Source organism: Triticum urartu, chromosome 5A (genome assembly GCF_056163025.1).
Source record: "Triticum urartu cultivar PI428250 chromosome 5A, HENAU_Tu73, whole genome shotgun sequence".
Lineage (NCBI taxonomy): Eukaryota > Viridiplantae > Streptophyta > Magnoliopsida > Poales > Poaceae > Triticum > Triticum urartu.
Window position 1 is genome coordinate 474,986,858 of NC_141877.1, and position 72,089 is coordinate 475,058,946.

General features: G+C 44.6%; 2 protein-coding genes and 2 pseudogenes across 2 annotated transcripts; 2 read left to right on the plus strand and 2 right to left on the minus strand.

The window, feature by feature from the left end:
• Positions 1-21,745: 21,745 nt before the first annotated feature.
• Positions 21,746-22,570, plus strand: LOC147972056 (uncharacterized). Its single transcript, XM_087524214.1, has one exon. It carries the CDS (start codon positions 21,746-21,748, stop codon positions 22,568-22,570), a length of 825 nt encoding a protein of 274 aa, XP_087380340.1.
• Positions 22,571-28,396: 5,826 nt separating this feature from the next.
• Positions 28,397-29,341, plus strand: LOC147972057 (mitochondrial carrier protein CoAc1 pseudogene; annotated as a pseudogene).
• A 9,454-nt stretch (positions 29,342-38,795) lies between these two features.
• LOC125509893 (uncharacterized) lies at positions 38,796-41,292 on the minus strand (annotated as a pseudogene).
• Positions 41,293-65,771: 24,479 nt separating this feature from the next.
• On the minus strand, positions 65,772-67,207 carry LOC125509894 (uncharacterized). Its single transcript, XM_048674921.2, has 2 exons — positions 66,789-67,207; positions 65,772-66,554 (listed from the first exon to the last, which is right to left on the minus strand). The coding sequence occupies exons 1-2, from the start codon at positions 67,100-67,102 to the stop codon at positions 66,116-66,118; spliced, it is 753 nt and encodes a 250-aa protein (XP_048530878.1). The 5' UTR covers positions 67,103-67,207; the 3' UTR covers positions 65,772-66,115.
• Between the last annotated feature and the right edge of the window lie 4,882 nt (positions 67,208-72,089).

A 72,089-nucleotide genomic window follows, 5' to 3' on the forward strand; every position in this document is an offset into this window, starting at 1 on the left:
GACCAACATACAAGTGATCGTCCCAGAAAGTGACATGTGCCTAATGTAGACTTGCGATCAACTTTGTCACCAGCATAATCAGCATCCGAGAATCCAACCAGATCAAACTCTGAGCCCTTTGGATACCATAATCCTAGAGTTGGGGTGTGAGCGAAATATCGAAGAATTCGCTTCACATCTAAGTGATGCGACTCCTTTGGTGCCGCTTGAAATCGAGCACACATGCAAACACTAAGCATAATATCTGGCCTAGATGCACATAGATAAAGTAAAGAACCAATCATGGAGCGATATACCTTTTGATCGAACTCTTTACCATTGTCGTCAGGACCCAGATGATGTTTGGCTGGCATTGGTGTTGTGAAGCCTTTGCAGTCTTGCATACCGAACTTCTTCAGACAATCTTTGAGATACTTCTCTTGAGATATGAAGATTCCATTGCGTTGTTGTCGTATTTGAAGACCGAGGAAGAACTTCAGCTCCCCCATCATGGACATATGATATTGCTCTTGCATCATATATCCAAACTCTTCACTGTACTTCTGATTGGTGCAGCCGAAGATAATGTCATCCACATATATTTGGCACACAAACAGTTCACCATCATATGTCTTCATGAAAAGAGTGGGATCTAGGGAACCAGGTATGAAGCCTTTGCTCTTCAGGAAGTATTTGAGTGTGTCATACCAGGCCCGAGGGGCTTGTTTGAGGCCATACAGTGCCTTGTTGAGCTTGTATACCATGTCAGGATGTTTTGGATTTTCAAAGCCAGGCGGTTGTGCAACATACACTTCTTCAATCTTGCCATTGAGAAAGGCACTCTTCACATCCATTTGATATAGAAGTATGTTATGATGATTTGCATAGGCCAGCAGTATGCATATGACTTCAAGTCTAGCCACAGGAGCAAATGTTTCATCAAAGTCAATGCCTTCCACTTGAGTATATCCTTGAGCAACGAGACGAGCTTTGTTTTTGACAACTTGACCATGCTCATCTTGCTTGTTGCGGTATATCCATTTGGTGCCTATTATATCGTGCTTCCGTGGATCAGGACGCTTAACCAGTTCCCGTACATTATTCAGCTCAAACTGTTGAAGCTCTTCTTGCATAGCTTGAATCCATTCAGGTTCCATGAAGGCTTCTTCAACTTTCTTGGGTTCTGCTATTGAGACGAATGCGAAGTGCCCATAGAAATTTGCTAGTTGAGTTGCCCTTGAACGAGTGAGTGGACCAGGTGCATTGATGCTATCAATTATTCTTTCAATCTGCACTTCATTGGCAACGCGAGGATGTACAGGGCGAAGACTTTGCTCTTGCTGTTCATTGTCGTTGTTGGAAGGAATGTCTTCAGGCTGAGCATTGTCTTCATGCTGATCAGGTGCTGAAATGATAAGTTCTTCTTCAGGATGAGCTTCAGAAGGTATAATTTCTCCAGTTCCCATTAGCTTGATTGATTCACTGGATGGAACTTCATCTAGCACATTTGGCAGCTGCTCTCTTTGTGAACCGTTGGTCTCATCGAACCGCACATCCACTATTTCAACCACTTTGTAATGAAAGAGATTGAAGACTTTGTAGGAGTGCGAATCCTTTCCATATCCAAGCATAAAACCCTCATGTGCTTTTGGTGCAAATTTTGAGGTGTGATGTGGGTCCTTGATCCAGCACCTTGCGCCAAATATTCTGAAGTAACTGACATTTGGCTTCTTGCCAGTAAGGAGCTCATAAGATGTCTTGTTCAGTAGCTTGTGAAGATAAACACGATTGATTGTATGGCATGCAGTATCAATGGCTTCGGGCCAGAATTTTCTTGGGGTCTTGTATTCATCTAGCATCGTTCTGGCCATCTCAATTAGTGTTCCGTTCTTGCGTTCGACGACGCCATTCTGCTGTGGTGTGTATGGGGTTGAGAATTCATGTGTGATGCCCAAGGTATCAAGATATGTATCAAGGCTAGTGTTCTTGAATTCAGTGCCATTGTCACTTCTGATGTGCTTTATCTTGGCGCCAAAATTGTTCATAGCTCGATTGGCGAAGCGTCTGAAGACATCCTGCACTTCAGTCTTGTAAAGGATTATGTGCACCCAAGTATATCTAGAATAATCATCAACAATAACGAAGCCATAGAGGCAAGCAGTAGTAGTTAGAGTTGAGTAATGAGTGGGACCGAAAAGATCCATGTGAAGCAGTTCGAAGGGTCGAGTAGTGGTCATGATTGTCTTCGAGGGATGTTTGGCCCTCGTCATCTTCCCTGCTTCACAGGCACCGCATAAGTGGTCTTTCTTGAACTTGACGCCCTCGATGCCTATGACATGCTTCTTCTTCGCAAGGGTGTGAAGGTTCCTCATGCCAGCATGTCCAAGCCTCTGATGCCAGAGCCAGCATTCTGAAGCCTTTGCTAGAAGACATACTGCAAGCTATGGCCCTGCTGAGAAATCTACCACGTACAAATCATCTTTTAGATACCCTTCAAACACTAGAGACTTGTCAGATTCCATTAGTACAAGGCAACGATATTTTCCAAACATTACGATCATGTTCAAATCGCAAAGCATTGAGACAGACATTAAGTTGAAGCCAGGGGATTCAACAAGCATGACTTTATCCATGTGTTGATCCCTCGAGATTGCAACTCTACCTAGACCCAATACCTTACTTTTACTAGTGTCAGCAAATGTGATGTGGCTCTTGTCGGATGGACGTAAGGTTGAGTCCATAAGAAGACTTCTTTTGCCAGTCATGTGATTTGTACACCCACTGTCAATAATCCATTCTGAAGACGCTGGTGTCGTACCCTACAATGCAGTTAGGGGGATAGGCTTCACCAAGAGCATTGTGAAGCAAAAACATTTGACAAACCAGTGGGTTATGAAAGCTTAGATCCAGGTTAGGACTAATAGGGAGAGTAGCAAGCGATTCAGATACGAAGTACATAGTAAGACCATTTGGGAATTTGATCTTGCGCCCTACAAGATGTTTAAGGTCCCCAGCAATAGCGTCAGACGATTTTGGTTTTCTGTTGGAGACCTTTCCCTGCAAAAGAGAGTTAAGCTTTCTTAGCCACCCACATATTCATGGGTGGCTTAGAAGCAATAAGTCTAAGTGCAGCATCTGAGAATTTTGGCTTTGAAGCCCTAGCAAACAGTCTTGCAGGCGGACAATAGTACTCATAAGAATAAGCAGAATAGTTCTTGGTCTTATGAACATGGCGGTTTGATGAACCGTTCTCATATTCATATGCCTGAGTATGGTTTCCCTGCAAAACATTTGCGTTAGTGCGACTCAGGTGAGTCCTCTGTTTGTATGAAGCCTTTGGACCGTATGAAGCCTTTGGTCTGAGGTTTGTCTTCTTCATGTGAGGTGTCATGAAGACATTCACAGGAAGATTTTCCAGACACCTTTTCGGAACCCAGATCTTCTTCATAGGCGGTCCATTCCTGCAGTTAGTACCAATGTACCTGGCAAACACTTCACCATTCTGATTCTTAAACATTATATAGTTTGCATCAAAGGATTCATCAATGATAATGGGGTTAGCACAAGTGAAGCCAGTTAGATTGGATGGATCTGCTGAAGGTTCCTTTGCAGCAACCCACATGGTTTTGGGGTACTACTCAGGTTTCCAGTAAGAGCCATCTGCATTCATTTTCCTTACGAACCCTACACCCTCTTTCCTAGGGTTTCGGTTCAGAATCTGCTTTTTTAGGACATCACATAGCGTCTGATGCCCTTTAAGACCTTTGTACATCCCTGTTTCAAGCAATGTCTTCAACCTAGCATTCTCATCAGCAATAGCGGTGGTATCCTCATCAGAGGGGTTAGTTACCACATCAATAGTTGAAGATATTGCAACAGCAGTAGCTGTAGAACATTCAGCAACAGAAATAGCATTATCACGCTCAATGCATTTAAGACATGGTGGTTCAAATCCTTCCTGGGCGGGACTGATCTGTTTGGCGCGAAGTGACTCGTTTTCCGTTTGAAGATCTTCATGAACCGCTCTCAATTTCTCAAGATCTTGCTTCCTTTGAAGATAATCATAGGAAAGCTTTTCATGAGTTGTTGAGAGAGTTTCATGACGACTTTCAAGTTCCTGATACTTAACGTGAAGATTTTTTATGTCTTCAATTAAGGATTCAGATCGAGTCATTTCAGCACCTAACAGATCATCGCTTCTGTCTAACAGTTTTTGAATATGTTCCATAGCTTTCTGTTGTTCAGTTGCAATTTTAGCAAGTGTTTTGTAGCTAGGTTTTGAACCACAATCAGAGTCATCGTTACTAGATGTTTGATAGTGAGTAGTGCGTGTGTTTACCTTGGCACCGCGTGCCATGAAACAGTAGGTAGAAGCGGAGTAGTCCTTGTCATTTGCATCGGTGTCGGTGATGAAGTCATTGTCTTCAGTGTTGAAGATGGACTTGGCAACGTATGTTGTAGCCAGACTTGCGACGCCTGAGTCGGATTCCTCCTCAGACTCCACCTCCGCCTCCTCAGAAGCAGACTCCTCCTCTGAATCCATTTCCTTGCCAACAGACGCACGTGCCTTGCCAGATGAGCTCTTCTTGTGTGATGAAGACTTTGAGGAAGACTTGGAAGAAGACTTTTAGTATTTCTTCTTCTTCTTCTTGTCGTCAGAGTCATATTCCTTGCTCTTATTCTTCTTTTTGTTCTCATTGTCCCACTGTGGACACTCAGAGATGAAGTGGCCAAGTTTCTTGCACTTGTGACATGTTTTCTTCTTGTAGTCATGAGCAGGAGCTTCATCATTCCTTGAACTTGATCGGGAAGACTTTCTGAAGCCTTTCTTCTTGGTGAATTTTTGGAACTTCTTGACAAGCATAGCAAGTTCCCTTCCAATGTCTTCAGGATCATCAGAACTGCTGTCAGATTCTTCTTCAGATGAGGAGACAGCTTTTGCCTTCAAGGCACGAGTTCACCCATAGTTTGGACCGTAGATATCTCTTTTCTCCGAAAGCTAAAACTCATGTGTGTTGAGCCTCTCAAGTATGTCAGACGGATCGAGTGTCTTGAAATCAGGACGTTCTTGAATCATCAGGGCCAGGATGTCAAACGAACTATCAAGTGATCTCAGCAGCGTCTTGACGACTTCGTGTTTGGTAATCTCAGTGGCGCCGAGGGCTTGAAGCTCATTTGTGATGTCAGTGAGTCGGTCAAATGTGTGCTGGACATTCTCATTGTCATTTCGCTTGAAGCGGTTGAAGAGGTTGCGAAGGACACTGATTCTCTAATCTCTCTGGGTTGATATGCCTTCATTGACCTTGGAGAGCCAGTCCCAGACCAGCTTGGATGTCTTCAAAGCACTCACACGGTCATACTATCCTTTGGTCAGATGACCACAGATGATATTCTTGGCAGTAGAGTCCAGTTGAACGAATTTCTTGACATCAGCAGCAGTGACACCTTCTCCAGCCTTGGGAACGCCGTTCTCGATGACATACCATAGGTCGACGTCAATGGCTTCAAGATGCATGCGCATCTTATTCTTCCAGTAGGGATATTCAGTTCCATCGAAGACGGGGCACGCAATGGAGACTTTAATTATCCCTGTAGTTGACATAGCTAAAACTCCAGGTGGTTAAACCGAATCACACAGAACAGGGAGCACCTTGCTCTGATACCAATTGAAAGTGCGTTATATCGACTAGAGGGGGGTGAATAGGCGATTTTTATGAAAGTCTTCAGAACATGGGAGTTTTGAAGACAAACGATAAAATTAAACCTATTACCATGCAGCGGAAGGTAGACTACACTAGGCAAACCATAGTCAAGTATTCAATAAAGTGAAAGCACAAAGACTAATAGCAGTTAAGTAGTAAGGATCAGGTAGGAAGATATTGTGAAGCCAAACAGAACACGCAGTCACTCAGTGAAGACAAATGATAGTGCAAACATACAATGACTTCACAAGGAGTAACAGTAAGTAAAGGGAAGTGAAGATGAAACCAGTGACTCGTTGAAGACAATGATTTGTTGGACCAGTTCCAGTTGCTGTGACAACTGTACGTCTGGTTGGAGCGGCTAGGTATTTAAACCTTAGGACACACAGTCCCAGACACCCAATCCTGAACACGCAGCTCAGGACACCCAGTCCTCACCATATTCTCCTTGAGCTAAGGTCACATAGACCTCGCCCAATCACTCTGGTAAGTCTTCAAGGTAGACTCCCAAACCTTCACAGACTTCGTTCACCGGCAATCCACAGTGTCTCTTGGATGCTCAGAACGCGACGCCTAACCGGCTGGAGGATGCACAGTCCTCAAGTGTAATAAGTCTTCAGATCACACAGACAAGAAGACTTAAGTGATGCCCAATTCTCTCTGGCTCTGGTGGTTAGGGCTTTATCCTCGCAAGGAATTCTCTCTCAAAGGCTTCGAGGTGGGTTGCTCCCAAACGACAAAAGCCGTGCTTTCAATCTGAGCAGCCAACCGTTTATGGTTGTAGGGGTGGGCTATTTATAGCCACTTGGCAACCCGACCTGATTTGTCCGAAATGACCCTGGGTCACTAAGGAACTGACACGTGTTCCAACGGTCAGATTTCAAACTCACACGGCAACTTTACTTGGGCTACAAGCAAAGCTGACTTGTCCGACTCTAGATAAGATTCGCTCTCATAGTCTTCACTCGAAGACATAGGTTTTTGGTTTAGGCATCACTTCAGTCATTCTGGCTGGTTCTCTTGGACCCCACTTAACAGTACGGTGGTTCCTATGACTCAACACAAAAGAAAAAAGAACTACGAAAGATCTAAGTCTTCGAGCTCCATAGGCTTCATATAGTGTCTTCTCTTGTCATAGTCTTCAATGTGAATATCTTCATATACCACCTTTGACTTCAATGTCTTCATACAGTTTTAGGGGTCATCTCTGGTAGTAAAACTGAATCAATGAGGGACTTCTACCTGTGTTATCCTGCAATTCTCACAAACACATTAGTCCCTCAACTAGGTTTGTCGTCAATACTCCAAAACCAACTAGGGGTGGCACTAGATGCACTTACAAAAATCGCCTATTCACCCCCCCCCCTATAGTCGATCACTAGCACTTTCAGAGGGAGTGTCATCTAACTTACTTTCCCTGGTTCTTCTGTATCATGGACGAAGTCAATTACTTGGTATTGTTAAATTGTACAACTTAAGTCAATTTAATTTTGTTAAACAGTACAACTTCAGTCAATTTCCTTTCGTTGTCAACAGGAAATTAGAAATACAAAACGAAGCAGACTTGGTCAATTACATCCTGTGTTACTACACACTTCGAGATAATGGTATATTATGTTATTATTTTCAAAAGTTATGAACAATTGACTTAGCCTATGTCCACTGTCTTGTGTAACTGAAATTTACCTTGACAGCTCCAGGTCCTTCTAGTTTTGATGAAGAAACAATGGGATCAACTTAATCAAGCCTTCATTAATTTAGTACCAGCTTGTGCAACAATGCACTTTGTTAAACTATTTATATATTTCTATGAAATTTCTCTTGTTTTAATAATGGAGTTCATATTTCCTACAAAATGTGAATATGTAATGTATCTCTACCATGCATTGATATATGTGGTATACTAGTCTTAACTGTTTTTAGCCGCTTACTTATAGCCCTAGGCTTTGAAAAATCCTGGATCCACCTCTGCATGGTGGGTTGTCTCATTGGGACCGTCCTTAAGAACTGAGTTCTGTGTAAGTTGTCCAATGACTAGCTACTATCACACATTGGGCTCCGGGCGCTCCAAGCTCTCTCGACTTATTAGCCAACTTGATCTCTGTCCAGGAGTTGCAAATAGTTTCTGGTGTTTGTAGGTAGTGTTAGTAGTCTACCAAGTGGCACCCGGCCAGGTGGGCTTGGGACACACTAGGCACAGGGGCACGGTGTACCAAGTGGCACCCGGATGGTGGGTTTGGGAACCCTGCTCACATCGTTTGGGGCCAGCGACACCCCGGCCGGATCTCCTTGCGGATGGAACCCGAATAGGCGATAAACCTGGATGAGAGACTTGTGTGGTTAGTCAGGTCATGGCGACACCCTTGCTGGGCTTCCACTTGAAGGTTGCCGAGTACACGTCGTTTAAACGGCGATAAGTGGTGAGAGCATGTGTGAAGAAGTACACCCCTGCAGGGTTATCATGATCTATTCGAATAGCCGTGTCCTCGGTTATGGACTTCTTGGATGCTTACGTGGTACATAGACAACTTAAAGTGGATACTCTAAAATTCTCAAGACAAGTGTGAGTGCTATGGATGGCCTCCCGTAGGGAGACGGGGATGAATCCATAGTAGTGTATTGATGTAGTGATTAGTGGACTCGTGTGCGCTGCCTCACCTCAAAGAAGTTTCTCGTTGTCGTAGAACAGGATAGCCACTGAGTCAAAGCTGGCTTGCTGCAACTAAACCCCACATTACCTTCTTGATACAAATGCATGTATGATAGGATCTGATGTAAGTCTTGCTGAGTACCTTTGTACTCACGTTTGCTTTATCTATGTTTTGCAGGTGAGATATCTGTCTCACTAGTAGTACCGCTTGGACTTCGACGAGTAGCTTGTTACCTCAGCTACAATCTTGTACCCTTGGGAGGGACCTGTAGATAGTCAGGCCTCTTAGCCTTTTTCTTTTGTAGTTGTCTATACTCAGACATGTAATGATTCCGTTGCTTGTATGCTCTAAATGATGGGTCATGTGACCCCTGTTTGTATTTAATGCTATGTGGCTCTTCTGGGCCTTTATCTATTTGAATTGCGTTATGTTGTGATGCCATGTTGTACAGCACATACTTGCATGTTATGCGTACGTGTGACGTGTATTGCTATGTGTGGGATCCGACAATCTAGTTGTTTATCCTTGGCAGCCCTCTCTTATGGGGAAATGTAGTCTAGTGCTTCCTTGATCCATAGTAGTCCGCTACAGCCCGGTTCACCGGAGTCCTGCTAGCCCAGTACTACTGCTCAGGACACTTGACTGGTCGGCATGTGTTTCACTTTGTTCCTGTGTCTGTCCCTTCGGGAAAATGTCACGCGGTGACATCCGGAGTCCTGCCTAGCCTGCTACAGCCCGGGTTCCCCGGAGTCCTGTTAGCCCAGTGCTACAGCCCGGATTCACACGCTGCTGACCGACATGCTTGATGTGAAACACGTATGCCTGTCCCCATTGGTTAGTGCCGCTTTGGGTTCACGACTAGCCATGTCGGCCCGGGTTCTCTGTCATATGGATGCTAGCGGCACTATCATATATGTGAGCCAAAAGGCGCAAACGGTCCCGGGCCATGGTAAGGTGACACCCGTGGGAATACCGTGCGTGAGGCCGCAAAGTGATATGAGGTGTTACCGGCTAGATCGATGTGACTTGGAATCGGGGTCCCGACAGCCTTGGTATCAGAGCCTGACTGCCTGTAGGATTTCCAAGCCAACCTAGTCGAAGTTGATTCTAGAAATTCTTTAGCTATATAGGGGAATTGATTGTGGAAGGGAACGTAAGGCTCTTTTTACTCCTTATACCTCATGCCTTCTGATCTGAGTCATCCTATCTTTCCTACGGGTTAAGGAACTAGGCTTCCTCTTCCGTGTATCAGGATCACGTGTTACTACTTTGTAGTCTCTTAGGATTGGTTGATCTGAGTCATATTCCAGTTCGAGTACCTCCGGTGTAGTCTGTTTAGTAATATCTCAGAACCTTGAGTGATGGTGTTGAGTTTGGTACTACCCCATCGTTTGCAGGATGTCTCATTTTGAGCATTTTACTGCCGTTATGCTGCCGGAATTGTCCTAGGAGTTGGAGAGATACTAATTTCTTGTGCTATTCTACATCCTTATGATGATGCTGAATCCATCCTTTGTTTCCTTGGTTGGTTCTTCAGGATGTTGTCAGCTAACCGAAGTTCTGTTGCTCGTAGCCGGAACCACAGAGATGGTAGGGATGAGGATCCTCCCGATCAGTCTTCTTTGGCAAAGTTCATGTTAGAGATGGAGAGGAACAAGCGTGAGTCTAACTGCTTGTTAGCACATATCAAGGAGAACACCGCACCCCAGTGCAAAGAGTCAGCGACCATCTATGATTTCATTGGTCTGAAACCACCTACCTTCCATCATTCCATTGAACCACTCGATGCAGATGACTGGCTCCGTAGTATCACTATCAAGTTGCGTTCTACGAACGTAGCTGAAGGTGACAAGGTCACCTATGCTGCATATCACCTGGAAGGTCCTGCTAGTCTTTGGTGGCAGAACTATGAGGCTATGCTTCCAGCTGGCCAGATAACCACCTGGAGAGATTTCACTGAGGCTTTTCGCGAGCATCACATTCCTCAGGCTCTCATTGACCGCAAGAGAGAAGAGTTCTGTAGTTTCAACCAGGATAAGATGGTTGTTGATGCTTACAGTAGAGAGTTTGAGAACCTCGCCCGCTATGCTACAGAAGAGGTGTCCACGGACGCCAAGAAGCGGGCTAGGTTCCAGAAGGGTCTCAACCCCAAGTTGCATCGTGATCTCCACTTGCATCATTGCAATACATTCCAGGCTCTTGTGAACAAGGCCATTAATGCAGAGACAGCTCAACTCACTTACGAGGAGTCTCGTAAGCACACCCGTGATTTGGGTTCTTCCTCCGGTTCTACTTCGCAGAAGCGTCGGATTTGGGTTCCGAACTCTGCTCTTCCACCCGGTTATACACCGAGGCCTTCTTATGTGGCGCCTCACCCAGCTCAACCGTATTCTCCACCCAGGCCTACTGGTAGACCGCTTCTCAATGCGGGTCCACGTCCTACCTCAGGGACTTGCTTCACATGCGGAGAGCCAGGACACTATGCACGTGACTGCTCTCAAACCAGTTATGCTCCACCCCAGCCCGAGAAGCCTATTGGCCGAGGTAAGACACCATGCAAGATGATCAGTATCAAGTCGGCTCCCACTGAACGTGGACGTGTGCATCACGTCTCAGCTAAAGACGCTCATGATGATCCGGATGTCGTTCTTGGTACACTCCTTGTCAATTGTCACCCAGCATCGGTTCTGTTCGATACTGGAGCATCTCATTCCTTCATTTCCGAAAGCTATGCTAACTTGCACAACATGTCATTTTGTGATATGCCCTCTCCACTAGTCATGCAAACTCCTGGATCCAAATGGCAAATTTCTAGTGTAAGCCATGGTAATGAAATCCTTGTTGACAGACTTGTATTCCTTGCCTCACTTGTAGCCCTCAAGTCTACAGATATTAACATCATCTTGGGTATGGACTGGATGAAAGCTCATTATGCCAAGATTGATTGTTACACCAGGTCCGTTCAGCTTACCCACCCATCTGGCAAGATAGTCACTGTCTCCACCAGAGTTGCAAAGCGCCAACTCTATTCTTTTAATGCCAGCCCTCTTCCAGACCTTGAAGTTATCCCGATAGTCCGTGACTCTCCGGATGTCTTTCCTGAGGAACTGTCAGGTATTCCACCTGACAGAGATGTAGAGTTTGTCATAGATCTTATCCCAGGAACCGCTCCAATTTCTAGGAGACCTTACAAGATGGCACCCTTAGAACTAGCTGAGCTTAAGAAACAACTCGATGAATCCTTGCAAAAGGCTTTCATCCGTCCCAGTTCTTCTCCTTGGGCTTGCCCCGTTCTCTTCGTCAAGAAGAAGGATGGTACGGACCGGATGGTTGTAGATTATCGTCCCGTTAATTTGGTCACGATAAAGAACAAGTTTCCGCTCCCCAGGATCAACGACCTATATGATCAGCTCACTGGATCCTCAGTCTTTTCTAAGATGGATTTGAGGTTAGGCTACCACCAAATCAAGATCAGAAATGGGGACATTCCTAAAACGGCTTTTGTCACTCGTTATGGTCAGTACGAGTACACCGTCATGTCCTTTGGTCTAACCAACGCTCCAGCTACATTCTCCCGCTTGATGAACTCGATCTTCATGGAGTACTTAGATAAATTCGTCATGGTTTACCTCGATGATATCCTTATTTACTCGAAGAACGAGGAAGAGCATGCCGAACATCTTAGACTTGTGTTAGAAAAACTCAGAGAACACCGCCTTTATGCCAAGTTCTCCAAGTGCGAATTTTGGTTACCATAAGTGACCTATCTCGGCCACGTGATCTCTGGTAAGGGCATTGCTGTCAATCCCGAGAGAGTTCAAGCCGTTCTTGATTGGACTCCGCCTGAAATGGTTAAGCAAGTTAGGAGTTTCCTTGGCCTAGCCAGTTATTGTCGCCGCTTCATTGAGAACTTCTCCAAAGTGGCCAAACCTCTCACGGAACTTCTCAAGAAAGATAAAAAGTTTGAGTGGTCCCCACAGTGTGAGTACAGTTTTCAGGAACTGAAAAGACGCCTGACTTCTGCTCCCATACTTGTGCCACCGGATTTCACTAAGGACGTTGTTATCTATTGTGACGCCTCACGACAGGGACTAGGTTGCATTCTTATGCAAGATCGCCATGTGATTGCCTATGCATCTCGACAGTTGCATCCACATGAGGAGAATTATCCTACACATGATCTAGAGCTTCTAGCCGTAGTCTATGCACTTAAAACCTGGCGACATTACCTTCTTGGTAAGCGTTGCGAGGTTTACACCGATCACCAGAGTCTCAAGTATATCTTCACCCAACCAGATTTGAACCTTAGGCAAAGACGTTGGTTGGAGTTGATCTCAGATTACGACTTAGGGATTACCTACACCCCAGGCAAGGGAAATGTTATGGCTGATGCGCTAAGTCGTAAGTCCTATTGCAACAATCTCATGTTGCAGCAGGGCCAACCACTTCTCCATGAGGAATTCTGTAAGCTTAATCTTCACATTGCTCCTCATGGATTCCTTTCTACCCTGGTGGCGAAACCTACTCTTGTGGATCAAATCATCTCTCCTCAGAAGCAGGATACGGGAATTTCCTGGATCAAGAGAAACATTAACAAGGGAGTTGGTGGTAGTTTCTCTATAGATGATCGAGGTGTTGTTTTCTTTGAGAGTCGCTTGGTGGTTCCCAAGAATCAACATCTTCGACAATTAATCCTTAAGGAGGCGCATGAATCTCCTCTCACGATTCATCCTGGTAGTACTAAGATGTATCAGGACCTACGCCAGAGGTTCTGGTGGACTAGGATGAAGAGAGAAATTGCTCAGTTTATTGCTAACTGGGACGTTTGTCGTCGCGTTAAGGCAGAGCATCAAAGGCCTGCTGGCACCCTTCAACCTTTAACTATTCCTGAGTAGAAATGGGATAAAGTTGGTATGGACTTCATCACCGGCTTTCCCAGGACCATGAAAGGGAATAATGCTATCTTCGTAGTCATTGATCGTCTTTCCAAAGTGGCTCACTTCCTACCTGTTCGAGAGAGTATCACTACTAGTCAGCTCGCTAACTTATATATTTCTCGAATAGTTTCACTTCATGGTGTCCCACTAGAGATCAATTCAGACTGTGGTAGTCTTTTCACTTCTCATTTCTGGGAGAGTTTCCAAACTGCCATGGGCACCCATCTTTCCTTCAGTACTGCTTTCCACCCTCAATCAAGTGGTCAGGTGGAAAGGGTAAACCAAATTCTCGAAGAAATTCTTAGAGCTTGTGTTATCTCATTCAGTATGGATTGGGAGAAGTGTCTTCCCTTCGCCGAGTTTGCTTATAACAACAGCTACCAATCCAGCCTCAAGAAAGCTCCTTTTGAGGTTCTGTATGGACGAAGATGTCGAAATCCTTTGAACTCGTCAGAAACTGGTGAAAGACAATTCTTTGGACCGGATATGATCCAGGAGGCAGAAGAGCAAGTTCGTATCATTAGTGAGAATTTGAAAACAGCTCAATCTTGTCAAAAGAGCTAGTATGACCGTCGTCATAAGGAAGTGGCTTATGAAGTTGGCGACAAGGCTTACCTTCGGGTTACCCCTTTGAAGGGTACCCATCATTTCGGTATCAAGGGAAAGTTGGCTCCTCGTTAGATTGGTCCTTTTTACATTCTCGCTAAACGAGGAGAGGTTGCCTACCAGTTGGAACTACCCCCACATCTTTCTCGAGTACATGATGTCTTCCACGTCTCTCAACTCAGGCGTTGCTTCTCGGATCCCATCCGCGGAGTGGACCACGAAACGCTTGATCTCCAAGATAACCTCACATATCGAGAGTACCCTGTCCGCATTCTGGATCAAGCAGAGCGTGTCACCCGACGTCATAACATCAAGTTTCTCAAGGTTCAGTGATCTCATCATTCCGAGAGAGAAGCTACTTGGGAGCGAGAAGATCGTCTTCGACTTGAGTACCCCACTTTCTTCCCGCCAACTCCTGAATCTCGGGACGAGATTTTTTTGAGTGGGGGCGAGTTGTCACATCCCTAGTTCTGGTATGACCTAGACCAGCTAGTCTTTGTGCATCATGTTTAAATTCCATTTAAAATTGAAATGGGGATTTGTGAAACCCTCAGAATCATTCTGGAAATGACCCAAATAAAAAAATTGCTCTAAAAGGGTCCAAGAAAATGCTCATGTTGCTCTCTGAAAATCTTAGACAGAGATAAAATTCAAACCAACATTTTCAGGAGCTCATAAGTATTTATTTTGGACTTTTGGAATTAATTCAATAATTATTTGCATTGGATTTATATTTGATATTTTTCAAATATGATCCAATAACTCTGAAAGTTTGCAAGTGGCCTTGAATACTTTTAAACAGGCTACATAGTAATTTTCAAAAGTTTATGAAATGATTTGGTATAAAAATCAAATCAAAACAAATTAAACAAATAGAAAAGAGAAATAAGAGAGAAGGAGAGAAGTACCTGGGCCTTACCTGGCAGCCCATCTGGCCGGCCCAGCCCACCAGGGGCAGGGAGGTCTTCTTCCTCCCGCCAGTCGGATGCACAGAGCGTGCCCGACGTGCGCACGGCCACCGCACGCCACCTCCTGCCTCCCTGCTTGCTCCCGCGACCCCTGGAGACGCCACGCAGACCCCCTCGACTCTCTCTCACTCTCCCTCGCTCTCACCCCCTTTCCTGGATCCCTCTCCCTCGCATCCGAGCGAGCTCGTCGCCGCCGATCACTGCTGCCACGGCCACCGTCTCCACCTCGCCCCTCTGACGTGTCTACGAGCTCTGCGACGTCGTCCTCGTCTTCTCCACCGAGCCAGGCAAGCCGGGACGCACCGTAGCATCCTCATCGCGCTCGCCTTCGACCTCGGGCGCCGCCGATCGCCGTCCCCGAGTCGTCGTCCACAGCCCGTCCCCAAGCTCGCCAGCTGCACCAACAGAACCGTTGTGAGCTACTGGTCGTTTCCCCCATCCTTCCCTGCTCGATTTCTTCCTCTAGCCTCATCGCCCGTGAAACCGAGGCCGCTGTCTGCCATGGCCGGCGAGCCCGCGCTCCAGAGCCTCTCCTGCTCGCTCCAGGGGCACTGACACGCTCCTGGCGCCTCCAGGAGGCCGCCTAGCCACTCCGTTTGCTTGCTCAAGCACTGCAGCCGCAACCCCGCACTCACCCGAACTCCGGCGCCGCCACGAGCTCACTTCCGGCGAGCTCCGTCCACCCCACGGCCTCCCACCTTCTCCGTTAGATGCGCGCGAGCGCCAGCCACCCTCAGCACCCATCCGCGCGTCGAATGGACGCCGGAGCAGCGTTTCCAGCGAGCGTCCGCCGCGGTTTTGGTCGCCGCCGACCAAACTCCGGCGGGCTGACATGGCACTTGCTTAATTAGCACTAATCACATATTAGTTTAACCCCAAGGGTCAATGACAGACGGGCCCCACCGGTTTAGTTAACCAGCTAATGTAATTAGTTAGAATTAATCTAATTCGACTGGACCCACACGTCAGCCTCTGTAGTTGACACCGTGTCACTGACCAGTGGGTCCCACTGGTCAGGTTTGACCTGGACCGTACCCATTGACCTACTGACATCATGCTGCTGTCATGCTGACGCAATATATCATTTTCTGGTTTAAAAATAAATCAGGAAATTCCAGAAAATGCTATAAACTTCAAAAATTTATAGAAATTCAACCGTAGCTCAGATTGAAATAATTTATATATGAAAAATTATCAGAAAAAATCAATCTATCCATCTGTACCATTTTCATGCATGACAAACCAACTTATACATGCTGTATATGAGGAAACACATGAATGGCATTTATAAAGGCATATTTTGGAGTTGCATTTGGAACTTTGGTTCCAATGGACTTCTTGCAAATGAATGTTGGATGCATTAACTCAAACAAACATCACATACTCATGCCATGATCATGCATCATATTGTTGCATATGCTTGTGTTTGATTGCCGACACCGTTCCTTCTTGATAGGTCCTGCTCCGGAGACCGATCCAGAGTACTTGTCAGAGGAGCAGTGCCCCCATGTTGATCTACCAGGCAAGCAAACCCCCTTGTTCATTTCGATACAATCCTACCCTCTCGCTCCTGCTATCATTTATTGCATTAGGACAACAACAATTCAACTGCTACTTTGTGATGCGGTAGTTGAACCCATTCCTCTGCATGACCTGTCATTGCCATAGTAAATAGTTAAAACCCACTAGCATGTGTAGCAGTTGATTGAGCCATGTTGTGTTCCTACCATGTCATGCCTGCTATTGCTTAGAGTTGTGTCAGGTCTGATTCATCGGGAATGAATTGGAGTGGTACGATATGTTCTGGTGCTGAGAGTTAAGCGTGTGAACACGATTTGGTAAAGGTAGCGGTGAGAGGCCATGTAGGAGTACATGGTGGCAAGGGCGAAATCAGGCCTGGGGCAACTGGGGCTATAGCCCCAGGCATGGCCCAGCTAGTACACATGCATTTGTTTGTATTTTTTTCAAAATTTGGTGTAATAGAGGCCCAGCCCCAGGCCTGCTAATCCAACCCCAAGCAAGAGCGCATGGACGTGCATTTTCTTAGCCCATTCTATCCATCTACCAATTGCTAAACGAAATAGAATAGCCCAACGATACGTCCAGCTCGCCTAATCGAGGAAAATCTCATCTGATTGGAAACGAATACTGAATCACAGATGTGTCGCATCCCCTCGTCAAGGCGGCTCGGCGCTCATCGCAGAGCAGCCCCTGCTGCGCGCCTGAGCCCTAACAATCTGATTGGCTACCTCATGTTCTGTAATTCTCAGCTGCCCACTACCAAACCCAGGTAATCATCCAACAATTTATCTATTCTAGTATATATATATATATATATATATATTTAGTAAATCTGTTCCTAGTATATATCATCCAATAAACGCTCCCTCGCCTAATTTCCTAGTAGGTCTAATTCATCGGGAATGAATTGGAGTGGTACGATATGTTCTGGTGCTGAGAGTTAAGCGTGTGAACATGATTTGGTAAAGGTAGCAGTGAGAGGCCATGTAGGAGTACATGGTGGGTTGTCTCATTGGGACCGTCCTTAAGAACTGACTTCTGTGTAAGTTGTCCAATGACTAGCTACTACCACACATTGGGCTCCGGGCGCTCCAAGCTCTCTCGACTTATTAGCCAACTTGATCTCTGTCCAGGAGTTGCAAATAGTTTCTGGTGTTTGTAGGTAGTGTTAGTAGTCTACCAAGTGGCACCCGGCCAGGTGGGCTTGGGACAGACTAGGCACAATGGCACGGTGTACCAAGTGGCACCCGGATGGTGGGCTTGGGAACCCTGCTCACATCGTTTGGGGCCAGCGACACCCCGGCCGGATCTCCTTGCGGATGGAACCAGAATAGGCTATAAACCTGGATGAGAGACTTGCATGGTTAGTCAGGTCATGGCGACACCCTCGCTGGGCTTCCGCTTGAAGGTTGCCGAGTACACGTCGTGTAAACGGCAATAAGTGGTGAGAGCATGTGTGAAGAAGTACACCCCTACAGGGTTATCATGATCTATTCGAATAGCCGTGTCCTCGGTTATGGACTTCTTGGATGCTTACGTGGTACATAGACAACTTAAAGTGGATACTCTAAAATGCTCAAGACAAGTGTGAGTGCTATGGATGGGAGACGGGGATGAATCCATAGTAGTGTATTGATGTGGTGATTAGTGGACTCGTCTGCGCTGCCTCGCCTCAAAGAAGTTTCTCGTTGTCGTAGAACAGGATAGCCACTGAGTCAAAGTTGACTTGCTGCAACTAAACCCCACATTACCTTCTTGATACAAATGCATGTATGATAGGATCTGATGTAAGTCTTGTTGAGTACCTTTGTACTCACGTTTGCTTTATCTATGTTTTGCAGGTGAGACATCTGTCTCACTAGTAGTACCGCTTGGACTTCGACGAGTAGCTTGTTACCTCAGCTACGATCTTGTACCCTTGGGAGGGACCTGTAGATAGTCAGGCCTCTTAGCCTTTTTCTTTTGTAGTTGTCTATACTCAGACATGTAATGCTTCTGTTGCTTGTATGCTCTGAATGATGGGTCATGTGACCCCTGTTTGTATTTAATGCTATGTGGCTCTTCGGGGCCTTTATCTATTTGAATTGTGTTATGTTGTGATGCCATGTTGTACAGCACATACTTGCATGTTATGCGTACGTGTGACGTGTATTGCTATGTGTGGGATCCGACAATCTAGTTGTTTATCCTTGGCAGCCTCTCTTATGGGGAAATGTAGTCTAGTGCTTCCTTGAGCCATAGTAGTCCGCTACAGCCCGGTTCACCGGAGTCCTGCTAGCCCAGCACTACTGCTCAGGACACTTGACTGGCCGGCATGTGTTTCACTTCGTTCCTGTGTCTGTCCCTTCGGGGAAATGTCACGCGGTGACATCCGGAGTCCTGCCTAGCCTGCTACAGCCTGGGTTCCCCGGAGTCCTGTTAGCCCAATGCTACAGCCCGGATTCACGCGCTGTTGACCGACATGCTCGATGTGAAACATGTATGCCTGTCCCCATAGGTTAGTGCCGCTTTGGGTTCACGACTAGCCATGTCGGCCCGGGTTCTCTATCATATGGATGCTAGAGACACTATCATATATGTGAGCCAAAAGGCGCAAATGGTCCCGGGCCATGGTAAGGCGACACCCGTGGGAATACAGTGCGTGAGGCCGCAAAGTGATATGAGGTGTTACCGGCTAGATCGATGTGACTTGGAATCGGGGTCCCGACAGATTTGGGTGACTGTTCATGTATCGCGTGTAATAATCTGGTATGGAAAAACCTATTGGGGGAGGGGGGAGGATCCAGCCGACCACACCTTCAAAGCTATATCCTTCTTCGATAATGTTATTTAGATTGAGTTTGCTGCAAGGGGATGGAAAATCGAACGTTTGTATGCCAATTGGGAATGGAAAACTTAGTTTGCAAGCATGGAAAATCTTGGCAAAAAAACTGAACCGAGGCGAAATTTTCATGCATGCCAGTTAAACTTGTCATCCTCGGCCAACATAAATTGTCATGCAAATCATCCACAATTGCCATGATTCCCAGCTGATGTCAGCTTGTTAAGACAGTCCATCTTTGTTTCAGTTGGGTTGCCTCTGAGCAAGGAGAAGGCTGGGCTTTGCTGGTGGAGGTGCTTTCGAACTTTAGAGACATCCACTCACACAGCGGGCAGACAAGGAAGAATAATACTACTGAAGACCATAATCCTTCGATGATGTATTTTGGGAGTCCACGCGCACCAATCGAACCCTACGTTTACATTTATGTTTGAACTCATGGTATTATATTGCTGGTTTTGATCTGACGGCTTAAACAGGCCAGTTAGATCTATTAGTCTAACAAAAAAATGAAGGGATAACGATAAGTGAAGGGGTCCACGTACCAACATACGTGAGCCTCGATCAGAACTAACGCGCCCAGATTGGGGGCGCCCAGAAACCAACTCAGGTTTTGGGTCCCCTATAGCCAGCGCCATATTAAAGGGATACGGGAGAGAGTTGGCCACCTGCGAGAACACAATTCACGTAAGGTTTACTCTCCTCCCGATATTCTCACCCCATCCGATCAGGGGGAGCGTTGCAGCGACGGGAAGACCTAAGCCAGCCGCCGCCGTTGTCCCCGGCCAATGTCGGTGGCGTCCTGAAGGAATCAGGACGTCAAGGAGAACCTCTACTTCGACTACATCACCCCTGCATCAAGCCTGCACCAAGCAGGCGATCATTTCCACTACCGTGACATGTAATGATCCCCTAAACCCTTCTCTATTCATGCTTTTAAGGTGATCTAGATGCAATCATTTCCTGCTAATGGCATCCTAGAGATGCATAATTAATCCAACAATGGTATCAGTCGCCAATTTTGATTGCTTTTAGATCCCTATATCATGATCAGTAGATCGATATCATGTTTAGATCAATGTCAGGTTTAGGGTTCATGATCAAGATTGAAAGTTTTAGCCCCTGGTTAGCCCAAATATGCATGCTACTGTCTTGATGCCCTCTATAAATCATCATGTTTTAATTCTAATTTGTTATGGATCAGTACTGCCACCTATGTTCATCAATTTTAGTTAATCTAAGTTCAGATCTAATGCTCACCTTCATGTTAAGTTAATTAAAATTGATCATGTTTAAGTCATGTTTCCGTATGCATTAGCAAAATATAAGGCAGAGGGATACACGCACGTCAACAGTAGCAACCACTCATGTTTAAGAACCCTAGAATTTATCCCCAATTCGTAAGAACCCTAATTCTGCAATTAGGACTGTTTTCCCCGAATCATGCACTGATGTACACGAATTGGAGAAGATATGAGGAGAATCCTCACCTAATGCGCCGCGTAGCCGCCTCTTCCCTTCGGGGCCGGCACTGTGTCCACCGCGGTGCGAGGGCGGAGACGTCGTGACGCTGTCGTCCTCGGGACAACGCGCGGAAAGAACTTGAGCCGCTACCGCCGTGCTTATGGACGAACGCCAGCTCGGCCTTGTGGTCGTGCTTCCCGCCGTCACCCTGAAATGGAATCCCACGATGTGCAAACCCCGCCCCTCGCGCATGGCGTCAGCAGCCATGCTCGACGTAGGAGCACGCCGGACTAAGTCCGCGGCACGCTGCTCCGGCGAGCACAGCCGCAGCGCCGCCTTGGCCGGCGCGCCTCGGGCCACCGTTGAACGCCGCTGCTGCTCTCTGTAGCGCTAAACGCGGGGGGTCAGGGGAGAAAGTGACCTAGGGTTAGGCCGGTCGGCAGTTTTTGTTCCGGCCGCAAGCCGCGCCGGTCGTCCGATTCGATCGGACGGCTCACAGCGACGCGGAGTGCCGACTCAGGCCGGCGGGCATTGATGGGCCATTTTCGGCCACGGGCCTCAGCCCAGGTTGCCTTAGCCCAGCGCGTTTTTTATGGTTTTTCGCTGGTGGGTTGGGCCATTGAATAACCGTGGGTATTTTGGGCCATCGCGTTTTTCTGTGTTTTCCAGTGCACTGTAAGTTAATATCTTTTATGTTTTGCACTGTTGAAAACAGAAAATGCCTAAAAATATAATGAACACATTATTATTCTGGGTAAAATTGAACCAACGAGATATTTTGTTCAGGATTTATTATGTGTTTCTGCATGATGAACGTTTTTTAGACATCAAATAATGATAATGTCTTTTTTATGTTGATGTTTAAATTGAGAATGAAATGACTCTAATTTTAATTCAGACCAACGTTGTTTTATTACTATGAGTCATCCCCTATGATATTTTAATTCCATGTTTTTTCTGCCCAATGGTGTTTTGACATGGAGTTGAAATTAAATACTTGGCATGTTTGTTTATTTACCAACGTAAATTTATAACCATGCAAGTTTACTTATGAAATTTTATGATGATTTCAGCTTCCGCTCCATTCCGGTCTGACATGATTGAACCACTTACGGGGAGTAACTTCCCTCGTTGGAAGTCCCAAGTCAAATTATGTTTGGGTTGTAATGAGTTTGACTATGCCTTGAGGGAAGAAAAACCTGTGGCACCTGTGGCAGGTGCTACAGGGTATGTAGAACTCAAGAAGGACTATGATGTTAAGATGGAAAAGTGGAACAAGTCCAACCATATTGCACTTCTCATCATGAAAGCGACAATATCGCCGGACATTTCTGAAGCACTCACTAAGAAAGACACTGCTAAAGAATTCCTCACTGAAATGGAGGAGCAATTTAAAGGCTCCGACAAAGTGTATGCTCATGAGATTTTTGCTAAGCTTCTTCAGAAATACACTATTGACGAAAACGTTAGGCAACACATATTGAGGGTGGTAAATGCTTACACCAAACTTAAGGCCTTGGAGTTTTCTTTAAGTTACGCCATTCTTGTCATAATTATTCTTGAGTCTCTTCCAGAAGAGTTTGAACAATTTAAGGTCAACTATAACTCTCTAAAGGAAAAATGGCAACTCTCTGAGATGACCGCCAGGATCGTCCAGGAGGAAGAGAGGATCATGAGGCAGAAGAAAGACCATTTTTTCATGTTGGCTCTAACAAGAGAAAGCATGACGGGCAAGGTTTCCCAAAGCCTCAGAAAAAGCAAGTCAAGAAAGAAAGCACTAAGCCATTCAACCCTAAGGCATTCAAAGGTAAAGAAGCCGGCAGTTCTTCTTCTGCTCCTAGCAGCTCCATTGCTGGAGAAAATGCTTGTAACTTCTGCAAAGAGGAGGGACACTATCAAAGGGACTGCCCAGGCTTTCTAAAATGGATGAACAAAAGAGGTATTGATGAAATTACTTTTGTAGATGAATCTCTTTATGTCGATTTTTCTATAAAGTCATGGTGGATTGATTCAGGTGCAACCACTCACGTTGCTAAATCTATGCAGGGATTCGATACGATCCAAACTATAAGAGGAGGAACAAGAAAGCTTAAGGTTGCGAGCGGAGTTGAGGCCGATGTTGAAGCTGTGGGATCTCTCACGTTGGAGCTACACACTGGCCATACTCTTACATTGAATAATGTTATTTATGTGCCTACCTTAAGTAGGAATTTGATTTCAGTTTCTCGTTTAGATGATGATATGTATGAGTGCCATTTTGGCAAGAAACAATTTGCTTTGATCAAATGTAATAAGAATGTAGGCATCGGTGTTAGGCGAGGCCAACTATACATGTTATCTCTTAATAATGATTCAGTTATGCATGTGAGTGATGAAATTAATGTTGAGAAGAAATGGAAAGGAGTTAGTAATTCTTCGAAATTGTGGCATTGTCGTTTGGGCCACATTTCGAGGGGGAGAATGGAATGCTTAGTTAAAAATAAAATACTCCTCCCATTAGACTTCTTAGATGCAGACAAATGTGTCGACTGCATTAAAGGAAAATTCACACAAACAATTAAGAAAGGAGCAGTAAGAGCCACATGGGTTTTAGAATTAATTCACACCGACATATGTGGACCCCTTAATGTTAAGTCTGTAGATGGTTTTGATTCATTGATTACATTTACAGACGACTTTTCCCGCTATGGGTATATTTATCCCATACGTGACCGATCGGAAGCTTTGGAGAAATTCAAAGTCTATGAAGCGGAGGTTGAAAATCAACTGAACGTAAAAATCAAAGTTGTACAGTCTGATCGCGGGGGAGAGTATTATGGTAGGCATGCTCCTTATGGGCAGATTCCTAGACCTTTTGCCAAGTTCTTATCTGAAAATGGAATCATTGCTCAGTACTCAATGCCTGGTGAACCACAACAAAATGGTGTGGTCGAGCGCCGCAACCACACCCTTATGGATATGGTGCTAAGCATGCTTAGTCACTCGAGTTTACCAGTAAGCCTTTGGATAGAGGCATTAAAGACAGCTGCACACATACTAAATATTCCTCCAACTAAGTCAGCATCGAACACACCTTACGAGATGTGGGCGGGAAAGAAACCAAGCTTGAATTACTTACGAGTGTGGGGTTGCCCTGCTGAAGCTAAAGTTTTCAATCCACAACTAAAGAAATTGCATCCAAAAACAGTTAGTTGTTTCTTCGTTGGATACCCTCATAGGGGAAAGGGATATCGTTTTTATTGTCCAAGTCACACCACCAAGTTTGTGGAGACTAGACAAGCGGTATTTTTTGAGGATAATGAGGTCACAAATTTAAGGGAGATCGATCTTGAGGAGAAGCGGGTTTGTGTGCCATCCCCGACTATCCAAGAGATTGTTTTTCCAATACGAAGAAATGTGACATCTGATGATCCTGAATCTCACGGTTCAGTCTCTCAGTCGAATGGTGATCCAGAAACTAATAATGAGACAAATTGGGATCTCCAAGAAAATAATGAAAATGATGATGTTCCACCTGAAGGAAATATGCCCTAGAGGTAATAATAAAGTTATTATTTATTTCCTTATATCATGATAAATGTTTATTATTCATGCTAGAATTGTATTAACCGGAAACATAATACATGTGTGAATACATAGACAAACAGAGTGTCACTAGTATGCCTCTACTTGACTAGCTCGTTAATCAAAGATGGTTATGTTTCCTAACCATGAACAAAGAGTTGTTATTTGATTAACGAGGTCACATCATTAGTTGAATGATCTGATTGACATGACCCATTCCATTAGCTTAGCACCCGATCGTTTAGTATGTTGCTATTGCTTTCTTCATGACTTATACATGTTCCTATGACTATGAGATTATGCAACTCCCGTTTGCCGGAGGAACACTTTGTGTGCTACCAAACGTCACAACGTAACTGGGTGATTATAAAGGAGCTCTACAGGTGTCTCCAAAGGTACATGTTGGGTTGGCGTATTTCGAGATTAGGATTTGTCACTCTGATTGTCGGAGAGGTATCTTTGGGCCCTCTCGGTAATGCACATCACATAAGCCTTGCAAGCATTGCAACTAATGAGTTAGTTGCGGGATGATGTATTATAGAACGAGTAAAGAGACTTGCCGGTAACGAGATTGAACTAGGTATTGGATACCGACGATCGAATCTCGGGCAAGTAACATACCGATGACAAAGGGAACAACGTATGTTGTTATGCGGTCTGACCAATAAAGATCTTTATAGAATATGTAGGAGCCAATATGGGCATCCAGGTCCCGCTATTGGTTATTGACCGGAGACGTGTCTCGGTCATGTCTACATTGTTCTTGAACCGTAGGGTCCGCACGCTTAACGTTACGATGACAGTTATTATGAGTTTATGCATTTTGATGTACCGAAGGTTGTTCGGAGTCCCGGATGTGATCACAGACATGACGAGGAGTCTCGAAATGGTCGAGACATAAAGATTGATATATTGGAAGCCTATATTTGGATATCGGAAGTGTTCCGGGTGAAATCGGGATTTTACCGGAGTACCGGGAGGTTACCGGAACCCCCCGGGAGCCATATGGGCCTTCATGGGCCTTAGTGGAAAGGAGAAAGGGGCATCCCAAAGTGGCCGCGCGCCTCCCCCCCTCCCCTAGTCCTATCCCCTAGTCCTATTAGGACTAGGAGAGGTGGCCGGCCCCCCTCTCTCTCTTTCCCCCCTTGAGGATTCCTATTCCAACTAGGATTGGGGGGGAATCCTACTCCCAGAGGGAGTAGGACTCCTCCTGGCGCGCCCCAAGGCTGGCCGCACCTCTCCCCCCTTGCTCCTTTATATACATGGGCAGGGGGCACCTCTAGACACACAATTGATCCCCGTGATCGTTCCATAGCCGTGTGCGGTGCCCCCTGCCACCATATTCCACCTCAATCATATTGTAGCGGTGCTTAGGCGAAGCCCTGCGACGGTAGAACATCAAGATCGTCACCACGCTGTCATGCTGACGGAACTCTTCCCCGACGCTTTGCTGGATCGGAGCCCGGGGATCGTCATCGAGCTGTACGTGTGCTAAGAACTCGGAGGTGCCGGAGTAACGGTGCTTGGATCGGTTGGATCGGGAAAACGTATGACTACTTCCTCTACGTTGTGTGATCGCTTCCGCAGTCGGTCTGCGTTGGTACGTAGACAACACTCTCCCCTCTCGTTGTTGTGCATCAACATGATCTTGTGTGTGCGTAGGAAATTTTTTGAAATTACTACGTTACCCAACACCACCACCACCTCTGCCCATGGGTAGACCACGGCCTGAGAGGAAGAAAGCCATATCAGATGATTATATCACTTTTCTAATGGAGAACATGAATGATATGGGAAAGGTGGAGGATCCAACCTCCTATAAGGAAGCCATTAGAAGCGAAAATTCGTCCAAATGCTTGGTTGCCATGGAAGACGAGTTGAAATCCATGGGCTCAAACGACGTATGGGACTTAGTAGAAGTTCCCGATGGAGCTAAGAAAGTAGGCTGCAAGTGGGTTTACAAAACCAAGTATGATTTCAAAGGGAATGTCGAACGGTTCAAGGCAAGGCTAGTGGCAAAAGGGTATACACAGAGAGAAGGCATTGATTATAAGCAAACCTTCTCTCCAGTGTCAACCAAGGATTCTTTCAGAATCATAATGGCTTTAGTAGCTCATTACGACCTAGAACTACACCAAATGGATGTTAAAACGGCATTTCTAAATGGTGACTTGAAAGAAAACGTTTACATGGCTCAGCCAGAAGGCTTTGTTGTGGAAGGGAAGGAACATTTAGCATGTCGTCTAAAGAAATCAATTTATGGCTTGAAGCAAGCTTCAAGAGAGTGGTACCTCAAGTTTGATAAAATTATCAAAACTTTTGGTTTCACCGAAAATGTTGTGGACAACTGCATATACGTTAAGTTTAAAGGCAGTAGGTTCACATTTTTAGTCCTATACGTTGATGACATATTATTGGCATGTAGCGATAAGGGTACGCTGCATGAGACCAAGAATTTTCTGTCATCCAGTTTTGATATGAAAGATCTTGGTGAAGCCTCGTATGTCCTCGGCATCGAGATTCATCGAGATAGGTCCAGAGGAACGTTAGGACTATCTCAAAAAGCATACTTTGAGAGAGTACTGAAAAAATTCAATATGCATAAGTGCTCACCCTCACCTGCTCCTATAGTTAAGGGCGATAAGTTTGGGACATTTCAATGTCCGAGGAACCAATATGAAACTGATCAGATGAAGTCGGTTCCTTATGCTTCAGCTGTCGGAAGTATCATGTATGCTCAAATGTGTACACGCCTAGATTTATGTTTTGTAATCGGGATGCTTGGCAGATACCAATCAAATCCAGGACCGGACCACTGGAAGGCCGCAAAGAAAGTCTTGCGTTATATGCAAGGAACTAAGGATTTCATGCTTACATATAAAAGAACTGATAACCTAGAAATTGTTGGTTATTTAGACTATGATTTTGCCGGGTGTGTGGATAGTAAGAGATCCACGTCAGGTTATATATTCACACTCACGGAGGGGCTATATCGTGGAAAAGCTCCAAACAAACATTAACTGCTGGATCTACGATGCAAGCAGAATTTGTAGCATGTTATGAGGCCACCGGGCAGGCTGTATGGCTAAAGAATTCTATTCCCGAACTTAAAGTGGTTGACAGCATATCTAAACCAATTTTATTGTACTACGATAATGAACCGGCAGTTTTCTATACCAGTAACAACAGGTCAAGTAATGCTGCCAGACACGTTGACATAAAGTATCGTGTTGTGAAAGATAGAATCCAGAATCAAACAGTTGATGTTAAACACATAAGAACGAAGCATATGCTTACGGATTCGCTAACAAAAGGCTTACCACCCAGTATTTTTCGTGAGCATGTTGCCGGCATGGGACTACTGGAAGCCTGATGATTCTGGAATAAGAGGACCATTAAAATAAACCACTCCCCAATTAGCAAAATGTTTTCCATTTCGAAATAGGCGGGTGTGCTATAAGTGTTGAGGTTCTATAGCGTTTCGAGCTGTTGTAACACCTCACTTTGGTGCATCATTCCTATGTAGAATGGACGAATGAAGTTAAGCCTAACGATCAAGAGAGAGAATGTTGGTTTTGATCTGACGACTTAAACAGGCCAGTTAGATCTATTAGTCTAACAGAAAAAAATGAAGGGATAACGATAAGTAAAGGGATCCACGTACCAACATACGTGAGCCTCGATCAGAACTAACGCGCCCTGATCGGGGGCGCCCAAAAACCAACTCAGGTTTTAGGTCCCCTGTCATCAGCGTCATATTAAAGGGATACGGGAGAGAGCTGGCCACATGTGAGAACACAATTCACGTAAGGTTTACTCTCCTCACCCTGCAAAAAAAAAAGGTTTACTCTCCTTCCGATATTCTCACCCCATCCGATCAAGGGGAGCGTTGCAGCGACGGAAAGACCTAAGCCAGCTGCCGCTCGCCGTGGCGTCCTCATCTCCATCCCGGGGCTTTGCACATAATCGACGGACGTCAATTGGATTTTTCAAAATCGAAGGATACTTCAGTTGCCTACGTAACATTTTGGTATATTTATTCGTTATTGTTTCGAACCGCAAACCCTCGTGATCGCGGACACTAATGCTGAGACAAACGTCGCGTCCCCGCCGGGATATATATAGCGAGCGAGGATTCCGTATTTTTGCTATCGACAACGTAGGTGGACGTACAGTATATACCATGCCAATGGACAGCGTTCAGGAGACGGTCACCACTTCCGATGTCTCCAATATGGCAGTAGCAAGCGATGCCGCGCTCGGCTCCACGCCGTGGCACCACGTCAAGGAGATGCTCGCCGGCGGCGTCGCGGGCGTGGCGGCCAAGACGGCCGTCGCGCCGCTCGATCGAGTGAAGCTCCTCCGACAGGTCGGAGGTGGGGCGGCGCCCGCCGGCACCAGCGCCTTCAGGACGCTCCTCGAGATCAGCCGCCGCGAGGGCCTCAGGGGGCTCTACCGCGGGAACGGCACCAACGCGCTGCGCGTGTTCCCTTCCAAGGCGATCCACTTCATGGCGTACGAGCAGTACCGGAGCTGGCTCCTCGGCGCCGTCCCCTCGCTCGGCGGCGGGCCGGTCGTGGACCTGCTCGCCGGCTCGGCCGCCGGCGGCACGTCGCTGATAGCCACGTACCCGCTCGATCTCGCGCGCACCAGGCTCGCCTGCCGTGCCACCGAGGCGGGCGTCTTCGGCGTGCTCCGGAGCGTGTACGCGGAGGGCGGCGTCCGCGGCCTGTACCGTGGTGCGTGGCCGTCGCTGGCGCGCGTGCTCCCGACCGCCGGGCTCCGCTTCTTCGTGTACGAGTCGCTGAAGCGCCGGCTCCCAGAGGACTACGAGGGGCGCGTGGATGCCAAGGTGGTGTGCGGGATGGCGGCGGGTCTGGTGGGCAACACGGCGACGTACCCGCTGAGCGTGGTGCGGCGGCAGATGCAGCTCGGCGGCACCGGCACGGGGACGGCGGTCACCGGGGCGCTGCAGGGCGTTCGGGCCATCGCAAGGGCGCAGGGGGCGCGGCAGCTATACGCAGGGCTAGGGCTCTCGTTCCTGAAGGCGGCGCCGTCAGCGGCCATCGGGCTGGTGGCATACGAGGAGATGAAGGCTCTGCTCAACCTGCCAACCAGCCATCGCTAGTCCTCTATTATTCCACTTTAGCTTTTTTTTAACGGTTTTATTCCACTTTAGCTATACGCAAGTCGCCTGAAAATTACTTTTGGATTAGTCAATTTTTGGACTGTTGAATTCTACGTCAGATTCGTGCTCATATTTTTTTCTGGGCTGGTCTATGCACTGCTTTGGGCTGTTTTTTCTTGACTGACCATATATTTTGGGTCAGTCGATTCCTTAGTGGGCTGAACCCATTTCATGTGCGACCCTGCCTTTCCCTTTCTCTCTTTATTTACACTAGTAAATGGCACGTGCCATGCACGTGTGGAGATAGTTATTAATACACATACATGTGGGTAATTTTAAATAGTATCATATTTCACAAAAAAAAAGTTAAGTAGGATCATGAGTTGAACTAATTAATTATTAATTATAAAATTTTGCACGATTTAATAAATATATATATATAATACCGAATTTACACAATATAGAATACCATGAGAAAAAGTATACCAGGTTCACTCCTCAAATGTTTGTCTTAATAAAGTTTAAGTTTAACTTCAGTTCAGAACTGCGATACTTATTATGGATCGGAGAAAATATTAGATTGAGCAAGAGAGAGTACTGTTTGCAAGTTATTTATCGTTAGAAATAAAATAATAATTTAAACATTATTGTGTCTGTTTGCAAATCAGAGTTTTCACAGAATTGTTGATAAAAACTAAGAAAACAAGGGTAATAAATATTTGTAAAATAAATTTGTAATAAGAGAAAGTAAAAGCTATTTAGTTGTACATATATTACATTTTCACTTTGTTTGTCACTGTTTAATCTGTTTTAGCTTGTGCGCCTTTACCCATGCTACACCATCACATGCTTTCTCTCTCTCTCATCATGAAGCGTACTTGCTAGTTGCTGCTGCTAGCACTCCTGGTGCCACTCTACTCTACTCCTGCATGCATCACCGGACTCTGCTGGAAATTTCTGGATAGTGGCTAGGCTCTAAAGAACACAAGGAGAATCACATGCATGCACATCCTAGAAAGTACTACTACATCTGAGAGTGGCAGACTGGCAGCACGGGGAAATGGTGCGGCAAATCCCCGCAATGTAGGCCATCAGATTAACATATCCAACGGTTTATATGCAGCCACGTGTATCGGTAACACAAGCCATTAAATTTGAGCCGTCCGATTAGGAAGATCCAACGGTCCATATGACTTGCTACTCGTACACTATATAGGAGTATAGATGTGCATTTTTGCTTTTGCTTTTGTTTTCTGTTTTTCTTTATTAGTTGGTTTTCAGTTTTTTGTGTGTTGCTATTTTAGGGTGTTTGATGAGTGTAAATGTATACACATAAAAACTATACAATATGTGTCAAAATTGTATTATTATATGACTATTGTTTCATATTAGAAAAAGTGCAATTTCAATGCAAACTCGTATGCAATTTCTTTTTGTCATTTTGTTTCTTCACAAAGGTTAATACCAACTAATTCATTCTTTATTAGAAAACTTCAATTCCCTTGACAGTAGAACCAGTACCACTAATTCATTCGTAGTAATGAAACTTCTTTTTGTATAAAAATCCACTTTTATATGTTCATTCTTGCATATATTTTAAATCACAACTTTTATGTGTATCATCTGCAAAATTTGTCATTGTTTGATTTAGATTTTTTTTCTCATTTTCATTCTTCTTAAATGGTAATATCAACGCCCACCAATTCATTCTTCCTTAAAAAATTTCATTATTTTGGTTTTGTTTTAGTATTTATTTCATTTTCTTTCTTCTTTAAAGGTAATACGAATGTCATTAATTCAACCGTACATAGGAAACTATATATATTTTTGCAAAAAATTCACTTTCATATGCTTTTTCTTGTGTATTTTTATAACACGCATTTTTTATGTATATCGTGTGTAAATTTTGTAATTGTCTGATTTAGATTTGTTTTTTATTTATTTTTTTCTTCTTAAATCATAATACAATGTCACAAATTCATTCTTTCTCTGGGAATTTCACTACTTTGAGTCCGTTTCGGTATTTATTTCATCTTCTTTCTTATTGAAGGGTAATACAAAAGCCACTAATTCATTCTTTCATAGAAAACTTTATTATTTTGAATTTGTTTCAGTTTTATTTTATTCTTTTTCTTCATTAAGGGTAATACCAATGCTAATAATTTATTGTCCCAAACATTAGTTTTGATGTAACCACCATTTGATTTTAATAAAGTGCACCCAAGGGCATTCCTCTAAAAAAAATTATTTCTTCCTAGGAAACTTTCTTTTTTGTGAAAATTCCTTTATTATACGCATATTCTTGCATATCTTAGAATAGCGCAATTTCTGTGGAGATTGTGTGCAAATTTTGTCATTATTTGTTTTCATTTTTTTTCATTATCTTTGTTCTTTAAGGTTAATACCAATTGCACTATTTCATTTTTTATAAAATTTATTTTTTATTCATATTTACTCTTATTTTTTACCGTTTACTCTTTAAGGTGAACCCAACACAGGTGTTAGATTTTTAATTTAACAGTTCAAATTTTGGGTGAGACTTCATTTATTTTTCAATAGCCGCTTAAAGATGAAGAATGTTTGTGCAATCCTCAATTCGGGTCCAAAGTTGTGTGGCTTCTATAAGAACATTCAGTATGGCCTGTGTAATTTATCAAAAAAAAATCTAATATTAAGTTGTCTAGTGAGATGATTATAGTAGACATAAACGAGTTAGAAATATCAAATATGGGTTTAAGTACCCCCCCCCCCTTTCTCTCCCTTCAAAATGATATATACATGTGTATATGTGTATGTATTGTATGCATGCATATAAAAATAAATATACATGTGTGAAAGATTGCACATATGTGTGAGAGTGCTATTCTTCGGTCACCTGTAAACGCTTTGAACACTATATTAGAGCAGTCTGTACCAACGTACAAGAGAGTAAAAATTATGGTCAGTCAACTGACCCAAAAATTAAAAACAGTCACCTTGCACGTAGTCACTCCCCTATTATTCAGTTGCCTGTAACCTATTCAAGTTTCAGTTTACTTGCATTTTTTTTTTACAGTCGTGTTCGTTGACACTTGACCATGGATACTTGTAGTACCTTTCTTTTGAGAAAACTTTCAATCTATATTGAGAAAATTCCTTATTTGACATTATTTTAAAATATGCTTCCTTATTTGATACTGAAAAAGTTTTTCTTCCCTACTTGACACAAGTTCTAAATTTTATTCCCTATATGACATTTTTGTCCATTTTAAATCTAAATGACACCTGAAAAGATTCTTTTGCCCCTCATGTGGTATGTGTGTAGCGGGCAATAGCGCACACACGCAGCATCAGTGCGAGGGCAGGAGCACACATGCAGCAACACATACACATGCACCAACACACACGCGCGCGCACACACACGCAACAACATGCACGTGCACGTGCACACACACACACAGCAACACACACGCACGCAGCACACACACATACACACACGCAGCAGCAGCACACACGCAGGCACGCAACAGCACACACTCGCGCGCGCACGTACACACGCAGTAGCAAACACACACGCAGCAGCACACATGCACACACACATGCAGCAGCAGCACACATGTGCGCGTGGACCCACACACGCAACAGCACACACGCGCGCACACACATAGTGCATGAGGGGCAAATTGTCTTTTCAGGTGTCATTTAGGCTCAAAATGGACGGAAGTGTCGTATAGGGAATAAAATTTAGGACTAGTGTCAAATAGGGAAGAAAAACTTTTCCAGTTGAAAGGATCGAGATGGACCTAGAGGGGGGGTGAATAGGTACAAATACAAATTTTAATTGTTACTTGGCAATTTTAGGCAATAGTGTGGAATATGAAAGTGAGCCTAACAATCGCAAGTGTGATGCTAAGAGCTAAACAAGATAATCAAGTAATACAAGTAAATGAGTAGACTGACACAATATGATTTAGGTAAGTGCAGATGAGACAAGTAACCACAAGCAGAGAGTTAAGGTTAGGGATAACCGCAACTCCAAGAGACGAGGATGTAAGCCGATGTTCACTTCCTTGGAGAGAAGCTACGTCACCGTTTAGAGAGGTGGGTGTTACCACGAAGGCACACCAACGCCACGAAGGCTCACCCTGTTCTCTTTTTGAGACAACACCACGAAGGCGTTTCTCAACCACTAGTGGTAGACCTTGGGGTGGTCTCCAAACCCTCACAAACTTTTCCGGAGGTAATCACAAAGGTTGATTCCTCTCCGAAAGACTCCTACCGCCTAGGAGTCTCCAACCTCCAAGAGTAACAAGAACGATGGGAAAAGCTCAAGACTTGCTCAAGTCACAAATTCCTTTGGTGCAAAGAAGGGGAAGGAGTGGATCTATCACTTGGTCGGACAACTTCTCTCAAATGCTCTCAAATCCCTTGGGGATCTAAAATTTGGTGTGGAGGAGTGAGAGAGAGAGTGTAATGTGTTCTAGGGTTTGTTCAACGTGAGTGGTCAACCCCATCCCGAAGGGGAAGAAAGGCTATATATAGTGGTAGTGAAAAGCTAGCCGTTTGGCCACTTAAGGCACAGGAGCTGCCGGACGTCCGGTGGGTACCGGACGACCGGTGACATAGATCGGACCGGACGTCCGACCGGGCAGCCGGTCGTCCGCTCACTGGAGTATAAATCTGACCGTGAAAACAGAGGTAGCGGACATCCGGAAGGCGCCGGTCATCCGGAGCCCGGACGTCCGGTGTCATCGGACATCCGTTAATTGTAGTTCTGTTTGAGTGCACCGGAAATCCGGAAGTGAGCAGACGTCTGGTGACCGGACATCCAGTGTGACCGGTCTTCCGCTAATTTCAGTTCTGTGCAGACTCACCGGACGACTGGAGAGAGTCGGATGTCTGGTTGGTTGAGAGAGGCCGGACGTCCGCAGACTTCGGACGTCCGGTGAAAGTTGGACCTTTTAGTTTGGAAACCTACTACCACTTTTGCACAAGTTAGAGGAAGAATTTATGAGATGGTATGAGAGGGAATTTTGTGGTTTTGAGCAAGTTCTTTCGCGAAATCCATCAATCCCCTCTTAATAGTGCGGGATCCCTACACTCAAGAGCAAAACCGAAAACAAGGAGCCGAAGCTTTTTATCTTTGTCTTGTGTCTCTGCTCTTGGGTGATATATGTTGTTATGTCCTTAGTCATGATCCACACACACACATAGCCCTTGGGACATAATCCTGAGAAATACTCGATAAACATGATTAGTCTCAATATGCATGTTGTTATCAACATCAAAATACGATTAAGGGCATGATTGCACTTTCACCAGTGTCAAATAAGGAACCAAATTTTAAGACAGTGTCAAATAAGGAATTTTCTCATCTATATTCATCATGACATGACACTACAAAGAATACAGACATAACAAAAATTACATCCATGTACATAGACCACCTGGCGACGACTACAAGCAGTGGAGCGAGCCGAAGGCACGCCACCATCATCGGCCCCTTCCTCATTTAAGCCGGACCAAACTTATTGTAGTAGATAATCGAGAAGTCGCATGCTAACAGCAACTGTCGTCGATGAAGAAAAATATAGATCGAAATAATCCAACCTGTAGACACACGAACCAAAATTAACAAAAGCTAGATTCAAACAAATTCATCGAAGACCAGCAACGACTGAATCTTGCAAGATCCGCCGTAGACACATCTCCACATACACTCTGTTAAAACTAAACGCATCACCGGAACAGGGACTAGGGTAGGAGAATCTTATTCCATCTTCAGAAAGCCACCACTACCTCGTCTTTCTGATCAGAATGCAAATCCTAAACGAACTTATAAAAACACCTAAAAACGAAGCAAGATCCTTCCCTTCGACAAGTGCTAGGGTACACCGTGCATCCATGACCCTAGGGTCGCCGAAGACAAGGCTGGCCGCCTGTGACGCCGGGCGGGAGGTAGAGGAATCCTAGGCTTCTTTGCTCAGAGAAGAGGAGGCGCCGAAGGCTATGCACGTCTCATATCTCGGCACCCTCCCCTAAGAGCAACTCCAATAGCTCATGTATCTCTAAAAGAACTACTATTTTTGGGAAGTTGGGTCAAAACAAGGCCTCCAACAGCTTTCGTAAACACGAAAAAAATACAGGATCCCCTAAAAATACCTCCTCCATCCTCCAAATTTACGAGAAGATGGCCTTCATGTATAATTTTGGCGGGTGGATAACCTGCCTGAAACTTCACGGGCGCAACATCGGGACACCGCTGCATCGCCGCTTTAATATTACCTTCGCCTCCAACGGAACGCCACGCCGGGTCGCGCCACCGCCGGAATGTTGCCTTCGCCGCTGCCAGATCGCCACGCTGCGCCGGGCGACGCCACGCGAGGGCTGCCGACACCACGCCGCCGCCAATTGCCATCACGCAGAGCATCGCCGCCGCCGCTACCATGTCGCCGAGCACCGCCACGAGAGGGCTGCCGACACCATGCCGCCGCCGTCTGCCATCACGCAGAGCACCGCCGCCACCATCACCATGCCGCGCCACCACCACATCGCGGTTGGGCGCCGCCATCTCGGGCTGCCACCATCATGGCACCACCACATCGCGGCCGGGCGCCGCCATCTCGGGCTGCCACCATCGTGGCACCACCACATCACCACGCCGGGTCACCGACTTGTGGAACTGGGCCATTTTCTAGGCTAGTTTACTGAAAAACTAAAAGTTTAGAGGAAGATATGTGTCGGAACCGAGAAAAGTTGTCATCAGAAAACTTCCCTAAAAATTTACGATCATCCCATAGAAGTTGGTTTACGGGGAGTTTTTAGGGGAGCTCTTGGAGTTGCTCTAGCCTCTAAGTCTGTATCTTGGTGCATTTGAACTACTCCTACCACCTTAATTACGGCCTGGCTGGGTGCGTCGATTCAAAAGAAATTGAGCTACTCAATTCTTTTAACCCGTTGGATGTAAAGGAAACGGTCAGATCTCCTATCTTCTGAAAAGCACTGTTCGTTGAAATCTCAGAACCGGTCCCTTTTCTTTCCCCTCTGGCAAGGAAACTAGAGAAAGCCTTTCTCCCATCAATCTCCACCGGCGAGCCCGTGGTTTTGTCTCCCCTCCACCTGCCTCTCCGGTGGCCGGTGGCGGGAGCAGATTCTTGGTGCCTCGGCTCTGGCTAGCATATAGGTAGGACTAGCAAAAAGTCTCGTGCGTTGCAACGGGAGAGAAAAATACCACACGCTCTAAGAGCACAAAAAATGGTCTATAATCTGAGAATTTATAGCTACGGCCCAACTAAAGATGGTTTTAACCTATAAAAGCACGGTTTAAGATTCTACAGGGCTTGCATGTAGATTTAATCCGTACAAAGAAACGGGCAAGTGATCATGCATTTATTCATGTCATGTTCGGAATGGAGTGTTGTTACGGGCGAGTAAATAAAAACGACAAAAACAAACGATGACACGTTAGCACACTACGGAGACAAGATTTTTTTCAGTTTTAAAATCACCAACTTAGGGTAACTCTTGAACACTTTTTTCACATGCATATTTTTTAAGTACATGAAGAGTTGTTAAAAAGGTTGTACAATGATACAGGATATTTTAATCATAAAAAGAGTGTTTTTTTATCTGGAACAGAACATTTTTGCATGGTCTCCTGTGGAGCAGGTACTTGCGCCTCTATTTCATCACTATTTCTTGTCATACATGTCATAGGTATCAGTCCATATTTCATCACTATTTATATCTTATCAAACTTGTCTTTTATTTTTTATTTTTTCATGCATGCCTCCTTTTTACTTGTTTTTATGCATGTCTTCTTTTTCTTCTTCTTATACATAGGAGAATAGCGCAAATCTCATTTTTAAAATTGTTAACAGGTAAAATAACATCATATTCATATTTTATATATTTTTCTAATCAAATTCCATATATAACATGTTAAATTTGAAGTTACGGCTTAGAAGATATGAATATTTAAAAAATATTTGATATGTACTGCGGGAGTAATGTCAGAAACATTAGGGGGTTTTCTGTAAAATAGCAAAACAGATTAAGAATAGCTATTTCTTTTATTAGTAGGTATCAGATTCCTTAAACGTCATAAACTTTTGTGATGGCCAATCTAGATGGTGGGATGCTGCAACAGCAATTTTCGGGGAATGTGTGGATGTTTCTTCTTTAATAGGGAAGGTTGTCTTCAAGCATTATTTTCGTTCTTCCAATCAAGCGGCGGCGCATGTACTACTAACTTTTCTTATTGTAATAAGACCTCTTTAAATTGGACAGACAAACCCCCGGGTTGTCTGATCTCTTCACTTGTGGACGATGTAATGCCTATGTTAAATCAATAAAGCTAGCCATGATAGCTTTCCCTAAAAAAAGGTATAGATATAGATATAGATATAGATTTCGTAGGAACGGTGCTTGGACGTATGGCGATGCTTTTTCTTCGAGTTTGTCTTTCGGGTTTTGATCCTCCTCAAATTTGTCTGTCAAATGAAGCTCCAATGTAGTTTCCTGCCAGCTCCTCAGGATGGTGAGCTTAGGGTTTCTTGTCGTTCGTACGCAGCGGCAAGATTTGGTATAAGGTTTTTCAGACCAATTTAAGGATTGAACGGCAAGGACTCCAGAGCGCTGGTCCTTAGAGGCACATGCACAAAGATTTCGTAGTGGATCTGGTATAGGTGCGACGACAGCGGCATGTCGGTGGTAATGGTCGTTCGGTGGTCCATGAACCTAGATGTAATTTTTATTATATTTAAGGTCCTTTGTACTTTCTATGAATCTTTATAATAAATCTGATTCTTTTTGAAAAAGAACATGTTTCATCGTCTTCTCCGTGATCTCGATCTGAACCACCCACGACCGGTCTGCGGCACTCCCGCTACCACCTCGCGGCCGCCCCCGGTTATCCCTCTAGCCTGGTAAACCTTGCACCCCTCGCACCCGAACTGTCAACCTTCGGACTCACTTCCATCGGTTGCCAGCTACGGCTCATTCCTGGCCGAGGCCTTGCTGGCTTCCGCGAGCCTCGCTACAGCCTCGTTGCTGCTTACTGTGGCCTGCTTCCTTCTCCATCAAATCAGACTGACCCATATTCAAAATTGAGACGACTAACGTCCAGCAAAATGTTGTTATGTGATTAAAGTTGTACCCTCAAAATAAATCATCGTAAAGAAATATGAACAACAAATTGAGACTTCTCTACCGTATGGTAAAACAACAAATTGGGTTACATAGTTGCGGGGGATATTAAATATAGAAAACACTTGCATTAGACAACACAGAAAGGAAGACAAAATTAAGTAAAGTGCTGAAAAATATGAACCTGTCAGTCAGGGTTTGGACGCGCACGGACACAACACCATCAAGCGGCCACTGTAATTTGAAAGTGAATTTCTGCAGAGTGCTCACGTCGCACATTTGAATTTTGAATACAGTTCAGAGCCAATAGTAGTACTGCTAATTAATGTTATGTCAAATGGTAATCCTTCTGATCTAGATTAAATGGTGAAACTGAATACAGCAGGAATATCAATCAACAAACATTCAAACTGAGGTTACAGGAATAAGAATAACAAATGACAATTGGCATCCAACAGAATGATGTCTACGTACTGTTTCCAAGTTGCAATCCTACAACCATTCTTGATTAATTTTGAAACTAAACGTGTCAATCAATAAGTCTTCTGCTTCTTCCACTTGTAAGCAGCTGCCAATATCTTGAGGTTCGATGCCGGCGTGACTTCATCAGGGAAGATATAATCAACGTACTCCTCGTACGCAATATTGGAGCCATCATCTGTGGGCAGTGGTCTCTTCCTCTTCACTTTCCTTGGCGCCTTCTTCTGCACTAAGGCAACATCACCAAGATCACCAAAGCCCAACTCTGTTTTGAGCCATTCTTCCAGGAGCATCACTCTTTCTTCCTTTAGCTCTGCAGCATTAGTCCTGAAGTAGTCGAATGCCCTTTCAAAGACCGCTCGACACCTCCGGACCCGCTCGATCTGCTGTTCCTGATAACCAGCATGATTCTTATTCAGTCCATTGTCTTCTGCCAAGCCAGTCGAGGCCTCGAATTCTGCGTAGCTGATCCATACCTTCAGATGCTTTGTTCTATCAAGCAGTCTCTCGTAGAGTTCCCTTGCCCTACCAAATTCACCTTCATCAATTTCAAACTGCAAGTACTCCTTCCATAAAACCTCGGGCATGTCGAGGGCTGGCTGAGCGATAGCAAGATCGTATACTGACCGAGCACGATCAGCCTCGCCGAGGTTCTTTTCAAGTTCAGCATACTTCCTCCAGGCATAACAATTTGCTGGAGACCATTCGATATACTTTTCATACAGAGTTCTACAGCGGTCGAAATTGCCAAGATGAAGCTCGATCTCAATGTACTGCTTGAATAATTTCCCCTTGGGCGCCATACCTATCGCATTGCCGAGAATCCGCCGTGCAGCCTTCATGTTCTTCTGTCTTATCTCAAACTGCGCGGCCATCAGCCACAACTTCGCAAATGTAAACTTCTTGTGTGGAATGAGTTTCAGACACGCCCTGTAGACCTCCCGGGTCCTCTCCATGTCCTGTGCATCAAGTTCCTCATAGAAAGCATAGTTTATCCAAAGGTATATATACCTCTGCCAGTACCGCTTCTCTTGTGCAGGGGGGACATTTGCGATAGCCCTCTCGTACACATCCCTGATCCTGTCCTTATTACCGGCGCTCTCCTCCAGCCTGATGTAATCGAACCATGAGTCGTAATTGAGCGGGTTCCTCCTCACCTCATCTTCATATTGGAACCTCTGCTTGCCCACAATGGCATCGTCAATCCCCTCACGGTCACCACATCGTTTCTCAAATGCCAGGAACTTCCTGTAAAGGTCCTCAGCCTTGCCCTTGGGCACTCTGTCAAGCGCATACTTGTATATTGCACGAGCGCGCTCCACCTCCGGGCGATTTTCCTCAAACTCAGCAAAAGCTACAAACAACACCTCTGCGTCTTCATCGTCCACAAGCAGTTCCGATGCATGCTCGTACACGCGACGTGCCCGCTCTGCTCCTCCATGTTTCATCTCAAACTTGGCGTATCGGACGAACGTGTCGGGCCGTGGGTGCTCGGCGACAAACCTCTCATAGATCGCCCTTGCACGCTCAACCTCCCCATACCGCAGCTCGAACTTGATGTACGAGTTCCAGGCAGCAATGTCGGGACGCCATGCCATCCAGCGCTCAAAGAGCTGGCGAGCACTGGCGACGGCGCCAAGCAGTTCCTCCATGTGGATGTACTTGTGCCACAGCTGGTCGACGCGGGGGAGGAGCGAGACGGCGCGGTCCCAGACGTTCCTCGCGTGGTTGACGCAGCGGCTGCGCATCTCGAACTCGGCGTACTTGAGCCACATCGCGTGGTCGCGGCGGGCGGCGTCCAGGTCCAGAGCGCGCTCGTAGACGGAGCGAGCCCGGGCGAGGTCCCCCTGCCCCTCCTCCCACCGGGCATAATTGACCCACGCCGGGACGCCGCCGCGAGTGACGAGGCCTTCGAATCGCTTGCGCTCGCGGAGCTGGTAGTCCGCGAGCTCGTCGGCGTCGGTTATCCTCTGCCTGGGCGGGCGGATCTCGGGCTCCTGCCGCTCCCGGGCCTCGCGGAGGATCTGCTCGGCGGTGATCTGGACCCCCGCCGGCGCCTTGTTCTTCACCCGCGTCGCGCGGGGGAGCCTGACCTCCGTGTCGCGGTTCGTGAGGAAGCTGAGGCTCGCTTGGTCGGCGCCGCCGCCTCTGCGGGTGGTGAGCGCCATGGCCGGTCGCTGGTGTTTGTGCTAGGGTTAGGGTGTCCGGAGGAGAGGGATAATAGGGGGCCGCGCGAGGGGCGGGGCAGATCGGTCGAGCGTCTCGTGGAGTCGTGGGGCTCGATCGACTCTCGTAGTACCGCCGTTCAAGTTCTTTTTCGGGAAGAACTTTTGCGCGTAAAATAGGAGAAAAGAGTCCGAAACAAACATGAACACGGTTGGGAGTTGGGACAGCCCGGCGCTGCAAACTCAACCCCTGACAGCCCCGTCAAAAAAAAAAACTCAACCCTGATAAAATATTGAAGTTTTAGGTTTGTCATAAGTCAAACCTCTTTAAGTTTGACCATGTATTACATCATATATATATATAGTCTGAAAAGTTCAAAAATATATAGCGGTATGAAAATATATTTTGTGAATAATCTAATGAAACTAATTCGGTGTTATAAATATTGATATATGTTTTGATAGACTTGAAAGAAACTTAATAAGTTTGACTTAGAACATGTCACATCCCAATTTTTAAAAATTTAGGCTATATGCATTGACACATAACATTCCATTATTTCAGTGCATTTTTGGAGTTTTGAAAATCAAAATGACCATTTCTTAAACCTAAAACCATTTGGAATTTAATTGCTGGGCATATGATCTTTTTATGCATATAAAAACCTTTTAAAATTTTGCATAAGGGCAAGAAAATATTTTCCTAAGATATATATTTACCCTAGTTTATGTGATAGTTTTGTGTTCAAAGAATTTGAAATGGTTTGAATTTGGGTCAATTCAAACCATACTTAAATCATGGGTCACAAATAAAAACAAAATTACAAAAGGAAAAAACACAGGCGCAACCAGGACGACCCAACTACGGTGCCCAACCGCGAGTGCGTGCGTTTAGGAATAAAAAACAAACCAGCATGCTGCGATCTAATCGCAACTATCTCTGAGAGATCCAACGGTAGCCGCACCCATGCACGCCTCTCTCACTTACAGACGGCCCCCGCCTGTCAACTTAGTCAACCTCCCACGAGAAGCCATGTTCTCCCACCCACTGGTCCATGTTCTCCCACCCCATTGAGGTTTGATGCCATGCCCTTGACTATCCGAGCTCCATCCCACCCACATCACCTACTATTTTTCTCACATTTTCCACCTATCAAATACTTTAGCACTCTTTATTGAAACAACAAAAAGAAAACAAACTTAATTCTTCATCCACCTTATTTGCATGGGTTGCCTCCCATGAAGCACTTTGTTTTTTGTTAAGCTCGATTGTAGTGACGGTTACTTCTCCTTTGGTGTGATAATCTGGAGCCCATCGCTCCTGACATTTATCATGATACCCTCCAACATGCATCTTCATCTTTTTTTCCGGGGTAGTGTCTAACATGTGGATTCTACATCGGAGGGTCAAATCTCGCATTTCTTTCGAAGACATTGATGATAGCTATTATAGGTCTCAGAAATGGCATACCAAATATAATAGGAGCAATGGGATCCTCAAACATATCAATGACAACAAGATCAATCATTAATTTAAATGACTACTCCATGTTTAATCCCTATCATTAATTTCTAAAAGGTTCCCCGGTTTTTCTTTTTTGTTTTTGTCAAATTCATGACCATTTTCACAAATTTGTTAACTTTTATCAACTTTGATTTTTTCAAAAATATTTGTGTTTTTTCAAATCCTCTCAAATTTGTGAGCCTTTTTTGAAATTGTATGAATTTTTTTGAAAAAGGCCTTAATTTTTTTTATTATGAACTTGTTTGAAATTCATGAAATTTTATAAAATCGTGTTTTTGTTGAAATGTCTTTGAACTTTTAAGATTTGTTGAACTTTTTATTTCATTCTTGTGAACTATTTTTTCTTTCTCCAAAAAAGTCAACTCTTCGTGCTCAACTGGTCGTTGTTCGACGGTCGCTCGTCCATGAGTCAACTGATATATAGCTCAAATGCAGCTGGGCCGACCTATAAGCTTAGCTCAGCTGGCGCCAAACACGTTGTATATGAGCTCTCGTAACGCGCTGTGTATTGCTAGAGCCATACACAACAATGAAGGATTTCGAGCGCTTAAGAGGAATTTCCTAAGGGATGCTCATGGTGACGGACTGTTTTGGTTTTGCACAAGCGATCCAGCGAACAAGGGAGCAGGATCGGCCCATTTAGCAGCGAGCACTGAGCTGTGCGTGCATCCTACAGAATCTGGTTTCGGGAAAAGATTCTTGTCCGATTTTGGGAACCTTCTGGAAGGTTCCTGAACCAGGTTTTCTAGCTTTTTAGTTTATTATTTTTCTCTTTATAATTTTACCTTTTTGTGTGTTTCTTTTCTTCCTCCTTTCCTTTTTTATTTGTAAATTTATTTTTCTTTTCAAATAAGATTCAGGAACTTCGAATGTTTATTCCAATTTTTTCAAAAATCGTTTAGAATTTCAAAAATTATTCGTGTTTTCTATATATGTTCATAATTTTTATAAAAAAAATCATAATTTCAAAAATTATTTGCATTTTAAAAAATTATCCTATTCTGAATTCAGTAAATGTTCAATTCTTTTAAATCTCTTCATAAAATTGGATGTTTCCGTGTTTCCAAAAAATGGTTGAAACTTTCAAAACAGTCATGTGTTGAATTTCAAAAAATGTCTCCATTTTTAAAATAAAATCACAAATTCGTAAATCGTTTTGCAAGTTTTCACGGTCGCGATAGAGTATCACTTATCTGGCTGCCACAGCCTATTCGAATGGTCAACTATTTGATGCGAAAGTGAACATAAAGGGGACCTTCCCGCTCCTGGATCCTATTTCGCGCCCTCAGCTCCACTTACAGAAGTTTTAGCTAACCGGGGCACACACCCCCTCAGTATTAGGCTTGCCCCATTTACCTTTTTTTGGGCAATAGCTTGCATGCGATGTTCGCTAAGTCGCCGACACAATCCTTTTTCTGGTTTTTCAATTCGGTTCTCTTTTTTTTCTTATTCTCTTTCAGTTTTTCTTTTTCAAATTTTGTGAACTTTTTTAGCCGCTGATCTTTTTTCAAATCCGTGAACTTTTTTCAAGAGCATTAACTTTTAACTCTAGACCTTTTTTCAAAATTTTGAATTATTTTCCAAACTTCATGAACTTTGTTTCAAATATGTGATATTTTTTCCAAATTCATGAACTTTTTCAAAATTTATGAAATTTAATTCTCTTTTTTTATAAATTCCTCAATTTTTATGGATTGTTTTCTTTCAGATTCATGACATTTGAGCTCTTTTCTATCACAAATTCGTGAAATTTCATGAAGTTTTCAAATCCATGAACTTTTTTCAAACTCATGAACTTTTCTCGAATTAGTGAAATTTTCAATTTCATGAACTTTTTCAAAATCTGCGAACTTTTCAAACCCATGAATATTTTTAAAACTCACATTTTTTCTCAAATTGGTGTACTTTTCTCAATTTCAAGAACTGGTTTGAATTTGGGAACCTCTTAGAATGGATGAACATTTGTTTGCATGGTCATGAACATTTTTTAAATATGTAAAATTTCATTCATACTTCTTTTAAAAAGTGACATTTTCCAAAATGTTTTCAATAAAAGTAAACAGTACAATAAGTTGTGCAATAAATAGCACGGCTACATTTGATCTTAAATTACTCGCGATACAATCTGTCACCAGCGCTGAGTACCTCTAGTGTTTTCCAATATATTTTTTGTGTGGTGGTGGTGCGGGGGGGGGGGGGGGGGGGGGGGGGAGGGGTTTGGTGGTAGGGGTCTTGCGTTCGTGGGGCGGGCCACCGGGTGCTTTACTGAGTGATAGTTCCCCTTTGCATCGCTAAAGACGCGAAATAAGAGGTGTCCCCGTTTGAGAGCTCCTGCTCAACGCTCGTGAGCGCTAAAATGAGGAGCTTTAGTTGAAAGATTCGTGCAAAAGGGTTGGCCCATTCCCGTGTGATGAGCAAACATAATATAAAATGTCATGAGAAAATGTTGGGTTGGACGGAGTCAAACCCCCGACCTAACACTGGGTAGGCGCGCTGCGAGCCATTGCAGCTAGCGACTGAGTATGTCTTAAATTACAATGCTAAACTTAAAGTACTATGGACAGCGGCAGGTCCTTTTTTAATATTCCTTTACATTTATTGAATTATTTGATGTATGATGAATAATTTTAAATATACATTGAACATTTTTGTAATATACGCTGAACAATTTTAAACTACACAGTGAACACTTTTGTGATATATGCTGAACAATATTTAAAACAGACTGATAATTTTTTATCAAGAACAATTTTTGAATGCATTGACATTTTTTTAATATATGATGAACAACTTTTAACTACACATAGAATAATTTTGTGATACATGCTAAACAAACTTTAAATACATATAGAACATTTCATGATATACGCTGATTATTTTTTTGAAAAGTGAACAAAAATTTAAAATTATGAACAGTTTTTAACATCACTAAACAGAATTTGGAATTTCAAACATTTTTTGAATACAAAGGATAAGATTAAAAAGGAAAATTGAAAAATAAAATAAATGGAAAAAAATAAAAAAATTGATACAAAACAGGAAAATATAGAAAACAAGGAAAACAGGAAAACCAGCTAAAGGAAAAAGCAGAGAAACAAAACTAGAATGTTCCACTGCTTTAACGCTAGAACTGGACCGGCCTGTTTCGTGGTGCTCGCTAGCGAGCTTCAGCGAAAGTTCCTCAGTTTGACGCTCCCGAGCGTCAAATAGGGATTGCCTCCCCACTTAATGTGTTGTTTAGCAAAATCACTAACTAAGATTACTTCTTTCAAAAATCATTCTCATCTTCTCAGGTTGCGACAAGTGGCGCCCTGCATGCGCGTCACTTGTCACAACCTGTGATTTTTCTTTTTTTTTTCATACACTTGTTTATTCAGAATCTTTTATTTCTTAAATCATGAATCCAAATCTCGAATGTTTTTATCATTGGATTCTTCGCGTCGAGATCTTCAAAACTAGAACTCAGGTTGATAGATTTTGACGAACATTTTTTCACAAAAAAACCGGACGAGAAAACAGATCGAGAGCACATTTTTTCGTGTCCGAAAGAGGCACTGCCGTCCCTCTCGCGAAAGGAAAAAAAAACAAAAAAAACACATATTTTTCCCGTTTCTGAGCATGCCTCTCGCAAAAGAAAAAAACAGAAAACACATTTTTCCTGCTTCTGGGAGGTGCCTCTCGTGGAAGCAAAACAAAACCTCTCCCGGAAGAAAAAAAATAAAAAACATTCTTTTTTGTTTTCAAGAGACACGGCCGTGCCTCTCGCGAAAGCACAACCGTGTCGCTCGCGAAAAAAACATGTCTTTTCACACAAAAGGTTTATTTTTCCAAAAACTAAAAAAACAGTGAAAACCCAAAAAAGTCAAAAAAAAAGAAAAAAATTGTTAAAAACCCAAAAATGCGTGCGAAAAATAAATAAGAAACGCAGAGAGCACATAGAGCGCGACACGTGACGGCGACTGTGAACGCGCCTAATAACACGCTTCCAGCCTACCCAAGTGATTGTTAGAAGGTTCCGAAGAATCCCTTGCCAACTAGTTGAGTCCCGCTGTTTAGGCTCAAGCCGAACACAAATTACGTGTATGGTCTGGAAACAGCCTCGCCGAATGGTCAGCTGGATCGGGCATGTTCTGTCACGACGTCTTTTCCTTTTCGGCCGAACCGACCACATGCCCTAGCAGGCTATCAGGCCATCACTTCTCGCCCGGCCGGGAGTTTCGCGCTGATTAATCCCATTCTGTTGTTCCGCGCTGATCGCCCGGCAGACAGACTCACTCTTGTTACTTATACTAGTAGTGTCATGCATATGACATTAGTCTAAATTACTACTTTCATAAGGCAAAGTATCTTAGTAGTAGTGTCATAGATTGTTTCATTTATTGCCTTATAGACTCATTTTACCTCGGAAAGCGTTATGTTACAGTAACATATTATGTTACTTCAAACACCTCTCTCCTCATTAAATACTTGTCACATAAGCAAAATTGTCTTAGAATGTGTTAAGTTACTACTCCCTTCGTCCGGGTGTATAAGTCATTCGCGTAGTTCTAGGTCATCGATTTGAGGAATTAAATATGTGTTATATGTCATGAAAAGTATACCACTAGATTTCCACACGGATGTAGTTTCTAAATATATATTTTCTGTCACATATAATACATATTTAGATAGTTAAATTATCGACCTAAAACTATGCGAATGACTTATACACCGGGACTAAGGTAGTACCTAAGTTACCCCCGCTATGGTTAGCCTAAAAGTATTGACTTTTGCATTGAGTTGTGGTCTTCTTGCAGTCGCACAAGATGGACCGATCGGAGCCGACCTCAGCCTGATCCACACACGCTGCCTGGTGGTCGGCGCCGATAAGGACCGGTAATTTCGTGCAGGCGTGCAGTCGTCTCAGTAAAAATGCTAGTAGACCGGAAATCGGTGCTGGCCATCAATGAGACGGCGACAGATCGCTGGATCGCGCGTGCCGTGCTGTATACGTGCACGCAATCCCGGCTCAGATATGTTCAGAGGTTGTTGGTGAACCATGCACAATGAGATAGATATGCACGCACGACACGAACCAGCCTGGAGGTAAGTTTTTCTCTCTCTTTTCAGGCCGCCGACGGACGTTTCTTCCTTGCTTCGCGGGCACACAAGAAATTGTATGCTGGTTGAACTATCTCAATTTAGCTTTGCGCTTGCAGTCCACGGATGGTGGAGCCAGTCAGCCATGCATATAGGCGTATAGTCTTACGTACAATTTCTCGAGTGGAAATCATGACATTGTATCGCTCACGAATGTGATCTTCAGGTGCAAGATATGGTCAAAAGTAAACTCCGACTTTTTTAGGGCCGAAGCATCCTACGTACTACTGTCAGAGAAACTTATGCTATGCTTATTATTAACAACGCCGATAAAGCTACCAAGGGATCGTTCCATCATTCATCTTCCTACAGATTCCACACGTGAAAAACCAACACAAGAAAAGTATCATGGCCTTTAATTTGCTGTGCCTCGGACAGTGAAAGCATCCGAGACCGGCCGGGTGGAATCTACCGTCACTTACACATTTGTACTTGTTTTTTCCAATGCAGTTTGGTCAACCTGTCTGCCCTCCGTCGATCACTTCTGCAAAAGTGCCTCGGCCGCAACCGCAAGCACAACACAGGGAGGGAGACAAATGTGCGGCTGCCCTGATGATCTGTTTCCAAAATGACCGTCTAAATATAGATGTATCAAGCCACGGTTTAGTATTAGATATATTTGTATCTGAACAAATTTAAGATAAGAATTTTGGGACGAAGGGAGTATCATATCACGCTTAATCAATCTCGGAGGAAAGGATCCATCGAGGCATATACTGCTCCATTATGGACGCAGCTTGTCTTTCGTTTTCAGCGTCCGTTTGCCTTTTCCGGATGATGCAACCAACGAGAGTGACTCCACACTCCACATATTATCGTCTATGAGAAGATCGATTATGTGTGGAGCTCGTGTTCCATTCTCGACCACGCACCTGCCTTATCTGCACTGTCCACTGCTGGCTGTTGACACTTACTCCTATGTTTTACTAGTTACTCCCTCTATCAATAAATAGTATAAAGCGTGTTTGGTTTTCGTGCTTACTTGGCTATAAGTTGTATGTATGGCATGAGTGTGAGAGAGTTTGTATCTCCCCTAGTTAAGTTTCTTTTTCTTCTAGTTTAGCACCCCTGATGTAGGCTGGATGTATGTCTTGAGCGTGTATGGCTGTTATTGCTTCTAGTAAAAATACTCTATTTTCTTAATTGAAAGTGGGGGCCTGGGTAACTGCGGGTGCTAGAAAGTTGGGATACTAGATGACGCGAGAGTAGTTGGTCACATTCATTTATGTTGTTGTGGCGTTGTCTGTGTTGTAACACAACCATAAACTCTATTCTCTTATTAAATGAATGAGGCAAATCTTTTGCCTCTCTTCAAAAAAAAGTGGGGCCTGAAGGCTACTTTGATCTAACAATAACTTATGGCATGAGTAAATAAATAATAATAATAATATAGTGTTAAGAACACTTTTCAGAAATGAAGGTAAAAAAACAACCTCGCCTTTGCATAATTAGATGCACGCTTCCATATTTTCATGAAAGAAGTAGCCAGCAATATTAGGACCATGACAAGATGAGGCAAAAGGAAAACATAAGAGTATGTCACAATTCGACGGCATCGCCTTCAAAAAGTATGTACTTGCACAACTATTGCCAGATACCGACTATAAATTTCGGAAGAGGGATTTTTCATCATGGATGACATATCCAACTAGTTAGGGCCATAACATCAGCACAAAAAGAGAAGATCTTCACAAAGGGACAATGCAAGCATGTTGTTGCAGGGTTTAGTTGGTGAAGGCAAGATGTCTGGTTTTCATCATAAACATGTAGCGATGTTCTAGTCGGCATCTTGGTGAGCGACATAACCAGGGTCCTTCTGATCAACCTTCATTTAAAGCCGCCATCAATGTGAATGTATGATAGTAACAAATATCAAAACCACGAGGAAACAACGTTGAATCTCTTTATGCTTGCATTCTCAACTCAACTCCTTTTAAATGCATGCAAGTTATCTTCTTTAAGTTGCTCTACTTGTTTGTATTGTTCTAAAATTGCTAAAATCTTAAAAAAGAACTAGAATTTGTGATATATTTGTCCACCCCGCGATCTCCTCACTGGAGTTACTTAAATCTACGATCTCCTCACTGGAGTTATTGTCCTCTCCTCACTGGAGTTTGTTCCTCTTCTGTACTTGGATCGATGTAGTGGTGGTTTGCTTTATAATATAAAGCGGGGGGGGGGGGGACCCTTTTTTCTTAAGACCATATCCACACTGGAGTTATTTAAATATATCCTAATAGGGTCAACAAAAGTAGAAGGTTGTGTACCAACATATGATTTTCCAAATCGACATGTTAATGCATTAATTTTGATACATTAAATTTATTTTGAACAATTTAAGATGAGGTGTGGAAGTCACTATTATTTTGGGATGAATTCCACATCGTTATGCACATTACAAGTCAAATAAAAAATATGATACAAAAATTACCACAAGTACCTATAATAAGTGCTAATATTTTACCGTACGCATAAAGTAAGCATATTTACACTTTATTATGCTAAGTGGTGCTAATTCAAGGCCAAGTGCAAAGTATGCATGAGATCTCAACTAATTGGTGACCACAAGAACATGAAAGACATATGTGGTCATGAAAGACGAGTAATCACAAGACAACCCACACATAGATACATTTCATATTCCAGTTTTTCTACTAATTTATTTATTTATTATGTAGATAATTATCCATTTTCATTTACTTCCACATAAAATAGGTAAGTGTACATTCTAGAAACATCAACTTCATAGCTACCTGCCATGGTATTTAGGAAACTATAATAGACACGAAGATCATCATATATTTACAATTAATCTAAGTGGCACAAACTAATCTTTGAAGACTTCCACTTTTCTGCTTTCCCATTGTTTCTAATCTAGAATATTTTAATTAAACAATGTAATAGATAAGTTGCAGTGTTCAAAAGAAAACAACTGAATCAAATTCCTCTGGTATATTTTTTAAGTTTTATAAAATTAAATTTCTCATGGCCAATCTTAAAATTGTATAATAATAAAAAAGTGTATATTAATGTTTAGACGTGTCATTACGTAGTTGTGAAGCATAATACACAATTATAATCTTAAAGTTCATTTGTCAACAAGATATTGTCAATATGGAAAAAAAGTTTAGTCTAAATAAATGATAATCACGATCTAAACTCACCTATGGCCAGCTTACTTGGATTGCGACCCAATAACATGTCATGGGCGTGTCATCAATGAACGATCCAGTACATGTCATGGGCATGTCACCAATGAACAGTAACGATAACATGCACAACTCTCTAGACCGCACGATTGGGAATCAAGGGAGAGATCAAAATGAACTGCATATGACGACGGTACACATCTATAGGAACCCATGTATAGTGTTGCGTCTACAGTAGCACTGCAATATTCTATTTGGGTCCTCTATTCTTGATCAAACGAGCATGTTACAGTGTGACATGCCATGAGCATGTCACTGGATCTCTGTCCAGCTTACCTAATGGGCGGGGAACTATCACCAAAATGCCCCTCTAAATATGAGAGGATAGTGCGTGAAGAAGGTCACGAGATATGAAACTTCTATTTAGTAACAATGTAGTCTTTTATTTTACTATATGTTTACAACTTTTGTGTAGAAAATTGTTTTGGTGAAACTCATGTTGCAAAAACTTTGAAAATGAATATTGAAACAATAAATTTTGCTTTGGGTGAAGAATTAGGCAATATCATAAACATATATTTAAACTCGGGGTATTTGATATCTTTTTGCATTATTCTCTAGAGAGTCAAGTTTAGTTAGTTGTTGTAGTGATCCACACCTCCTACCAGCTATGACGGAGTGCATGTCTTCGGCTTGTTGTAAGATAAGTATGACTTTAGTAACACACTGCCCATCAGAGTAGCAGAACAAAAGCATTGCAGCGGATTTGGTAAATAAACAACTAAAATATATTTTAGAAATCAAACTACAATGTAAATCCTACGAAAAAAAACTATAATATAAATGTTGATATCATACAAGTGCACAATGTTTAGTTGTAGCCTTTTCGAAGTAAAAATATCGAGTAGACAAGAGCTTAGGAAATCACTTTTTGCCTCTGCTTTCTTTCTACTAGGTAGGTGTTGGGCCCCCAAGTGCAAGGATTTGCAGCAAGCAACAGCTTCCCTCAAGTAACCTCAAGATTTATTGGATCCATGAGAGCTACGAGATTACAATAAGTGATTGGTACCTACACACACAAAACAAAACATCCTTGTGTCGCCAAATGAACTGGTGAGGTTGTCAATCTCACTAGTTTTGCTAGTTACAAAGGAACTAAAAGCACAAATTTATGGAAGATTTGATTGAAGCAAGAAAGTAAAAGAAAATGTAAATTGTGATTGGAAGATTATCAGAAGAAGATGGACCTGATCTGTAGTGATGAATGTATTTTTTACGCTTATCACGTCGTTGTTCAAATGGTTTATCTTATAAAATCTGAGATATCCCCTCTGATAATGCCACTAATAACTAACGAATGCAATAGATTGTGAAATCCTTTCTTTATTTTGTTTCTGCGGGAAAAGAGGACATACATGGATAAAAACATGACTTACATGGAAAGAGGAAAAATGGAGAAAGAAGAGATCAATTGGGAGGCGCAGCAGAAGAAACAGAGCACATAAGACGACATCTGGTACGAGCGGTCACGCTCATACCAAGTGCTCATGACACCATAACATCCAAGCCTCCAACTTTTATAAAAGGCCATGTACCAGATTCGCGAACGAGCATCGCCAGAAGCCTCCATCTCTGCACCAGAAGGCATTCACAAACCCTGGCCGCTGCCATTTCCCATCACATCTCCATAGTCATTACCATCTTTGCCACCATAGCAATCCACCTCCAAGATAGTCATACTTGTAATCATGTATCACACCGGTAACCATTGTAAGACATTTTATCAATAAAACTTTCATCTTGATGTCATCTTCAATGATTTCTTCATGTGATCTGATCGCCATGTGTGAGTAATTCGGTAAGGCAACGGGTTGAGGCATAGACTTGCTACCTAATGTGTTTGTATGAGGGGTCGATGGAATGACTTTGAATGAATGTCGTGTATGTATGAAATAAAATAGCATGGTAGTTGTCTCTTCTCTCTTTCGTGTTATTTCCAAAAGCTTGATGGCCTACAAGCGCACATGGGTTAGTTGTAGCTTTTTTTGAAGTAAGAGTATCGATTTCACAGGAAGCATAGGAATTGGTTTTTGTCTCTCGTAGTGACTTATGGAATTGTACCTGCAAGTAATTGTAGACTCAAAGCAAAGTGAAGGTGGAGGATAAATATTGGTTTTGTTGAAGTGCAAAAGTAAATAACATAAACAGAAAAAATAGTAGGAAATGTGACAAGTAAACTCAGAGAAGAGTAAGGCGTTCTCAGGGAGGCTGAGGTGCGGGGCGGGGTTCTCCTGTTTTGTTTCTTTAAAAAAGTTCAGGATTTCGAAAGAAATTAGAACTTCAAAAAATGTTCGTGAATTCAAAAAATATTTTAAAAATTCAAAAAATGATCCTTTTTGAATTTTTGTGAACATTTTAAATTTAAATAAACTTTTCAGTATTTTATGAAAAAATTAAGCCAAAGAATATATTTTTTGAATTTTAAGACATTTTGAATTCAAATTTTTTGAAATCCATGAACATTTTTTGAAATTTAATTTTTTTTAAATAATTATGAACATTTTTTGAATTTGGTGAATAATTTGTTAGTTCAAAAGGTATTCACCCTGATTTAAAAATGTTCGAATTTAAAAAATATTCACGGATTTTAGGAAATGTTCATAAAATTTGGAAAGGAAAACTAAGATTTAAAAATATAAAAGAAAAAGAAAACAAAAAAGAAAAACAGAAAGAAAAAAGTCCTGGTTTAGGAAGATTCTAGAATCTTCTCAAAATCAGACATGAGCTAGTTGGGCCGGCCCACATGTACGCAGTGGGGGAGCCGGGGGTACGCACGCTTGTAGTTCTGAAAACAACTTTTAAAAAAGGCACGGTGTAGGATACCTGTTGGCCAAACCGACCGACCACGTGAGGCCAAATTTGATGTTTTGACCCTTTTAACAAATTTTAGCCGGATCTAACCCTGATTGCAGAAAAATTCAGGATTTGATAATTTTTTCTACCGCCACTCTACGTGATGGTAGGGTATCACAACCTACCGCTAAGAACCCAGACGGTAGGGTGGGGCCGGCCGTTAACATAAGATCACCACATGCGCCACCTCTGCCCCGGCCGACAGTGCGCCGCGTCTCTGACCGACTGAGAGTTTCGCGCTGCTTAATCATTCTGGTGTTCCGCGCCCATGGCATTTGAGTTTTCCTTTTGATCGCCCGGCGGCAGTACCTTTTTTTCGAAAGTTTTGACTTTTTGCCTTGAGTTCTGATTTTTCTTGCAGCCGCACAAGATCGACCGACCGATGCCGGCATCTGCCTGATCCACACACGCCGCGTGGTCGGCGCCGATCAAGGACTGATAGTTTCGTGCAGGCATGCAGCCGTTTCAATTTCATCATCAATACTAAAAAAAAATATAGACCGAAAACAGGTGCTGACCATCAATGAGATGGCGATAGATCGCTGGATCGCGTCTCGCGTGCTATATACGTGCACGCAATGCCGGCTCCAGTGTACTGTAGTAGCTACTCGGATAAGATATAGTCAGAGGTCATTGGTGAACCATGCACGATGCGAACCAGCCTGAAAAAAGTTGTGTTTTCTTTCTCTTTTCGCGCGTGGCCGCCGACTGACATTTCTTCCTTACTTCGCGAGCACACAAGAAATTGTATGCTTGTTCAAGTAGTATCTCGATTTAGGTTTGCACTTGCAGTCAGCCATGCAGATATAATCTTGCTCGCAGCTCAACTTGTTTACCTCGAGTGGAAATCATGGTATTGTATTGTATCGCTCACGAATGCGATCTTCAGGTGCAAGATATGGTCAAAAGGAAACTCGACTTTTGTAGGGGTGAAGCATCCTACGTACTGTCAGAGAAACTTATAGTACTAATTACTTATTTAGGGCATCTCTAATGCCAAATCTCAAACCACCCGCGTACATTCGGACCGCAAGAGTCATCCAACACGAGTTTATATTAATTCGTAGGACGATCCAGACCCGCAAACCGGAGACAAACATACCGGAGCGGGCGCTCAGACACCACCCATGCCCACTTCTGACCATCATGATCCATCCAAACCCCAGACCCGCTCCTACCCCGCTTTCCATCTCACACATCATGCCATTTGTCGCACGGCATTCATGCCGGCCTAGAGCATGTTGCGGTCGGCATGATGCTCGTGATTTCCGGACATAACTGCGGCGCAGACGGACGCAACCTTTCACTGCCAGCACTGACGTGGCGCGCCGGCCGAGAGAGTGCCACCTACTGCTCACCCTGCTAAACACGCCTCTTCACCGCATTCAAACGGCCGTAGACTTCCCGCCTTCCTCCACTAAATTACGCATGTGTATCGAGAAATCTACTCCGGCCACGCGCTCGTTCACGAGCTGCTTGTCGTTAAACACAATGTCGGTTGGCTCTGGCCGTCCCCCCGCTGTTTAAACGATGCCAGACGCCGGGAAAAAATCGCACTACACTTCGCTTCCATCTCCTCCTTTCACACTATTTTTTCGTCCATGGCATCCGGCGAGCAGGAAGCGAGTTCTCCAACATACAAGCTGGCTGGGTGGCCCGTCGAGCCCGCCGAATACGAGCCAGGCAACTCCTTGCTTTGCCGCCGTCGACGGTCTAGGCGGGTGCAGGCTAGTCCACGGAGGAAGAAGCTCCAAGACGGCTCGCCGAGGGTTGGCGTGTCGCTCCAAGCCGGTGTGTCGTTCAACAACTCGCCGACGAGTGGCATGTTGCTCCAGGCCGGCATGCGGTGGACCATGTTGGCACATGCATTGTGCGTGCCATGGACAACATCATGTCACATCGCTCCTCTCGTGCTGGTGCTCGCGCCATCCGACGTCAATGTGTCCATGACCGCGCCCTGCCGGTGGAGGTTGGCGACGCAGCATCCAGCACGTCCGCGCCCACCGCCATCATTGAGGAGAAATAGAACATGGGAAGCCACCGCCGCTTGGGTTCCATGAAGGCCACCGCCAAGGCGACGCCAGCATACACGGCCGGTGTCTTGCCCGGTCGCAGACCATCGTCTTCCTCTTCCCCTCCTGCTCAAGCACATCACGGCGGTTCCACTCCGATGAAAGGCGTTGCCGAACATGGGGAAGTGAGCCACCCTTTGTGTTGAAGCATATACCTCCGGGGCTCACGCCGGACATGGGAAGACGAAGGGATCCGTCACGACCGGCCGTAGACTAGTGTAGTGTATCCGTGTCATGGGAGTGGAGTTTCGCGCGACCGTACGTGCACATAGTTTTGAAGAAAATATGCCCTAGAGGCAATAATAAAGTTGTTATTTAAATTTTCTTATATCATGATAAATGTTTATTATTCATGCTAGAATTGTATTACCCGGAAACTTAGTACATGTGTGGATACATAGACAAACAAAGTGTCACTAGTATGCCTCTACTTGACTAGCTCGTTAATCAAAGATGGTTAAGTTTCCTGACCATGGACATGTATTGTCATTTGATGAACGGGATCACATCATTAGAGAATGATGTGATGGACAAGACCCATCCGTTAGCTTAGCATAATGATCGTTTAGTTTTCCTGCTATGGCTTTCTTCATGACTTATACATGTTCCTCGGACTATGAGATTATGCAACTCCCGAATACCGGAGGAACACCTTGTGTGCTATCAAATGTCACAACGTAACTGGGTGATTATAAAGATGCTCTGCAGGTGTCTCTGATGGTGTTTGTTGAGTTGGCATAGATCGATATTAGGATTTGTCACTCTGTGTGTCGGAGAGGTATCTCTGGGCCCTCTCGGTAATGCACATCACTATGAGCCTTGCAAGCAATGTGACTAATGAGTTAATCACGGGATGATGCATTACGAAACGAGTAAAGAGACTTGCCGATGACGAGATTGAACTAGGTATGATGATACCGACGATCGAATCTCGGGCAAGTAACATACCGATGACAAAGGGAACAACGTATGTTGTTATGCGGTTTGACCGATAAAGATCTTCGTAGAATATGTAGGAGCCAATATGAGCATCCCGGTTCCACTATTGGTTATTGACCGGAGATATGTCTCGGTCATGTCTACATAGTTCTCGAACCTATAGGGTCCGCACGCTTAACGTTCGATGACGATTTGTATTATGAGTTTTGTGTTTTGATGAACCGAAGTTTGTTCGAAGTCTCGGATGAGATAACGGACATGATGAGGAGTCTCGAAATGGTCGAGACATAAAGATTCATATATTAGAAGGCTACATTCGGACACCGGAATGGTTCTGGTCATTTCAAAAAAGTTTCGGAGTACCAAGGGTTACCGGAACCCCTCCCCCGGGAGGTTAATGGGCCATCATGGGCCTTAGTGGAGAAGAGAGAGGGCTGGCCAGAGGTGGCGCCCCCTCCCCCCTTGCCCAGTCCAAATTTGACAAGGGGAGGGGACGCCCCCCCCTCCTTCCTTCTCTTCTCTTCCTCCTTCCCTTTTTCTCCTACTTGGACTAGGAAAGGGGGGGACTGAATCCTACTTGGATCGGGAGTCCAAGTAAAACTCCCCCCATGGCGCGCCCCTAGGGCCGACCACCTCACCTTCCTCCTTTATATACGTGGGAGGGGGGCACCCCAAAGGCACACCAAGTTTTCTCTTAGCCGTGTGCGGTGCCCCCTCCACAGTTATACACCTCGGTTATATCGTCATAGTGCTTAGGCGAAGCCCTGCGCCGGTAACTTCATCATCACCGTCATCACGCCGTCGTGCTGACGGAACTCTTCCTCGTCCTCAACTAGATCAAGAGATCGAGGGACGTCATCGAGCTGAGCGTGTGCTGAACACAGAGGTGCTGTACGTTCGTGCTTGGATCGGTTGGATCGCGAAGACGTTCGACTACATCAACCGCGTTACTAAACGCTTCCGCTTTCGGTCTACGAGGGTACGTGGACACACTCTCCCCTCTCGTTGCTATGCATCTCCTAGATAGATTTTACGTGATCGTAGGAATTTTTTGAAATACTGCGTTCCCTAACAAGTTTTACCTTTTTAATTAAAATATGTCCAAATTGTAACTGTTTTCGTCTGGTTTGTATGAAACCTGGCATGTATATATGAAATCCGACCGTATTTGCATGAGTTTCATCTGGTTTGTTAAAAAAGTGTTTGAAATGTATGCGAGCAGCGTTGGATGACGGCCTCGCGCATCCATGTCCATGGACTTGTATCCCCTGTCCACGAATGGATGCAGAAGTAAATTTGTGGGTTGCCGTTGGAGATGCCCTTCGAGCATCTACAACCACAATGGGAAAATCCGACCCCTCAAATGCCCGCAGACGCGCTCGGGTGCGCCCGCGGACAGTGACTTGTCACGCCTCAAAAAAATGCATTCCACATCTGGATACCTCAAATTAGAAACCTCGAATTCATATTATTACATGCAACACAACGATCTTTGAGCGGAGCTTCGTCCGGCTCCGTTGTGCCCATGTCCGGTGGCCGGCTGCGCCCCTGAGAGTGTTTGTCCGGTCGCCGGCAAGGTATAGCAGGGCATGGGACACGAGCCGGCTTACGGGACTCAAGGCGCCGCCATCTCCCATGCACTACTTTTCCTCGTCGGAGTCCGGAACCCAAACGGTGCTGGTCGACATCAGATCTATGATGGATCCGTCTTGGGATGAGCCAACGACGTCCACTAGAACGAGGTTGCGGCGCCTGGACTACTGCACCATACGGGGCGCCGGAGAATGCGACTCCGCCTTGCCGACGTCCTCCTCCGCCTCCCACGCCCGCTGCCTCGCACGGCGGGCATGCCGTGCCATGTTCTTGTCGGGCGAGGCACATGGTGCGTCCCGATGCTCGGCGCACCAACTGAGGGATTGCGCGTCCGCCACCGTGTCCGGAGGCCAGATAGACCGCGCCGTCTCCAACGAGGCAGCGACGGCACACCTAGCGTCCAATCCATCCGCCATTTGGTAGACGCAATGGATTCCTGACAGATGGAGTCCGAGCGCTGCGGGGCACGGGTCTCCTCTCGGGAGTGGTGGAGCGCAAGTCGGATGGCCATCTCCTCCTCGGGCGTCACGTCGGATGAGTTCGAGGTCGATGGATCTAGAAGTGAAAGACTTGGATTAGCTGGTCGCCATGCCGGAGACCGTCGGACAGGAGCTTGGGTGGCAAAGGGAAGTGGAGAGGAATGGAGTGAAGTGGCTAGGGTTTGATCCGGCGAGTGGATGAAAGGGAATGTATGTGGGATCGGGTGGGCCAGCGTGGGCCGAGTCTAACGTGGCGGGCGCGCCCAGACGCGTCGGGACGCCTCGTATCTGCCTCATATTTGAACTGGATATGAGAGATGTCGGTTAGCCGGGGTGTTTGAGACCCGTTTGAGGAGTCCGTCCGAGTCGAAATTTCATGATTGGTCTAACCGGACGCGTTTGAGACAGATTTAAGGTGTCACGGGTGTAGATCCTCTTAGGGCATGTACAATGGTGGCATATGGATACACATACCCCATGACAAAAAGTAATTTGAGACATCTACATTTATTTTTTCTCCCCAATGCAAGCTACCACTAGTGGGCCTTATTAAAAAATAGAAAATAAAGACTTTAGTACACATGCATCATTACTTTTCATTCCAACCTTTTCACCTTTTGTCACCGGACCACACATTTTCTCTGCAAGCACCCTCCTCCTGAGGAGGATCCCGCTTCACTATCCAAACCTACTTTACGTCATATCCGATCCTACATGACATACGAGGCATCACCTCGAGGCTATGCATTATACATGCCCTTACAAGACCGATAAAGCTACCAGGGGTCGTTCCATCATCAATCTTCCTACAGATTCCACACGTGAAAAACCAACACAAGGAAATATCATGGCTTTGCTGTGCCTCGGAGGCTCGGACAGTGAAAGGAAACAACCGTCACTTACACATTTGTACTTGTTTTTTTCCATTCTCATATACTACTAGTTTGGTCAACCTGTGTGCTCTCCGTCAATCACTTTTCCAAAGTGCCTCGGCCGCAACCGCAAGCACAGGTGGGAGACAAATTTGGTGGTGCCTTGATGATCTGTTTCCAAAATGGCTGTCATAACTCGTACCATATCACGCTTAATCAATCTCGGAGGAAAGGATCCGTCGAGGCATATACTGCTCCATTATGGACTCAGCTTGTCTTTCGTTTTCAGCGTCCGTTTGCCTTTTCCGGATGATGCAACCAACGAGAGTGACTCCACACTCCACATATTATCGTCTATGAGAAGATCGATTATGTGTGGAGCTCGTGTTCCATTCTCGACCACGCACCTGCCTTATCTGCACTGTCCACTGCTGGCTGTTGACACTTACTCCCTCCATAAAGAAATATAAAAGCGTTTAAAACACTAAAGTAGTGATCTAAACACTCTTATATTTCTTTACAGACGGAGTACTATGTTTTACTTGTTACTCCCTCTATCAAGAAATAGTATAAAACGTGTTTGGTTTTCTGGTAGCTTTTTGTGCTTACTCTGACTATAAATTTACTACCCGCAAAAGAAAATACTTACAGTACTAATTTTTACTCCCTCCATCCCATAATATAGAAGCGTTTGTGACACGAACGCTCCTATATTATGGGATGGAGGGTAGCATGCATAATTTGTAACAAGAAATAACATTTTCAGAAATGTGAAGGTCAAAATACCTATGAGGATCTACAAACTTAGATTCACGCACTCATATGTTTATTAAAGAAGATGATACGCACCCGCAAAAAAAAAGATGATACGCGACGCGGTCAAAGCATCAACCTACAAGCAGAGTAGTCAACAATGTTAGGACCGTGACAATATGAGAAAAGAAGAAGACAAGAGTAAGTCGCGATTCTTCCACAACATCACCTTCACGCGTACTTGCACGGACATTTCCAAATCTAGCCAGTGATGGTTGGGACAAGGATTTATATCATGGATGACAGATCAAATCAATTAAGGCCAAAACATTAGCACAAAAGAGAATGCCCTCAAGAAGGGGTCAATGCAGTGGCGGTTTGATCCCTCAGTTAGATTCTTCACCAAGTCCCTATATGATCGCCTTGCGGCGGGACAAGGTCCTGAAGAGTTAACAGAGATTTAGAAAACTAGGCTACCTCCTCAGATTTAGATTTTTTGTGTGGCAGCTAATTCGGGGTAGGCTTCCTTCTGGAGACCAAGTTATTAAAAGAAACGGCCTTAGGGATGGCCAATTCCCTCTATATGGCGTTGAGGAGGACTTAAATCATATCTTCTTCTATTGTGTCTCCGTGCAATTTTTGTGGGGTTGCCTTAGGGAAGTTTGGGGGCAATGGGTGGTGCCCTAACAACTTTCCAGAATTTTATCATCTTATTGTTGCTTGCTCTAGCCAGATCCGATGAATGACAAGGGTGAATTTTGGGAACTTGGTGTGGTCTCTGTCATGTATTAGAAATAAGCTTATTATCGAGTATGCATATCGTGTCAGGGACACTGTGGAAACCTCTTTGCAAGCGGCGGGATAGAAAGCCGGTTAACAAGTTGACCAGGAAGTACAAGGAGTTGACGACGCTCCTGATTATTACTCCCTCCGTTCCTAAATATAAAGCGTTGGGGGAGTTCAATTTACACTCGCGCAACGTCTTATATTTAGGAATGGAGGGAGTATTACTTATCCTCATCGTCTTGAGACTATTTGTTTTTTGTGGGCTTGTTGTGTTGGTGCCCCAGGTAGAACGCTCTTTTTTTTCATCTACCAAACTTTGTGACATGTTTGTTGGCACAGATTCTCCCCGGATTCTAGGGGGCATTAATTTTTTGGTCATTGTGAACCTCCGTTTCTTAGTTGTAGTTGTAACGTGGTTATGGCTTTATCTATAAAGCGGAGCATGAAGCCTTTTTCGGCAAAGGAGGGGACAACGCGAGTGTGTTATTCATGGTTTAACCAGCGAAGATTAGATATACGTCTTTCATCCTGAACATGAAGCAACGTTCTAGTCGACATGTTAGATGATGGATCTTTTAAGACTTGCACCGCCCATTGCTCGAGCTAAATCCATCACGGAATCCTATATAGAAAGTTGCCCATGGTAAGCAAGCATCAGAACTCCTCTCTAGAAATTGCATCATCCCAACCACGATCAAATTCACATCAAACCAAATCAATGGTCTTCCACCTCAAACCATAAGCTTCCACTCTTCACAAAAACAGGGGAGCAATAACCACGAAGCACTATGGGGTTCCACTGATCTAGATTAACTTATGCATGTGGATGAGATGGCGGGCCATGCCAATACATCATGTTGGGTAAATTAGCAATTTCTAATTAATTTAATCCTTAAATACAATAGCAATAGTACTAATAATATCACACTGATGTGTAAACATGTGTACTGTGTTTTTCTCAAGTCTCCTCCAAATCCAAAGTGGTACTAAGCCTTCCAACATCGACGGGGGTCATTCAAGGGGAAGTGAACAAGTATGTCGCCAACTATGCACAAGTGATTGGCCGCCCACAAAGTGGAATGAGAGTGTCAACTCATGTAAGTTCAATTGCTTCATTATGTCATCATTTTAATTGCTTGTTTTTTGTTGCATTCAAATTGTTATACTTATTGTTTGCTAGAAGCTGGTGGGCCCACTATGTACCAACAGGCGGAGAAGAAGCCATCTGGTTTTGGCCATTGTTTGGTGCTATTGGGTGGCAAACCAAAGTGGACACAACATGTGGATGATCTTTAGGCCGGTAAGAGTAAGAATGATGGATCAAGCTCTCACCAATCAATTGGGTTGGATGAAGAAGAGGGAGAAGTTGTAGGGGGGATGGAAAAGCTACTATGCCAATGAATAACCGGCAAGTGATGGAACAAAAGTGGTAGAAGGGGAGGGCCGCTCGTGACACTGTGGCGACAAAAATGTCAACCACATGGATGGGCCTTTTTTCTGTAAGGGATAACAAGAAAGAGGAAAGGTACAAGCTCATGTTAGATACGCAAAAAGAAATGATGGATTGAGACCAAGAATGGTGAATAACAAGTTGGTAAATGAGAGAAACAAGTTAGCAATTGAGAAGGAGAAGATAGAGATGGAGAAGAAAGGGGCGTGTCTCAAATGGCAGATCAAGAAGGCCCAGACTTTTGGACCAATAAAGATTGAGAATGAGAGGTTGCAACTTGCTCAAGACATGGATGATTCAAGGATAATGTTGGCCGATGCAAGCCTATTGGATGAGCAAGCAAAGATATAACTCATCAGGAAGAAGGAAATCAAGAAACATAGGGAGTACGAGGTGGCGAGAGCGGCAATGGCAATAGTATAGCAGACGACATAGATGGAGGTAGAGCAGACAACGGGGATGGACGCGGCAAAGCAGGTGACACGACCGGTGTCCGGCGAGTGATCTGTCACGCTCGGACTTGAATTTCATTTTGCCTTGTCTGGATTGTTGAACCATGATTTATTTTGCTTTGTTGCATTTGTCGAACTGTTGAATTGTGATAATTTTTGCTACATGATCCACATGCATGGATTTGAGGGTTTGAATTTGAGGTGTGTGGCTGCCCGGCAGCCCATGTGGGGTCGTCCGGTGCTGTCCGCGGGTGCGTCTGGGCGCGTCCGTGGACGTTTAGGTTGGCGGATTTGGCAAGTCCGGTTGTACATGCTCTTACATCCACTGGTTTACAACCATAGAGATGACCTGTTATCTCCTATGTTTTCTTTGGCCATGATGGAATTCATCTCACTACGGACCTTTTCCTTTCAGTAGTCAACATCTAGAGATTCATAAGCTTCTCAAATGGAAATGTGAGTATCATCCATGAAGTACACAGTGAAATCGTCACTAACAGGAGCTTCAATATCTTCCTTGATAGGATTTTTGTCATATGTTCCCTCTATTTCTTATATTCACCAGTTTGCCACTCCCTAATCTGGGTCCCCAGGCCTCCTCCTTGTTGTCGATGTCCCTCCTTATATCACGCGAGGACGATGGGATAGAGGTTGCCGGAATCAGCAAGTTGGGGAGGTGGTGCTAGTGGATGGAGTGGAGTTGTGAAAGACAGTTCGGTGAGGTTGACGAGAGGGAGGAACGTCCATGAGCAAGCTGACGAGAAGGGGATTGGGTGGACAAGAGCGTCGGCGATGGGAGGTGGCGCTCACAAAGAGACGGGGATTGAAAAGAGGAGGATATGTATCACGGAGGAATGTAGGGGATGAGGATTGGAGAACGTTGGACAGAGCGTGCGCACTGCAGTGATGAAGTTTAGGATGACAGATCGTCCGTGCTCTCCAGGGTGTCCTCGAAGGGGAACGGGTAGCTCTACGATGACCACAATAATGTCGGCGCCAACACCGAGGCCGCGGATGAAGGGCGTGTTATATGGGGTGGTGATGAAGGTGTCGGCGGACAACAACCATCAGTTGAGGAGGAGGCACGCAGGACATTGGGGACGAGGAGTAGAAAGGGGCACCTATCATTTGCTTTCCTAACCGTCTAAGATACGATGGCGAGTCATGCGCTTTCGAGTTTTGCGAGATTGCCACCGTGCAGACAAGAGAGATGGGATCTTTTCCCGCAAAAAAAAGAGAGAGAGATGGGATCTTAGTAAGGAGAAGAGTGTTGAACCATCACGATGACCACAAACTCTCCGTTAGTAGTAGAAATGCAATTTTGTTTCGGTGTCACCAAAATTTTGGCCCCGTGGGAAGAACCCAAAAAATAATAGAAATAACTACGGTAAAAATCAGAAAGATTCATGGAGACTCCATATCCTCCTTCAGTCTCTGGCCACAGCACAGCCTATTCAGCTGAGGCACTTGTCAAACGAAAACATCTTATCTCTTGATCCAAAAAGAAACGAAAACAAGCCAGCTAGTACTTGTGGGCGCTGGAGGTGGGCTTTGGTTGGAGAGACAGCAGAGCAGAGAGCAGCGCCAACCCAACCACCGAAGGCATTGAAGCCTCCAAGCAACGCCTAGACCGCAAGGAAGAAACGAAAAGCTTCTCATGAAACCGTACCAGCACGGCATATTTTCCCCCGACGCCCATCCGCCGCAACAGGATAAGATCACATCGCACATGCCCAGTCATCATATCATATCCTATCCCCTTCTCCCACCCCCGCACCTAACTTATCCATTATCTAATCTAATCACGCCTGAGACCATCAGCATTAACGCATCGATTACTACAACTGCCGCAGTACCAGCGTAGGACTCCACATCACACACAGTGACACAAACAATGCGAGACTTGTCGCCGGGAGAGATCAAAATCCCGGAGAAAAGAATGGTTGAGGCGGGCCATCACAAGACAAGCCCAGCTCGTGCGACGCACCGACGCTGCTGTATGAAAACAATGCGAGAGCAAGGTTAAAAACTCGATTTATTACTACTACTGCTACTACGTTTCACCCACTTCTCCCAGGCCAAGAGAGAAGAGACAAGCGGAGCAAGCCCCAGATTAATCAATGGATCCACGTCGTGTTGGGGGTAAAGCAAGCGGTTTGTTTTGTTTATGTACGTGGTAACCCGTCCCTGTTCTTGCCGCCCGTTCGGCGCGAACATGGGGCGTAACTTTCCTTAGAAAAAACGGAAGATCTACGCACCGCGCAGATTGCCGGGGAAAGAAGCGTGCAAATGGATGCCCGGATCTGCCTTTCCAGGCACAAAGTTACCAGTACTACCACCTGCAAAAGCGCCATCTTTCTTTCTCTCTTCTTGGGATTGATTAGGGGTCTGATTCTTCCTCGTTGGTGCCCATTTCAAGCCATTTCATACTCCCACAAGGCGAGGCATAGCTCAACCACCGGTCATGGGCGACCTACCGACCTGCCTGGTGGTAGCGCAATCATGGCGGAGAGCGATCCCCTATCCAGCAAATCAAATTGGATCAACAAATTGTATATATGTTTGTACACAAAGGGATCGGGAGCAATGCCATTAAACTAACTAATCTTATCTTGAGGACGGTTCATCATTAGTTAATGATGGCCGGGGTGTTGGATCAGTTCGGTGAACTCAGTTCGCCGGAGCAGTTCATACATGTCTGCGTACATCGGGTCGGGTGAGCGAGGTCAACGGGATCCAACTGACGGATACAAGAACACGACGAATTTAGCTTAGACACTTACACATGCTCTTGCGATTACTTGCTTATATATAATTAAGGAGTAAGTAGTAGTAACAGATCTACGGGACACAAGACAGATCAATGGCTGCGAATTCGCAGCTACTGGTTATATCTCGCATCGCCGCCATTTCGAAGATCTGAGAGCGAGTAGGACCTCGGCGATCTGAAGCTGCCGCCCTTCCTCGCCGCCGCCGCGCCCATCTGGGTGTTCACGCTCAGCCTCGGGGGCGGCAATGCCGGTGCCTCCCACCCGTTCTTGCCGCGGTGCTGCTCGTCGGAGCCGGAGTCGGAGTCGTCGTCCTCCTCGCCTTCCTCCCCCTCGGGGAGGGCGTGGTCGGGGGCGAGGAGCGGGGGCAGGTAGGTGGCGGTGGCCAGCGAGCTGCAGGAGGCGCGGCGGGACCAGGTGGCCAGGATGCGGCGGCGCTTGTTGAAGGGGTTCTCCGGCTTGGCGAGCTCCTTCACGGCGTCCCGCGCCGCCGCCTCCGCGAGGCTGGTGAATGACTTTGACTTTCCGGCGTAGAAGCTCGACAGCCCGTTCCTGCAAAATCACACGAAAACGAAGGATCAATTTCCATGCTCCTCTTCCTCTCTAGATCAAAATCAATTGCAACTGAGGAACCGATGACAACTCGTGATCTCTAAAAAACCTCATACGAATTTCCTACTACTCGCGCTTTTGCAAATGGATCGAAGAATCCCCAAAAAAGATCTTCTTTTTTTCCTCATTTTGGGCAAGCAAAAGGAAGCATATTCAGAGAAGCGTCTGACTCACTTGATGGGCAAGGAGTCCTCCAGGGCGTCCAGGCACCCGAGCCCGGGCTCCTCCTTGAGCTTGCTCTCCACCTCCTCGTCCTCCCCGTCGCCGCCAACCTCCGACGAGGAGTCCTCGCCGATGGAGGAGCTCGACGGCGACGGCGCGCCGATGGAGGAGCTCTCCGTGAGCACCTCCTCCGCCTCCTCCTCCTCCTCCTCCTCCTCCTCGATGAAGAACCCGTCGCTCATCTTCTTGCCGAGCAGCTCGTCCCCCTTGGCCCTCCCCGATCCGGGGAAGCCGCCGCCGTAGGGCCGCGCCACCGCCGTCGACATGTCGGATGTGTCCGTCCAGGAACAAGGACAGCACCAACTCAGCAGCAACTTGTGTAAGAGAGAGGGAGAGGAAAGAGGAAGAAATGGGATAAGATAAGAGCAACGACAGGAGAGGAGTTGGGTAGGCGGGGTCTTTGTAGGCTCACGGCATGGGCGCCCACCACCGCCAGGATCCTCTGCGGCCTAGCACAACCCAATGCACCACTCTACTGCCGGAAGTGTGTTGTACACAAGCCCCTTCTAGATGCCTCTAGAACTATTCGGACTTTCGTGTCGAACAAACATCCGCTCGAGTGTAAGAACCGGTCGATAACCTAGAATCAGGGATGGTTCTGTGGGTTAACCATGACCTTGTGCTAATTTGCCCTTGCTATATGGTGTGTCAGTGGGGTTTAGGGATACGTGTACGTCGGGGAAACTTTGGTGTCATCAACTTTCATTTGGTAGTATCTCTCTCAAGAAACCTCTCGAACGATTCAAACTTGCACACCAACAAACAACCGTTGGAGTGTTTGAACATGTCGATAACCTAGAGCGAGGGGGTGGTTTTGGGAGTTAATCATGACTTTGTACTAATTTGTCCATGTTATATCGTTTGTCGATAGGGTTTAGGCATATGTGTACGTTGAGGAAACTTTGGCATCATCAACTTTAATTTTGTATTATCTCTCTCAAGAAACCTCTTGAACGATTCGAATCCCCATGCCGACAAACATCCGCTAGAGTGTGAGAACATGTCTATAACCTAGAGCGAGGGATGTTCCGTTAGTTAATTAATAATGACCTTTTACTACTATGTCCATGTTATATCGCATGTCGGTAGGGTTTAGGCACATCCGAAAACCTATGGTATCGTCAACTTTAATTTGGTATTATCTCTCAAGAAACCTCTTGAATGATTCAAACTTTCACGCCAACAAACATTCGCTGGAATGTGAGAACATGTCAATAACCTAGATCAACGGATGGTTCCGTGAGTTAATAATGACTTCTACTAATCTGCCCATGCTATATTGTGCGTCGATAGAGTTTAGGGTTACGTGTACATCTAGAAAACTATGACATCGTGAACTTTTATATGGCTTCATGCATGCCATAGTGCCAGCGTTGGGTATAGACAAATAACGTTTGATAGTACTTATATGTTCATTTCAAACTTACTGGTTTGTCCATAGTATATCCAATGCACTACATTGTTGCATGAAGTGTGTGCTATACAAATCCGACTTGCTTGAATAATGGATGTTAGCACATGTGGTGTCTCAACCGTCCATTTTATAATTACTATTTTGTCGATCTATATCGCAACATTGTAGGATTTAGGGTTACTTATACATCCACAAACTATGATGCCGCCAACTTTAGTTAGGTTTTAGTGCATGGAGCACTCTAGCCATCGGTAGGAGAGAACATAACATTTGGCATTACCTCTTTCTAGATAGCTCTTGAACTATTTAATCTTTCATGTCGAACAAATTAACATCCTCTTGAGTGTAAGAGTTGGTCGTTATCATAGAATGTAGGATGGTTCCATGAGTTAAGCCTCACTTATACTTACCCTCCATCCATATTGGAAGGAAAAGGTGTGGAATCCTTGGTGCGTAGATTAAGGAGGATCAATAGAGGATAATTTTATTTTCAGATTTACCTATATAAAGTTGCCGGCCATTTTACTTGATTACATTTCCCATACCTTTATTATGCCAACCATCTCCTCGAACACACGTGCGCCGCTCTTCACGTGAAGCCCCGCGTCAGTTCTTATGTAGTTCATGTCGAAACATTAGGAAACACGTTAAGCAAGGGCACTCCCGATGCACAGACTTTTAATGCACTATCCTACTTGGTGAAATTATTTAGACAATAAAACCAATGTGTGTTGTGTCTTAAGTGTTGTATATAAGTGATGGTGTACCTCATTCCACTGGTTGTAGGGATTTTGCTCACATCTCAAAATTGTGGTCTATTTGTGGAGAGAGGAGAGAAGGAGTGAAAAACAGGGTAGAGAGACCACATTGAATCAGAGAATTTGATGCCAGTGCATAGGGAAACAAGCTAAGATTCTTATTTCCATTGAAATGCAAATCCCACTCCTCTGTATCATTTCTTTAATTATTTGTCCGCATCGGTATTTTACCTATGAGATAGTGTTAGGAGTAAGTATTTGGAGTGCCCCGAGATATTTGAGACGAAAGGAACAAATTTATAGCGGGGAAGCTTGGGCAACACACATCATTGTTTGGCTCCTAGCACCTTATTCTCATGCAAAACGGGAACAAATATGCATCCATTTCAAAACGAGAGGGGATATTTAGTTAACCTTTCAAGACGTTTTCCTTTTTACAGTGGTCAGAGCTGCCAATTGTAATTTAGTCAGACTACGATGTGGCCCTTGGTGCTCTTGCAAGATCCTCTTTTGTTTTTGATTGTTCCATGTTCACTTGGGGGTGGAGATTAAGAAACTTCTGGAAACATGTGACTTTATTCGTGTGAAGGGAGTGTTGTCGAAACAGGATTGCGCATAACATAGCTAATCACGCTAGAGGAGAGAACATAATATTTGGCTTTATCTCCTTTTATATACCTCTCGAACTACTTAACCTTTCGTGCCAAACAAACATGCTAAGAATTAGTTGGTATAATAGATTGCGGGATGGTTCCACGAATTAAGTTGTCACCTTATACTTATACTCCATCCATATTCGACAAAAGGCATGAATTTGCCTCTGGCACGTAGATTAATGAGGGTTGCTTGTGGGCGTTATTTAGATTTACCTCTAAAAAGTGACTGAATGTTTTACCTGATTGCATTTGCCACACCTTAATTGTGCCAGATGTCTCCTCGAACACACATATGTCGCTCTCCTCGTGAAGCCTCATGCCGAATGATTCACACGCCCGTTTTCACACGGTTCGTGCCTAGCAAGTAGGAAACACTTTAAGGAGGGTTAGCAATGATACCACTCCCAATGCACCGACTTTTAACACGCTATCCTACTTGGTAAAAGGAATTGGAGACAACCACCCCCAGTATATCGTCTCTTAAATATTGTATATAAGTGATGTTGTACCTCATTTTGTTGGTTGTAGGGAATGTGCTGGCATCTCACAATTGTGTTCTACTCATGGACACCGAAGAGAAGGGGTGACAAACATGGAGAAAGATCACATTGAATCGGAGAACTTGATGTTACCACATAGGGAAACAAGCTAAGTTACCCCCCCTCTCTATCTATCTCTCATTTAATAATCTTGCCACTTCCCTAATTTACCTATAAAATAGTGTTAAGAGTAAGTATTGAGAGTGGTCTGAGATATTTTAGATGGAAATAACATAATTATAGGAGGGGTGTTTGGCCAACCCACATCCTTTTTGGCCGCTACCACCTTATTCTCGCACAAAAGGGAAAAAAGGAAAATGCGGCCCTTTCCGAAACTGCAAGGGGTATTTAATTAAGCTTGCAAGATGTTTTCCTTTTTGCAACCGTGTAGTTGTTGTGGATTGTAATTCAGTCGGAGTGCGATATCGCTCTTGGTGCTCTTACAAGCTGCTCTCTCGATTGGTCGATTTGTAGACACCTTGTGGCAGAGATTAAGAAACTTCCAGAAACTCATAGGTTGTTCTTGTGAAGATAAAAAGGTTGTTAGAATAGGATTAACCATATTCCATCTAATAACAGCAGATATGGTGATCACCACGCAGGAATGATTTTTTGAGCTAGTTTTAGATACTGTTATTGCCATGGAATAAAACCGATGGAGAGTTTGTATCTTGCTCAAGAAGGTGAGGCGGTGACAAATCCCTGAAGATGAATATATACATAAGGTTCTCCTCGCCTAGCCCCGGTCCCGGTGGTGCATCTAGCGTCGTCGGAGGGCGTGTTGAGGTGTGTCTCCGGTGGATCTCGCAAGATCTAGTCGGTGTTTGTCTTTGGTGGATGTGTTGATCGGGTCTGGGTTTGTGTGTCTACAGGTTGGATACTCCTGGGCTATGCTTCTCTTCATCGATGATGGTTGTTGTTCTGTTGAGATGGTCCTTTGGGGCCTTAACACGACGAATTCACGACTGTCTACTTCAGCAAGGTCCGGCTCCGATAAGGAAAGGGCGATGACGACGACGTGCCTTTGATTGATTCTAGTGCTTGCAGTCATCGTTAGGTGGTCTATGAACATGGATTAATTTCTATTACTTTTGATTTGTTCCCTATGAAGATAATAGTGTTGCCAATATTCTATCTAATAAGTAGATCTAGTGATCTCACTATGCCAAAATGTTTTTCCAAGCTAGTTCTAAGTAATTTTATTGATTCACACAGCCACGGAACATTTTCCTCCATGCGACTCCCACACAGGGTTTCCCACCACCGGTACCATCACCGATTTGCCTTGTCTCTTGCAGCCTTAGGGCCATGGAGGCACGTTGGATCCCGGTCCTTGCCGGTGAGAGGGGCCCTGCTATGTTTTTAGGTGTTTCTTTTAGTTTGTTTAGGGCTTATATGTCCTGCTTAGGAAGATGAAATGGGAGTGGATCCTGCCCTTGCCGATGGGAGGGCTCTGCTTTGTTTTTGGGTTTGTTTAGTTTGTTTAGGGTTTATGTTCCGATCAGGAAGGCGAGGCGGTGACGGCTCCCTAAAGATGGAACAAAGTTATTCCCGCCTAGCTTCCATCCCGGTGGTGCGTCTAGTGTCATTGGAGGGCATGTGGAGGTGTGTCTTCGAAGGATCTCGCGGAATTTAGTCAGTGTTTGTCTTCGGTGGATCTAGTCTTTGTTTCTGTGACTGCATGTTTCTTTGACATGTGAGGGATCTCGAAGGACCCCCGAGAGTGCATTAGATAACTCTGAAAATAGTACAAGCACAACTTATACAAGGACCCTCAAAGAAAAGGAAATTACAGACGAACCCTTGCTTTTTTGCAAAGAGGACCCTAGAACAACAAGGTAAAAGGCAGTCTAGTCCTCCTAAGCGGTGCAAGCCAAAGACCAAAT

What these genes read in the sequence shown, in the direction of transcription:
- LOC147972056 (XM_087524214.1), top strand. Translation starts at nt 21,746, where the DNA reads ATGATTGAACCACTTACGGGGAGTAACTTCCCTCGTTGGAAGTCCCAA.
- LOC125509894 (XM_048674921.2), bottom strand. Translation starts at nt 67,102, where the DNA reads ATGTCGACGGCGGTGGCGCGGCCCTACGGCGGCGGCTTCCCCGGATCG. An exon ending in GAGGACTCCTTGCCCATCAA is followed by an intron (nt 66,555 to 66,788) that starts GTGAGTCAGACG and finishes GTGATTTTGCAG; the next exon opens with GAACGGGCTGTCGAGCTTCT.